Here is a 72,089-nt window from a genome sequence, read left to right as displayed (position 1 = left end):
ATGTACTAAGGGATTATTTGGAAGTTTTGCTTTAATGATGCACAAAAACTGTAATAGTTCTTTCAGAGTCTTATGCAGCAATATGTTTGCTTCTTCTAAAAGCTAAATAACTCTTGTTTTGAATGATTTAGTAACAAACTCACTTAGTCACTGTGCTGTAGTTCAATGGTCTGCAAAATTTTCTTTTTAGAAATACAAACCCATTATGTAAATACTAAAAAGCATCTTCAGGAAAACTAACTTCAGTTTGTTTTTTGTCCTTTTTTGTTTGTTTGTTTCAAATTTTATAAGCTTGAGATCACTCACAGAACCTTTTTTTTCCCCTTAAAATATGCAAAGTAAAATTGTTTTCTGACTAAAACCATCAATATAAGTTTTAACTCTGAAACATTGTTCAAACTGTTTTATGTCTCCTGAAAATAGAGGATAGAAGAAGAGGGGTTTGCGGAGCAAATCCCTGAGAAAGGATGTTTATTTAATTAGTAACTGTGGTTTTACAACCTGGTCAGTTTCTATTATTTGGTCCCTCCATCTCCTTGCTCCCAAGTTTCCTACTTCTGAATGGCTTCTGTCCCAAAATGCTACCATCTGCAGAAGAAAGGGGTCCAAAATTAGTATTTATTCAAGGATGTGGGGATTGATTTTTCTATATGTCCAGCTTCTTCCACATAAGTACCTTGATTCTCTTTAGTAGGTTTATATACCTGTGAAATGCAGTTCTTGGTACACAAATTTTAATGCCAGAAAAAAATTACCTCATCAAGGATCCTCACAGTTTAAAGAATATAAAATCTTACACTGAATGAATTTTGAGACTTAAGAATTCCGTCACTAGGAGGATTGTGCTTGGAGAAAGGTTTTGACCTTAGGTATCTCCTAGCATGTACTAAGGCCAGGACTCATATTTCCCCAAAACAGAGCCCTAAAGCCAAAAGAACTTTTCTTAAACACTTGGGGTGAGATTGAGACACTAACTGAACCTATTTGTCACACAGTGTTCTTTATCGAGCTAGTAAGTCTATGTTATAAAAAGGCAGGTGATTAGAAGAGTGGGTGCTGTGCTGATAAAAAGAAAATGTGTGAGAGGTGGCAATGGCTGGTGACCAAAGTTACATTTTCGTTTATTTTTCCTATTCTTAACAGCACAAAAGTGTTTAATTAATTGTTTGCTCTGCATTTAACAACTTTGCATTAGTTCATTTGCTTAAGTACAGCAGCAATCAAGAACACATCAGCTAATGCTGCAGCTCAGCAAGGGAGGAGGCTAGAGGCAGGTGCTGGGATCAGTGTGTGTAGAATCAAGGGACCATCAGTCTCTTCCTGTTTTAATTTGTTTGCAGGACTTTTCCAGAGTCACAGCGGTACAGTTGGAGTCACCAGCCATTTCCAGCTGGAGCACTGAGGGTTTTTATGAGTAGATCCAGCTGGAAAAATTCTGAAGTCAAAGAAGTGGATACTGATGACTGACACATTGCACTGCCCTCCTGTGAGTCTCTATTAATTCTGCTGTGTGCTTCATCCCCTGCCAAGAACGATGGTAAAAAAATGAGGGCACTGAGCAGGAGCCATGGAGATTTGAATTAATTTAGTTCTCCTCCCTAAACTCCCTTGAACAAATCATTCATGGCAAGATTTGAAAGAGAACATGAAGGTATGGTTTCAAATTTTCAAAAGAAGGTTTAAAAGAAGTCATTGTATTATTCTCATTTGGCTTCGCTTGGACCAGGATTCACAGTCTCGCACGTTTTTCAGATGAATAATATGACACCTTGAAACCCAGCTCAGGTCTGCCAGATGCATTGCAAATGAAGTTGACGAGAACTCTATGGGAAAGAACCTTTAATAGGGGACTGTGAAACCTTATTTGTCGAAGGGATTTTTCTCAGAGGTTGTTTTTTTTTTTTGATTTATTTTGCTTTCATCAGAATAATGAGGAAGATTTTGAATTTCTTGGACACTCCTATTCCAGATATATCTGCCCCAGAGAGGCCAGCTGGGAAGAAGCTGGCCCAAGGTTTTACTTCTGTTATCCAAATCATGAGCTACAGTGAAAATTTAAGCTTCTGTTTCAGAGCAGTGAGAGGTGTCTGAGCAACGAGGAATTAACATGTTACCACCCGTCAGCTGAACAGCAGTAACCAGCCACATACATACTTCAAGTTCATTGCGAATATGAGATAAGTGATTTGGCTTGACCCAACGCAGTAGGGTTGTACATCACCTTTGCTGCGTACTGGAAGAAGGCAACTGGCCAGTGTAGTGACACTAGGATGAAATAAGCACTCCGTATTTTCATTCAGTTATCTGTATTGGGGAACTTTGTGCCAATTACCAATGCATTCTGTCATTTTAGAGCTTTTGACTTAGTGACTAATTTGTCCATAGTTTGGGTCAAAGTTAACTCAAAGCAGTTGAGTCCAAAGTCTGTGACTCGGGACTAATAGGAAGAGACTCAGGAAAAGGGCTAAAAGGCTCCTGGATTAAAATATTGAGACACCCCGGGTGAATGATAAGTGTTACTGCATTTCAATACATAAAACAGAACTCACAGGCAGAAACTTCTTGGTTTTTTTTCTCTCTCTTCCTTCTGGGTAGTTATATTTCTGTAAAAGCATGTTTAATCTTGGCCAATTAAACTTGCTATCATTCAGCACTTAACAGATATTTTCTTATATTTTTCTTTTTTTTTTTTTTTTCAAAGAATGGCATTTGTTGATGACAATAGCCTTCTCAACCCAAGAAGCTCTTTTTGAATTAAAACAGATAATGGAAGTGATCATTAAGAATGATTATGAGTTTGATTTTTGATTTTCAGGTACTTAAATGTTAATTGATTTATTTTTATTCCCTGGTGTGTTTTAAATCATTTTGCTAAATATATCTGCTCTTTTCACCTGATCACAGTGGTAACTGGAGAGATAATGCTCTAAGAAAAAAACAACATAGCTGTCTGTTGATGCAGGAGGGAAAAAAAAAGGGTATATAACTTCTTCAAAATACCTCCCTTTAAAGGCACAGTGAAAGTTCAGGAATGCTTACTGAATTCAAGACATGTCAAAATTCTCTCTTGCCCCAATCTCAGCAGGACTGGTGGAACATGCTGTATTTGCAATCATCTAGTCTGTTCTCTTTGCCCCACTTCAGGACTCACTATTCCTGAAGCTTTAATGGCTTGTGCCAGTTTTTTCAGGAGTGTTGTTGCATTAAAGCTGTTTATTGAAGGCTGCTGTATCTGCAGGAGCTGTAGCACCAGCCCTTAGAGGAAGCCTATGCCAAAGCTTTGGAGTGCCAGGCTGCTGCTGTTATCTCTGAGGAAGAAGGAGGAACACCTGGGTGGCCTATTCACTACCTCAGTGCTGCACCTTGCACCTCCCATCCTCACTCTTTGTCCCCTCATCCCTTTGCCCTTTCTGCAGCAGGAATGGTCTGGCCCTAGTCATCTCTTGAGTGATAATATTCAGCTTTGCCTACGTTTCAGAGAAGTGGAGTTGCCCACTCACCACAGCACAGCAGAAACGGGGGCTTCCCACGTAGCTCCCTGCTCTTAGCAAGGAGCTGGATGGAAAAGTCTCATCAGTGACAAGGGCTCCTCCAAGTTGCTTGATCATCCCACTGCCTGGCCCAACTCTCTCACAAGAAAATACACGGGGTACGCTGTCCACTATCCATCTGCACACAGATATACCATTTGAATAATCTATTTTGAGAACCAGAGCAAGACATAGGGCTTTTGACATGTTATTTATTTAAAAAAGGCCTATTGAAATATTTTATAGTGTATAAACACCTGCCATCCTCAATTTGGGAGATAAAAAAGCACAATTGTTTATTAACTGTACCACTGCAAAAGTGAGCTCTGCAAATGCGTGTAGAGTGGGTAATTGTGAAATCCTCTTTAATTTAAAAGGTAGAAAAAGATATACAGATCTTCACTGCTTGGCTGTAATGTTGTTATGCTCCTTTCTCTGGAAACTTTCATTTTTTAACTAGTTTGTCACAAAAAACCCTGCATCTGGCTGTCATAAATGACTGGATGAGAGGAGCCAGGGGTGGGATGATGTCAACAATGGTGCCAATAGGAGACTCCAAGATAGGGTGCTACTACACAGAGAGATGATCCCAACCTTCAGGGCTCCTATCTTCGTATTTAGCACCCCTATTTACGTTCTTATTATTTTTCCATTAATTATTCAACTTCCATTTCAAACCCATCCCAGCTTTTAAAATCTTTTTTACCCTGGCTAGGGCAAAATCTGAGTCAAAACTTTGCATAGCGGGGATGCTTACATCATTTCCTTGTCTTAAGTTTTCCTTATTTGTTTTAGATCAATAAAGTTGTAAGATGAAATGTAGCCAAGCTAGTCCAAAGCTGATGGAAATCTGCCAGTAGGTGAAGGTCATAATCTCTCCCTCCAGTGCTGCTGCTGGCACAAATCCACAACTTTCCACAAAAAGGACAATAAATTCCATGCTCACCAGACTGAAGGGGATCTCCTGCTTACTGTCCTATAATGCACATTAAAAGCTTTAACAGGTTTTACTCAAAACTTAGTCCTCAGGTAAAATATGTGAGTTGGGCTCTGTTTTATCCTTTCATGTATAAGTTGCTGGCATGTAGCTAATAAATAGCCAAGGAGGAGGTATATTTCTGAAAGGACTGTGCAGTCCCATTCTCAGTTCAGTCCAGTGTTTAAATCGCTGTGATTCCAGCTCAGGCATCCTACTGCTGCCTGGGAGTACCCAGGTGTTCATCAGATCATCAGAAATTACCTTATATGTCTCCCTGCTGGCAAGAAACTGTGTTTATGGCAACATTCAGGATAGCAAACTAACAAGAACAACATTTTTACAGTGAAGTTTAGAGTCTCAGTCAAAAATAATGGACCATAATATGCCAAACTGCCCATTGGTTCAAACAGAGAGGTGGTAGTAAAAATGCTTTGCAGTGTCCTGTGTACGTCAGACCTATATAGTAATAACCCTGTAAAAAAGAAACATTTAACGAAGTAGCTGAATAAAGGCCTTATCTAGTACCCATGGAATTTGGTGGAAATACCAGTAAGTTCTGAATCTTCAGCTATGTCCCATGATATCATGAGGACAGTACTTGATCCTAGAAACAGACGAAGTTTTCAGTTAAGGGTAACAATCATTATTCTATTGCCTCAAAGGTGACAGGCCATAAAAATAAACAACTTACATCAAAGCTATAACACCTTTTAAAGTGAAAGGACTTCTATGTTACCATTATGGTACATGGGTGGTTTACTTACTGCCAGAAGAGATGAGTGTGAAAAATGAAGACTCCCAGCTTCCTTCCCTACTTGTGCCTCAGAATCTTTTCCCAGCTCAGAGGACATCAGGTTTTCTTCTTGCTCCAAGTCACGCAAGGTTTAATGTTATGAGCTATGCCTGGGGCAGGTGGAGTTTACAAATACATTGGTTTAATGGTGTCTCTCAGGGATTTCTTCTGAGAAATGCTACATCTGCTCCCTATGGGCAATTCTTTACCTAGACTTTATTCTGCCAAAGGCTATGACGAAGAATTAACTCTTCTGCAGAGCCTCTTGCTCTATCTACTTGCTTTGTGTTACAAACAATAATGATGGCGTATTTTCCAAAGCTGAAGCTTTTGGTGTCATTTTGCAGAGAACTCAGACAACTCTGAGGAACTGCTGTGTCATGACAACAGCAGCTGTATTCTTAACTAATGCACAATCATCAATGTCCAAAAGTCAGAGAGTGATGACTAATTCAGTGTATGCTCGTTATGGGCTCACCTACAAACAGTTTAGAGTACTACATACTTAGAGAACACCAAGAGTAAGAAAATAGCAATTCACATGATAAGGTAGGGTTGTATGGGTTAATGGCATCTCTCTTCTCTAATAGAACAGAAGGTTTCCTTCAGATTTGTGGTTTTGGACAGGATGAGAAGAGGTCATATGCCTCTGTCAGGTTTCACTTTGTTAAAACTTCAGCCTCTCCTGACATTTCTGTTTTTTTTTTCTGTGGAGGATAATTAGCCTTCAAACGATAACAACCCCATTACAGAAACAGCAAGCCTTCTTAGGGGAGACAAGAACAGCTCAAACCCTGCCAGGCAGGGAAAAGCAAATCTCAAGGTTTCTTTCCAGATTTCTCTTCCCACCCAGTGGCATCCTGCTGCTACCTCCAGCTTTAACCTCTCTACCTTTCCCTCAAGAGGTTCGATTACTTTCATCTTCGCATTTACGGATCTTACAATGACCTGTCACAACATGAACTCCCAGCAGCAATAGCAAAGATGCTGATTTAGACTGGGACTGGCTGAAAGCTCGCTCCTTTTATTCTTCTTTCCAAATTCCATTGCAAAGAAGGAGTAAGAGTTTTCAGAGAGAGATGAGACCTCCTGAGCCTTCCCAAAATTCATCTGCCTGTAGGTACCTGCTTCAGAGTAGTTCATCTGTATTTTACCCAGCATCTCATATCATAAGTGCTTCATGCAATAAATTGTAGCAATGCTGCTATCCTCAAATAAACCTTATGCTCAGGTATCAGAGAATTGTATTTAATTCCCTTGCAACTATGCAACAAATGCAGCCATCTGTGACGTCTGAAGGTCTAAAATCTGATTCTGTTGATATACATGGCCTGTGCTATTCCTATCACTCTTCAGTCATTTTAATCTTAATGGCCTAGTATTCACAAAGCCACATCAAGATAAATAGAAACTTTTTTGTGCTGGGTGGGGAGAAGTGGCTGCAAAAGTCACCCCAGAGTCTGTGTCTTTCGGTTTCCACTCATGCTGAACAAAAACCCCTGCACAGTTATGCAGAGGAGGTATAGAAATACCTTCTTCTTCACTTTTCTCTACTGTAGTGTTACCTTGCAGGAAAAGTACTGGAGCTTTTGGCATGTACTGCCATTGGGCTGGGTTCATAGTCCAGGACATGCTAAATTTAGGGTTGCAAAATACTTAGAATGCTTTACATCTGAGGCATGGTGAATGTTTAGGTGAGACTTCCCAGTGCTGCAGTGAGCACTTCTTCCAAGAAAAGGGTATGGATCCATTGTAGTATTCCTTTAAGCAACTAGGATATATGAGAGCTGCTTGGCTAAAGGATTTTAAAATATAGCAGCCTGCATGGATGTAAACAGAATAAAAGTAGGTGTCAGTGATGAGCTGCTAACATAAAGGGTGAAAACCCCAGTTTCCTCACTCCAGGAAGCTGGGCAGAAGGTGGGAAGGAAGGATAATCTTATCATGTTTTCAGGACACAGATCAGATGAGAGGTGTAAAACCTGGAAATACATTAATAGAAACAATTATGATACTGAATTTGTGGGAGAAAAAAATCACTATGGTAATTTAAAAGCATTATTAGTAAGTTCAGTTTTATTTACTTTGCTAAAAACCCATCTGCAAATAGAACTGCAGTGGAATAGAAAATAAAACTTTGTGACAAACGCATCAAAATAGGCCATTTCAACTTCTTTTTTTTTTTAATCTGAAAATGCTTTTCATATAGGAGTTTCATCTAGATTGACTTATTCCTGCTGAAAGTTTTGCTTCCAAAGTCAGCAACATTTCTTTTGAAAGCTAAAAGTGTTTGGTAATAGAATTTCCATCTGTCTTTAAAACACCAAAAATCTTAAGGAGAAGAGCATCGCATCAGTGCTGCTAGAAGTTGAGGTAATATGCATAAAAGGGTTATTCAGTCTGGTCTGTCACAACTGCTTTGTCTGAGTCCCCTGAAAAGTGCTGTGAATTAATCTTTGGGGAAAAAAAGCCCAAAGTACATGCTATGTTCTTAGTTCCTGAGTTTCAGTTCCAGCTCTCTAGATTTTTCAGGACACATTCATTTCCACCAAAACACTTCTGAATTCTTCACAATTGTACCTTGAGTAATTTGGCATGAAGAAAAACCTCTATAGAACAATGTATGGAATATTCCTATTTATTTTCTGCCTACTCCAAAGGCTGCTGAAATAAATGAGAGGTTTTCTGTTGACTTCAGTGGGCTCTGGAGCCAGCCTGTCAGGGGGGTGTCATACTTGCAAATGGTGATATTAGAAAGACTGGCAGAAGAAAAGCAAATTTACTAGAGATTTGTAAGATGGGAGGTAATTTCATTGGGCAACTGAGTTATGAGACAGCAGCAGAGAGGTCTTGCTGATTTATAAGTTGTAGATCTCTGTACTTTGTTGTGGGGACTCAGTTTTCTGCTGCCTATTAACTTACATAGTTCAATTTGCAAATAGGCAGATGCACATGTAAGTTATTTTGGGCATACTGCTATTCAATTTGCATAGCAAATAGAGCCTGAGATGTGCATGAAAAATTCCCTGGACAACTGTATGCAAGTTTTTTAAGACTGGTTCTGCCTTGAGACATACAGGTCGCTGAGTGTCATCTCAAGGAATGGATGAGATTTACAACATTCTTTTTACAGGTATTTGCTCAGAAAATAATATCCTAAGGTTGTTTTGGAGCTTGCAAATCACTTCCTCAGCTTAAAGAATTTATGACACAAAATGTATGTAACTCCAGTGCAAATTTGTGGAAGATCTTCATGTCGAACACTATAGAAGTTTTATTCCTGTATAAAAGTGCTTCATTCTATGGCAGTGCTGTACTTTCCATGAGTATATTTGAAAAGTTGCTCATCCAGATTCCCCTTAATTCACTTAATTAGTGACTCTCCACCTCCTGGTCAAGACCCATCTATTACATTCTGATTAATTTCTGTGGTTGCTATTGGATAGAAAGTCTCAGATTTCCAGAGTGCAAATGACACCATGAAGGAGAGGAGCCACTCTTTGCTGCACTCTGAGCTGGACTGTCTTCTCCTCTGTCGTCCATCAACTACTGTTCCTGTAGCAATCCATATGGCTATTCACCTGGAAAAGAAACACTGGGAAAATATTTATTCTTTAGGAGTTTTAAAGAAAAATTAGCTACTTGAGAACAAGCAGAAGCCCATCGCAGAATGAAATATCCTCAGAAGACCAGAGACCTCATTTTAGTAACTTGTGCTACCTATGCTGATGTATGACAACCTGCTGCTGGAAGGACTTCCAGCCTTCTGTCACAAGGGAGCCAAACGGTGTTCCTGGAGCCAAGCTGGCTATGGTAATGATCTGCATTATGTGGCTCCTAGTAAATGAATCTTGCTTGCATACCAGACAGTCAGCACAAGCAAGATGTACTGCACATGAAAGGACTACGATGCCAACAATGATTATGTAACTTGGAAAAAGATGAAACAAGATTTCAGACCCCTGTGTCACCTCCTTTTCCAGATATCTTTCTGGGATTATTCTCTTCATTCGTCAGCTGTGAAATGAGGCCCACACTGCCTCCTTTCAGGAATTCAACTATGTAGCACAATATCTTACTATCAGCGAATTTTCATTAAGACTGTCTAAATTTTGCTTTGCTCAGCTTGGTTTTAATAACCTTCCTGTCAATTCCCTCTCCAACAGCTAGGTCTGCACTTGCCAGTTTTTTGAATATTTTCTTACAGATGTTTAGATTAATAATGATTCTCTTTAAAATATATTTTCCTGTTTAGATATATTTACTGCCTAGAAATCTTAACTAGGCAGAATTTGAGGATGTAGGATATTTTTCCAGAATTTCTAGCTGTTCCATACATGTACATGAGCACAAATGATCCAAAGCATCCTATGTTTTACAGTCCATTCTTGATTTTATATATTTATAGCCTGGAAATCTCAACTGGAAAGGTGAGGGTCCTGTTCATAAGGCATAATCTCCCATATATAGTCTGCCATTGCCTGGGACCTCTTACCTCAGTAAGCAGCCCACATCAGATACAGCAGAACTGCTGTGGGGTAGACAGAAATTTTGTAGTAAGCATAATAAGTCCTTATGACAGAGTCCTAGAAGAAGCCATTCTGTTGGCAACAAGGAAACATGATCATTTGCAGACAGGAAACAGGGATGCAAGTTATGGAGCTAATTTGGAGTGGGGAACTGTGAAGTATAGTATCTAGGAGAATCTGAGACAAGTAGTATTTGCATCAGTCTCTACATCTCTGCTTTAGGTGAATTCTTAGCAATAAGACCATTTAATAATTCATTTCTTTCATCACCCTGTTCATCATTCCCATTTTCCTTCTCTACTGAATTGATTCAAGCAAACCATATCATCTGAAACATGGGGAGAAATTACAACATCTGTCTGTAAAGTGACCTGTTTTTCCTTTCAAGCAACTCCTATGCCCTACCCAGGCTTCAGAGGTTCTCTGCTGGATAATGCAAAATGACACTAACTTGGCTATTTATATCACTGCAAAGTGAGTACATGATGGGATAATTAGCAATGCTATATCTGCTGGAGTGAGCAATAACACTGTAACACATTTTTGTGTTAAGCAACACAAATAACAATATCTACAGGTTAAAGAGCACCTGAGCAGCTGATAGGCCTCCTGTACTTTTGTTTCCAGGGGGCAATACCTGCTGGCTTCACTCGTGCATGAGGCACAGCAGTAATGTTGGTTTTATTAGCTCTTACTGTACTTGCCCTCTATGAAGGTAAATGAGTTTTGCAAGCAAGCATGCATTGGATGAATATGGGCATTTAAGATATTTTGTTAACAAGTAAGGTTGTGTAGATTTGTAGATCTGCTAACCTAAACAGGACTTTTGGATGAAGAAGTCTGAGTGGCTGGCCAGTTGATCTCACACTTCTGTCCCTGGATGGGGTCCAACAGCTCATGCTGTGCTTTGGCTTACATATTACTTCAGAAATATGTAAGACAGCCAGTCTTGACCTGTATCCATAAAAGTGTGACTGTGATCCATTTAGCCCACATCTAGGCAGAAAGATTATAGTTTTGCAGATGAGAGCCTGGGTTTTTTAAAAACTATTAGCACAGTAACAGCCACAACCACAGAGAACAAAAACCTGTTATGCTCTGATTCAGTGTATTTCAGTTGTTAATCACACTCATTAAAAATGTTTAATATGAATTTGCTCAATTTCAGTTTCCATAAATTGTTTCTTATGCTTTTCTCTGCAAGATTAAAGCATGATTTTGTATATGCTATTTTCTCCTGAGGAAGGTTAGTAATGCATTAATCATGGTTGTCTCAAGTCTTCTTTGAGATAAGATCAAATTCACTCCCCATAAATATTTTTCTCCACCCCTTGAGCTATGTTTGTGGCTCCTGCCTGCACACCCTGTAGTTTTTCAACATCCTCTTTCAAATATCAACACCAGAACTGGACATGACATTCCAGTATGCAGGAAATATGTCAGCATCAGGTGAGTAGTGCCAGAAAGGGAAAAAAAAATATTGTAGTGCTTGCCTGCTGATGCATCTAAGGAAAGAGTTTATTCACCCATTATATTACCCTTGCAAAGTATGTTGTGTAGTTTCTTTTTTATGAACTATAAATGTGTTACACTGGTTACCAGTATTTGATTTCTCACTTCTTATCTTTACATCAGTAATATTGCATTTCACTTAATGAAAATACACTTTGTTAGGAGGAAAAACTTTCAACTAAAATCTGTAACCGCCCTTATTGACCTCTATTCATCACTCACTGATGAGGACCAATTCTATATTTACCTCCAGCTGATGTGATATTCCATAGGAAGGTGGACTAGGATCTCTACAGCTCAGGCTTGTAATTCTGTGGTTCTAATTCAGAGCTGATACATGTTTCAGTAAAAGACAAGAAAAGTCCAATTTAACCTTGTTAAAGAATGGCTTTATGATTGGGAAAAGAAACTGGAGAGTGACTTGTGAAACTTTGACAGGTGAAACATTCTGATAATGTTCCCATGCTGTCAGCTAGTGTGAAATATGCCACCTCCATGACAAGAATTTATCCCATCTGCAGCCCATAGCTGTTTTGTGTTAGCAGAGATTCCTGCTACCAATTTATCTGGATTCTGCAACAAAGTCTATCCAAAATAAGACAAACTTTGGGCTCAAGTCTGTTATGTATCCATCAGTACTTTGTCTTGCAAATTATCCTAGTTCAGTCTAATGAGTTCTAACACAACGACTTGTTATCTGGGACAGAGAACAGCTTTACCACAAAGTGGAAGCCAAATACCCATTGGGGTTTTTTTTTAATATATCAAAGCTACACATGACGACAGCCCTAAAAACCCTCTAGTGGTCCATAGTAACATGAAGATTAAAATGCTGTCTGTTGCATAGAAGGCATGAATTGCAGAGTGTTATCTTCTTGAATAAAGCTGCTGCCACAAAGCTAGTGTCTTGCTGACTGCATTATGGAGAGAATAGGTGTCAAGCTTTAAAAGAGTCATTTAACAGACGTTGAGAGCAATATGAAAACCATGTAAAGAATGTAACTTTCTAGCTAATTTACTCTTTTTTTTGAGAGTTTCCCTCACACAGGATAGGTCAGATTACTGTAGCTATTTTAAGTAGCCATGAAGAAGGTGGACAGGACTTCCAAGAGACAAAAGGACTAACAAGGAATTTAATGGAAATAACTCTTGTTTATCTGTTCTGATGCAAACACTACTAGGAATCTGCCGAGAAACTGTCCGGGACAGGTTCAGAACAAAAAAAAAGAAAGTATTGTTTCACTAAATAAATAAAGCTGTGTAGCTTCTTGCTTCAGCATGTCTGAGACACAAAAAAGAATTCTGTTAATTTAAAATATTACCCTATAAGTTAATGGAGGAAAAAGCCAGCAGTCTGAGAACACAACCTTCCTCTGATATGAGAAATCTCTAAGTTATATATATTCAGAGTATATTTTAGAGAAATTACACCGTGAGCTTCCTCTGTTGTATTCTTCCCTTATGTATTTGCAATCAGTAAAGATCTGGAGATGAGGTACCAGGTTACATGGACCTTCTTTCTGTTCCAGTAAAGCTCTTTTATGTTACTCTTACCTTCCTACAGAGCTACACACATTCCCCGCATTACCAGTCAGCCTTTACTTGCTTCTGCAGGGATATCACTACAAGGAAGGTGAGAGATTTTTTTGGCCTGAATCAACTAGAGACAAAATAAGTTGAAAAAGCTCACCACACAGGGAAACAGACAACATTCACTGATGAGAATCAATGGCTCTAGTAGGAAAGAAACAAGAGCTGGATGAAGTCCAGATGATGACAGCAGGATAACAACAGGAGAACAGGGTAGAGGGGCACTGCCCAACAGACCAGAGTGTGTGAGCTGTGCCACATGAAAGTGTAGCTCATGCCTGAAGGACAATGGTGCAATGGTGAGGTGTGACTGAGAAGTCTACTCCACACTGGCTGAGGTGAGCAGAGAGAGAAAAGAAGGGTGAAAGAAACTGCACCCCCTCTAAGTATCCTGCTCTGCCAGGATAGAAAAGCCATACAGAATTATACAGAAATATGGATTTGCTCTTTTAATTCAAAGTATCCTGTTCTCCAAGAAGAGCTATCTTTATATGCTCTTCACTAAACATCACTGTATTTTCACACTGGAGCTTTTCCTCCTACAAACTTTCTTCCTGACTTCATCTTTGGCTAAAAATACATCCTGAAACCTGCAGGGAAAATGATGTTTTGCACCCCTCTAGTCAAATCAGAGGACTGACTGAAAAACTTCTTTATAAAATCTTTTTCCCAGTTGTGACTATTTACTAAATAAGAGAGGATTTGCTCCCTAGTGGAAGCCAGTTCAGAAAGTTAACTACACCTAGTTACTGTGTTAGATTGCAAACCCTAGGTGACTGGTAGGATTCATGATTCTTGGATAATAGTACTATTTTTGAGAATGAAATCCAGGTGTGCAGCAATTGAGTCAGTGTCAGGAAGTAAGGTATGCTGGGAGTTCTGACTCATTGATAAAAAGCTTCTGGTCATTGAAGCCTAAAATAGCTTTGGTAGAATATGAGTTTAGGTGAAATGATTTTCAGGCACTTAATGGCAAAGTGTTATTGTCAGTCTTAGTAGCAATGCATAAATGAAGTCTTTGATATTGACCTTACTAGGCAGTAAATATAGGCTTTCTGAGATATCTCAAATGCATAGATTTACCTTTCAAACACACCTCTCTTCAATTTTCTGTAAGGTCTAAAGGATCCAGCTGCGTATCTCTATTTTTTACTATGAAGCAGTTACTGATAGGAAGGCTGCTTCTGAAGATACGGTTCAACCCTGACTTAAAAACTCTAGTCAAGTCAGGGGTCTTCAGGCAGATTCTGTTTTCAGTTATCTCTGTGGAAATTGAGTAGCTTTATCAAAACCAGCTGATAGTATAAGAGCAGAATGGTGGGCAGCGACTGCTCTATGTATCTTTGTCTTCTAAATAACCTTCCTTGTACTGCTACTAAATCACTATATTCCTATTCAGAGTACCTGAAATCACTTCTCTGCAGAACCAAAAGAACAGTAAAATTTAGAGTATTCTTTTGGTTTCTATTTTACTCAGTCCTGCACTTAATAAAAAAAAAGAAAAAAAGAAAAAAAAGAAAAAAACCCCTAAATATTCAAAAATAAACAAAACTAATTTCATGAACAATGAACCTTCACTCGCAGTTCATAAACTGAAGGAATGGGATAAGAATGTTGATTTTTCTCTTATTTTATGCTTTAAATTTAAGAGTGATATCTTTAATTTGCAAAGTGCTTGGGTTATGGGTGATGGTAGAACAAATTCTGTTTTCCATTTCTAATCATCTTGTCTGGGACTAACTCCAAGTTTTGCCCTTCTTTCCTGACTGTGGTAATTCCTGGCTACCGTATGAACAGGATTAGCCATTCGAAGGCTGATAGTTCTAGCAGTCAATTCCCAGATCTCTGGGAATTCTGAGTCACTGATCTATACTGTATGTGGCCTTTTAACATTAATAGGCAACTTAAATTTATTTGGATATTTAAAATATATTTTTTTAAATCAATGAATTTACGGGAATTTTGATCAAAAGTAATTGCACTTATAAAATCCATATGTTTGTCTCATCTGTTTCAATTTGCTGCCATTACCTTAAGCTGTCGCTTTTCCACAGAAAAGGTGAACAATTACCTTCTTAAGAGAAACTCTCCAGCTTACACTCAATGCAAGATCTTATGCAAGAGGTGAAAAATCAAAAATTATTTTTTTTGTCCTCTGAAAGATTATAATCTTGTGATGTAGAACTTCCAAAATTCTCCCCTTGATCTGAATGTTCCCGTGAGGTAACTAAATTTAGACAGGTCTATAATAGTAAAACATTGTCAGTAAGTCTTCTTTTTCAAATGAGCAGGAAAACTTGTTTAAAGCACCTTCCATCTTTGAAAGCATTTTCCCCTTCATAAACCTTGAAGTGTTACAGCAAAGCTGGAGCTGTCTGCACGCAGCCTGCCAGTCACTTATGGAAAACTCAAATTTCATATATCGAGGGCTTGTGTGAAAATTGCTTCAAGTGTTAATTGCTCAAATGATTCAGCTTTATAAGAGCCTCTCTTATGTACTGAAGTATGTCTCATAGCACGCTGAGTGCCAAGCTCCAATAGAGAGCCAGCTGTGTTCTGCTCCCAGATGTTTGAAAAAGATAATTCTTCCCCATCATTTCAGTCTCCCATCACAAAATCCTGAAAAATGTGTTTAATGAAGTTATTAATGCACAATAGCATATTTCTTCCTTTTTTTTCCTGTTAGAAAAATACTCTGCCTAGAATGTATGCAAGTTTGCCTTGGCTTATAATTACAGCAGAACATTGTCAGATTAACTGTGCTGAGGAGATAAAACAAAAACCATCAGTTCTGCAAAATTAAGACGGTGTCAACATAATTTAGAAAGGATCAAAACCCTCTGCTTTCAAAGATGCTGTTTGTTTGCTGTGTTTAAGGTCATTTTAATTCTACAATTTACCTATTGCAACATGAATTGTTATTGGAAACCTAACAAAAAGTACACATAGTCCTAAGTCTTGGATTCAAACTTTTTGATAACTCTACCTCATCCAGATCTCATTTTTCAACATGTTCATTGGTCCTTAACCAATTTACGCTGCTGAGAGTTTTTTTTGTTTGAGTCAAAATAGCTACATTGAAGTGAAGGGATCTGTGTTAGCTTATACCAGCTGCTTGTGAGCTGTGTCAAAACCCTTGATTCAATAACAAGAAAAAAGCTTCTTATGGGGAGATCCTGCTTGGACTTTTCCTGTCAGTGTGCAGGTGCAGAGAATTTCGACAAGAGGTTTTCTATGCTAAATAGTGATAAAATATTTGTGAGATCCACAGCTTGATCTTCACAGTGAGTGACTAGCATCAGTTCCTGCTGTTTTCTGACTCAGCTGTCAGAAGAGATTTCTCTTAGATTTTGTTGTAGCTGAGTTTGAACAACCACAGTTAGGTGTTGGGTTAATTCAGACTATCTTCGTGGCCTCTCTGCTCTTGAATACAGGTATATAGCTGTATTTACACAACACAGGTGCTAAGCAATATGAGTTCCCCTTTCACAGTTCCCAAGGTACAAGGGGAGAGTTCATTGCCTTCCCAGGTCCATGTGTTTGTGTGTTCACCCACCAACATAGTATTTCAAGATCCTAAGTTGCTCTGGTTTTACTACCTCTGATCCAGCTGCTGGTGTGAGTTATGGACTCTGCCCAGCATCTGTGGCCTCTTCCACCTGTTGTTAAATTTATTGCAGAGTACATTTTTGCTGTTTCAACCAGAGGTGATAAGACCCTTTGGAAAGCTGATGGCCCTCACAAGTTGTCAGCAGATGTTGGTGTGGAGGTTATTGAGATCTGAGAGATATGAGAAAGCACAGCTCCTTGTGATAGTGGTGGAATGAAGCAGCTACTCTGTTATAGAGCTTGTATCTCTACCTAATGATCCCTCCAAAATTAGGACATAGACACCTGGGGATACATATAATTCTCTGATCTTGTTCAGAATGGTGTTAATGGGTACAGTGGAGCAAAGCTTAACTTTCTCTATATGGGCTTAGCATTGGACCTTAAGAAATATGATTTGTATTGCTATCTTGTCCTCTTAGCTGGAATATGAAATCCTGTGGTATGCAAGGTGTATCAGCAAAGTAAGTGATGTGGAACTAGGGCATGTTGTTCAGAGCAAAGCTGTGAGATATATTGCTATTTCACTCACTGTCAGCAAGAACCTAGAAAACATGGGCAGAAACACAGTCTGAGACTGGCCATCTCCTGAGGTATGAAGATCTTTTTATTTCCATTTTTTTACATTCAGGTGTTGCCTATAGGTAGAAGTACCATTTGGATTGGACTAGTTTAGCAACTGCAGCAGCCACTGACATGGAAAAGGAATTGGTGTGTGTATGTTCCATCTTGATGTTCTGTATTTAAGCAGCTGGAACAGAAGGCTATATATCTTTGGAGGGCTCATTTTGTTTTACTCCTAATAGGAATTTCACCAGCTAAGCTGTTAAATAAAAACCAAAAAGAAACAACCAACCAACAAACAAAAAGCCCCATATCCTTTGTTAAAGTCCCAGGGCAAATCAAGGCACACTCAGAGGCCTTCCTTAAAGAACTAATGGAGTCTCTCATTCCTGATTTTCCAGTTCATTGTGGACCCTGTTGGTTTTTTTGGCTGGGAATGACAACTTGAGAGAGATACATGTTAAATATACAATTTTAAGAAACTGTATAGCATTTTCTCAGGTGTTTAATTTACCATAATAATACCAATAAAACCAAACAGAGCCCTTGGAAGATGGGAACTTCTACCTGGACTCAGAGCTAGGCAATGAATGATTATATATATTTTCTTAGCTCTGCCTTAATACAATGCACATAGAGAGAGAGAGAGAGAGAGAGAGCAAGACCTGGGAAAACACTGCACAAGAAAAATGTTTATTAGCTAAAATGACAAAAACACATTCCATGAATGCTCCTGCAGAGGGAAGATGAAACAAAATATAACTTTGTGCAATGTTATCAAATTTTACTATACAACACAAAACTACTGAAAAATAATAATTTTTGTGAAGAACGAATAACCTTTTACTCATCTGTTTGATTAAAAATCTTTTTATTCAAACTGAATTTTCATTTACTCTTCATATTAGAGAAGAGAATTATAAAGCATTTTGAGATTATTTTATTTTTTCAAAAATAATTCAACTTTGACTAAGAAATTGGTTTATAAAAACGTTGTTTGATCCATGTCAGAACAATATTCTGGTAATGTTTTCTTTAAATCATCAATGTCCCTATACTTTGGAGAGGGAGGCTGGTCTTCTTTAGGAATGTGACCTTCACTCACAACTATTCCACTACCTTTCTTATCAAAATATCTGACTGACTGAGGTTTGAACTCTTTTGTCAAATTTAAGGTTTTTTGTACGGGAAAAAAACCCACCACAACCAAACTAACAACAATCCTCTCTCTTCCCTGAGATTGGATCTATGAAAAGATCAGCCACAGTCTAATAAGAAACGTCCCAATCCTACAGTAGGAGAGGATGAAAACTGGACTTGAGGGCTGGAGAAAAACTAAAAATGGGGACAGGCTTTCAAGGCCCATGTAACTCATACCACCAACTGGGGCAAGGAGTAAACTGACTTGGTACGTGAGATAAGGATTAAAGTATTCTGATCCTGAACTCTTTGTTCTTATCCTTGTGTCTGTAATCCATTTTTCATTGCAGTCAGTGAAACCACAGAGATGAGAGATCTGGTTAAACTTAAACACAGCTGCCAGATGTTTTTTGCAGGGAAGAAGAGGAGAGAGGTATTGTATGCAAAGACTAGGAAAAATAATTCTGTGGGGGTTTTTGGCAAGTGTTCAGCATCTTGCTGTTCAGGGGAATCAGCTTGTTCCTAATTCTGTGCTCTGCCTTCCATTTTTTGTTTTGCTTTTCTGCGTCCTGGTGTCAGAAGCATCACTCATGTCATGCACAAAGAAAGACTGAAAGAGTTCTGAGCTCCCTTCATGGAACAACGGTCTTTATCCCTTAACCAGAAAACTGAGAGATGTAATAATCTCTGATTCTTCAACTTTTGTTCTGGTAGGTAAGTTGGACTGCTGCTGAACAGAAGGGAATTGAGATATTTGAGCTCTACAGAAAAAATTCTGAGCACATGGCTCTATTTATGCAAAACATTACAGGAATATGAGAAAAGGTATGGAGACCCTGGAGGGTCACACATGCATTTGTGAAACAAAAACTTATGAATGGAGAAGAAAGCAAACCTGACAGTACAGAATGGCAGAAGCTGTAATTTAATCGAAATACAATATAAAATCTTATTTATGTTAAATATGACTTACAGTGGGCTTTATTAAAATGCTATTGATCACTCCATTAGGTGTTATAATGAATAAAGATGATTGTTCTCAGTAACTAAGAACGTGGTGTTCAGTTGTATTTTATTAACATATCCATATGTCACACTGAGAAGTGCTTCCAAGTGAATCTGCTAGCAATCCCTCAGGGAGATTAGATACTTTCCTTTCAAGATACTGGAAACTGAGTGACCACTCAGGTCTTCCTGTTCATTAATCAAGTACGAGAAATTAAGAAACACTATGTGTGTGTGTGTATATATATATATATATATATATATATATATATATATATATATATAGTGGTTGCAAAATGTTTAGGTGTTATGCTTTTTTTTTTTAAGTTGAGATAGAAATGTTAATCAAGATCTTTGTTGAGAATTAGTTTTTTTACTGCAAGGTCTGGACCCTTTTCTTTCTCAGTGTAGTCAAAATATCCTCTAAAATATGTTTTATGTTCAGCATCAGGGATAGAAGAGATATAAAGTGAATCATATGTATGTGTAAGATGATGCACTTAATGCTGAAAACTCTTAATTACATGTACTTCTCCTTATTTGGCAATTTTTCCTGAACATACTTTATTTCTTGGCAAATAACCTATGGCCAATCTCTGTAGAGTTGCTTGCCATGCAGTACCACTGGTAACAGTAAAAGGCTGAGGCTCTAATAACACTGAATCCTGTTGTCTGATGCAGTATTAAGTCAAGGTCAAATTTCCATGATGTGCTGGTGGAGGACCAGTGTACAGTCTTCAGCAGTCTTACCTCTCTGCTTACCATCTTTGCAAGAACATTGCTGATGAACCATTTGGCTGGTGCTGGCCTCCAAACAGTCCCACACATCAAAGTCCTATGGCACATGAAAGGCCCATTGGAATAGCTGTTCTTACCACAGCTTCTCTGCAGATATTAAAACCTAGATCATCCGCTGTCCTTCAGGTGTCCTCTGGGTTTTCACCGGTTTGAGGCATCATTTTGACCTGATAATGTACCACTTGAAGACCTTTTCCCAAAGACAGCAGTGATCTTTGAAGGAAGGGGTGGCAGTGACAAGATTGTTAATGGTTGGACTTCATGATCCTGAAAGTTTTTTCAACCCTAATGATTCTATGACTACTACAAAACCTCTTGTATTAGGCCTACCTTCTGAATACTCTTTAACTAGGGATATATTAAGATAAAAGAGAAATTGTGTGGAAAGCATGAAGAACAAAGCAGAATTATTCACATTTGGTACCAGTTGTGTGGAAGGCAGGTCATTCAACAGTAAATACCCATTAGGCATTTACCATCTGCCTAGAATTTTTAAGAATAGATAATAGAGTAATGCACAGGTTCACACTGGCATCCACAGGTTAATGTTCCTTCAGAGATAATTATTGTTTGATTTCTAATTTGAAGATTCACTCCTTCTTAGATCTATCAAAAGCTTCTCTTGCTTTTTTAATGCAAACAGCAGCAGTGTATCTTTTAGGGTTTGTATGCTCTATTAAGAAACATTCTCGCCTACTATTCCTTTTTGATCTACATTCTTATGAAAACAACATAATTGGCAATTCTAAAAGTTCATGGTATTTTGAAAGACAAGAAAAATAAAAGAAGAGTCTTTTATAAGCTGAAAATTACAACTTTAATTATAAAGTTTATTAGTTTCTTCATATTTTATCTTTTTTTTTTTTCTTTTTTCCCCCCACCCAATTCAAAATATAGTAGATTTACACCATCAGAGTATTAATAGCTTTGGTAAATACAAACATTATAGTCAGCTTTAATATAAAATCAGCAGTAAGCTTTGAAAATTCTTTTTCTCTATTCTTGTCATAGCAATGCTACAATTCAAATAGACTTCAATACAACATATCAGATACTTTTCATCATACATACAATTTGAAAGAACAGAAAAATGTGTGAAGACAAGAAGTTATGCTGAAAGATCAGCACTTATAAAGATTGTACTTTATTTCGATGTGTTTCTTTCTGACATGAGTGGGAATACATTTTTTTTACAGGAAAGATAAATATAGTTGGTGAAATTTGTGTCCCACTGCATTCAGTGGGACTTTGCCCCAACCACATAGGCAACAGTCGTGTAGAATAAGGCTTCCTTATTTTCAGTCACTGACAATACTACTGTCTTGAAGTAGAGAAAGATCTCTACTACTACAAAGATTTAATTTCTTTGTAATATGGTTGGAATTTTTGCTCACCATCTATGCTGTTCTTTGATACCGTTAACTTCCTTTATTAACTGCCTGAATTTCCAGACATCAGATGTGTGTTCATTGCTTGTTCAGGGATTCCTTAGTTTTCTGTCCTGAATGAACTACTGCTGTGAGGCTTCTGCATTTTCTAAACATACATTTCATTTTATGCAAAGAACTGAGAGATTTTAGAAAATGAAATAAACAGCTCTTAATGTATTTAATGTGAGTATTCTTTTGGTGTGTATTTACCAGCATTTTTTGATCAGACTTACACATGCAAGGAATCCAAAGATCTTACATAATTCAAAGAAATTTGTTGTCACCAGTTACCTTCAGCAAATACACTTTGATTTCTCTAAACAGGAATATCTATTTTGTGTGATGAAAAACTGCTCTCCATCTATATTGACATCTGCTTACCTTCTCCTCCTCTGTATCTTTTTACTGATTTACATCTTGTTTCTGTGTTTCCTCTATTCTGTGAGGGATTCTTACAGGCTTTAGCTAGTGGTGCTGTCCTGCTTATCCTGGAGCTATAAATGTTTCAGCACCTTGTCTGCATTCCTTGCTGAAAGAACACAGTCCTTTTTATTTCCCTGTCCTGATGTTCCCCAATGATCCCTAGATTTGATTTAAAAGAAAAATTGATGTCGATGTTCTGAGAAATCCTATGGTCCTATATTTAATAGTATCCCAAAGTGATTTGGTCCTGTAGTTCTAAAAAGAAATATATATATAAAATTACCTTGACTAGGGATGATTAAATTCTCCTCAGAACTGTATTAATGGGCAATGGCACACTGGACCTCAGGAAAACCTGGAATGATAGAGGCCAAGCCCCAGAAAAAATGCATACTATGTCAGCTAATATGTGGTCAGACACACATATAGGACTGACTTCTTTTGGACAGAATTACTCTGCTGAGCTGTAATGCTGCTTCAGGGGCTGAGATAGGCAAGCAGTCATTTTTGTACAGAGGAGAACTGTCAGTTATACTCAAAAAATTAGGAGAAATAGAGTTCCAGGTGTTAAAGGCAGAATGTCAGAATATTGAATCTGTGAAAATTGGTTTCAAAGCTTGACAAGAAGAAATGGATTAAAAAGAAATTAATTTCCCTTTGCAAGCAATTACTTTTTTCAGTGAGAGAATTTGAAAGCTCCATGGACACACTCTTAAAGTGCACCAATGTAATCAGAAATATTGTGTTGAACTCTTGTCATCCATATATCTTAAAAAAATGTCCTGTGTTCCTACAGGATCATATTTATCTTCTCTGTTCCAACTTCAGCAAATATTGGTCATTTTGGTACACTGTTTTCCTGTATGTCATTGAAAAATGACTTACTTATACTTCTAAATGTAGACCCATCACTTCCTATGCAAAGCGGGATTCAAGAAGCTGTCACAGGGCAGAAAGGCACCAGGACAAATTCAAGTGGTTTGAGGGATCATCATACTACTCCCTTGTTTAATAAACACTGGAGATTTATAGCACTAAATTTAAGAACTACAGAGCTTGCAGTTCTATTTTTAGACCCATTTTCTTTAAAAATGTAACATATGTGATCACTGTAAATCAGTCTCGGGTCATGTTGGTCAAGTTTGCTCAAATTTGACACAAGACTGGTAATCTGAAGACAAAATCTTTTGAAAATTGGTTCTTGGTTAGCAGAGAGAGACAGAGCATCTTCATTGATAAAAATAGATAAATAAACATGTAAGTAAATGGCTAATCCTTTGTCATAGGGAAGGCAGTAAGTATCCAGATGGTAGCCTGGGGGACTGCAAGCAAGAATAGCAGTCACAGATGAGGAGATGGGGCACCAGAGAGACACAGGACAACAGGCCACAGCGGTGGAGGGACCTGGGATAAAAGTATGTGGGGGAAGAAGAATCTGTTTCATTAATTTTTCTATTCGGGAAGCAAATTGTAAAAATCATTTAATCATCAGTGATGAAAAGCTATGGCTGCCAACTGAGATGTCTCAGCATTGTACAAAATGTTTGTTTTAGCACAGCATGCTGCTTGCAGAAGGATGTTTGGCTAATTAGTCTTAGAAGTTACAGGAAGTTTGTAATGCACTCTTTTTACAATTAAATTGAGTGACTCAATACAGTAGAGTTATATGAGTAAAAAGCAGCAGGATGAGGCCATTAGTCTGCCAGTCATCAGATTTCATGAGCTTTCTTCATTACAAAGCAAAATTTTTCCTGAAGAAAACAAATAAATAGAAAATCTCCACAAATCATCTCTTCTCTCTGTTCAGTATACTTGAGTAATTTCTAAATATACAAAGCCCTGGAGCCCAGAAGGACCTTGTAAAAAAATAAACTCACTGAAACCATAGCTCTTGCCAGAGTTACTGCTGCAGAACTATTCAAAGTGCTCATTACTTTCAGGGAAGCTGTTCCTATATGCTTGGACTGTTTGTCACTCTCAGATAAAAAGGGAAAATGGGATAAAGAGTGTTAACTAAGAAGAGATATGGTCAAAGACAAGAAGTTGCATTCAGTTCAGATTTAGGGGAAGCAATGACACAAAATCTGGTGTTGACTGAATTGGTAAGAATTGGCTGAGGTACACTGACCTCGTGTTGTACCATCATATGTCTCTATAATTCCAATATGGTAGTTTGTCTAAGTCTACCTCATAATTAAAAAATTCACACCCACACCAAAAGAGGCACTAAGGTTCTCCTGTGTATCAGGTATGACACAGTTGTTTAATAAAAATCAGCAGGCTCAAGTTGCAAAAGCCGGAATTTCATGACTGAGGAGAGAGGCAGGAATTTATTCCCTATGTCCCTCACACCTTCCTCTAAAGTCAATATTTTTTAACAGCTATAGTATTGTCACATAGTTCTGAGTATATGAAAGGGGACAAAAGGCTAGTAGTCCTCTATAGGTCCTGCTAGTGCCGGAGGAAAGTTCTTTGGTGTTCCCACACCTTGCATGGGAGATGCAGCAGAGCTCAAGCCATCCCAGTTATCCTCTTTTCAGAGCAAATATTTACATTTTTGTTAAACTGGAGGGTCAGGGATCTTTAGTTTGGAAAATTCAGTCTTACAGCTAAGATTAATTCTGAGAATAATTGAGAGTCCATCCTCTCCAGATTGAGATTGTGATTGAAAGACAAAAATGTCTCATTTTTCTTCACTTGGGTCCTCAGAGTCTTTTCTTGTTCAGATCTATCTTACAGCATTTTTATGACCAATGTCAATAATGAACACTGGAATTCAGGAGCTTTCCAAGCTTTGGTGCCAAGAAATGAGCACAAGTGATCTACGACGTCTTGAAAGTACAGATGTAGATGACTTTATATATGTGTACACATATATATAGATCCAAACACAGGAAAAAATATATCAGGTTGAGCAGAGCTCATCAGCATCTTGTTATCTTCTGTTTCTTCTCCTCTCTTTTCAGTAGTCCAGGGCACCATCACAGGTGTGGATGAGCAGGTGTAGAGAACAATTTTCTTATTTATGGAGTTAATTATGGGCTTCAATTAGGAAGCCAACTTACTGGGATAAAAACCTCATCACCATTGATTCTTAGGTGAGGAATAAGGTCTTTTCATGTGACCACCATGACTGGTATATTTATTTATTTATAATAAAGCATCAATGGTCAGTGTAATTCTCTTGTCTAGCACAATGCAAAGGATATACAGAGGCCATACAGAGGGAGAAATCAGTGGGATGCAGATGAAAAACTTCTTTATTGTGGAAGTCATACGGTTGCATTTCTTAAACACTTACTGGTATCTGCACTAGAACTGAATTCCTCTCCCTGCAAAAATCCAAAATCCTGTTGGTTTGCATCCAAGAGAATTTTCAAATTCAAAATAAATAAATAAATAGTCAGGTAAAAATATCTTACATGAAAAAATGTAGCTGACCTCCATTGTTTCAAAAGGCCTGCTCAAACCAGGAGGCTTTACCTTTTAATATCTATGCATGTATGCAGAGAACCTACCAACTAATTGGAATCATATTTGTAAGTCTACTGGCTATTATATACTACCTTGTAAATTCCAACACTTTGCAGTTCTCAAGCTGCCATGCAGAGAAAGCCAGAAATAAATCCTTCATTCTTACCTTTTCCGTGTTTTCCAACAGTTTTATTTCTTTGAAGTGTCTTTGATTTTTATATATATAAAATTTAAAAAATTTTTAAAAAAATCCCATTGTAAATCCCCAAACAAACAAAACAAACTCCCCTGTGCAAATAAAAATGCACATTTAAGGGGGTGGGGGGAGATACCTGGGCTACAGATTTATTTTTTTTCCAGCTACATCAGCTTTATCTAATTGAATGTTTGTTTTGTTACCATTTGAAATTGAACTTCAGGTAGTTCTGTATCATATCAGCATAGGATGCATCATTAACTCTAAGAGGATGTTTTCCTTTGGCATCTGCTACTTTCACCAAATGTCAAGGCTTGACATTTGCTATCTTTATCTGGTTTTGGTGTATCACTCATACTGAGATTTTGTTTTTTCTTATCTGATATTGATTTCAACTGTGACCAGCTGTGTTGCTAATAAAATCAACAGGCAAGTATCTAGCATTTAGAGTTCTTCACTGGTATAGAAAAAGAAACAACCCAGTGACAAAAAAAGCAAAGAGATATTTTTCAATTAGGATGCTTGCCTGTATCCTCCTATTATCCATCTCTTAGCACTTCTGTTGATGTAACATTTCTCATTGATTCCCTAGGGGAAGCCTCCATGGAAATCCTTGCCTCTCAGATGAAATATTCCTTTTTGCTCTCATCCACTGCTTCCTGGAGAGCAGGGTCATTTTTCAAAGCGGCATCTGCGCTTTCGGCAAACTCAGTTCCTTTTGCCTCATTGGTGTGGTAGGTGCCCTTATGTCTGTACATGTACCGAACCATCACCACCAGCAGGCAAATGAGGACAAATACCACTGCAGCAATCACACCTAGAGGAAAGAGATCCGTTAAATGTGTCACCGGTAATAAAATATGAGAAGTATCTCACAGCCAGACATCACAACTTGGATCGGATTGGTTCATGTATCATAAGTGTTTGCATGTTGCAGTGGCCAGAGTCAGAACAGTCTGACATTAAAACAAAAAAAAAAAGAAAAAAAAAGGGAAAAAAAGGGGATATAGATGCTACAGAAATACAGGACAAATTCTCACTATGTCTCTTTCAAATCAATTTGATCGAACACATGGGAGCTAAAAGTTCATTACAAAATGAGGAGAAATTAGAGAACATAAAGGAAAACCAATAGGTTTATTTCATCCTTCTGGGAACATATACCCTGGGTGTGTGTGTGTGTATTGCAGAAAACCCGACCCCAGCTTCTCATGTGTCCTCAATTTCAGGAGATGTTCAGGGCACTGAGTGTTCTGAGGAGACACTCAACAAATAGGAAGAGTTGTGTGACTGGTACTGCTCTGTATTTGCAAGCTACCATTTCATTCTGTGCTCTAATTAGGGAAGTCTGATTGTAACAAATGTACAAGTGTCATCTGGGAGAAGGAAGGGATTCTGGATACATCTTTCCTGTCTCCTGCACTAAGGCTAATTACAACAATGTGTTTACTGGACAAAAGTTTCTAGAGGTAACTCAAATGTGCATGGGACTAAATGGTGAATGGAAGCACTCCTAGTGAAAAGTAAATCAAGCTCCTTTGCTACTGCGAAAGGTAGAACTCCATAAAAGAGAGGCATCCCTGACAAGTCTATTGTTAAAAAGCCTACAAACTCTATTACCGTCCTCCTAGATCAAATTCTTTGCTTAAAAATCCTGAAAATAAATGAAGTATTTTGAAGTTTATTCAACTTATGTGACTTTTATCATTTTTAAACACTTTTTGCATGCATCCAGGATGTGCTTTTTAACGCTTCAGCTATGATGCTGTACATGATACTGAGCTGATTCTATATTCATTACTCCAGGAGTAAATCAAACATCAAAGAAATGCACAACAAAACCAACCAGAACAGGACATTCCTAAGGCTTCCTCTGCTGTCAGTGGAGGGTGTGAGAGTGTGTGTGTGTATGTGGTCATTCCTTTTCTAGAATGGAGTACATTCATTTTGTCAGATGAATTGCTCACTGGAAGTGCCTACTACTCTGCAGAGACAATGAAAGGTAGGTAGACAGTATTTCTTTCTGTATCCTATATTCCAGATATGTGCAGGGGCTTAATATTTATCAGCATCTGTAAACTGAGTGGGCATACGCTATTGGCATAAAAGCATGGGAATAGACAGAATGTTAGCAGGGTAAATAAAGATTATAATTCTACCTTATAATATATGCCTTAATGTTATCCCTCAGATTTCATGGTGCCTGTTCTGAAAACTGAAGTTACTCCTAGCTGAAATAAAATTGTTTATACAAAGAAATTTGGGGTTGCAATAATATCACGGTCGCAGTGTGGGCTTCATCAGTTTTTAGGACCTCACTGGTATCCCTTGACACAAGAGGCTCTAATAGGCTTTAGGTGTAGCACAATATTAATAAGCCTAAGGGACTAAGTACAAATCAATTTACCTGCTACTTGTTCATAGAAAGCTGAAATTAAAGTTACTGGAGATGGGACCTGAGGGAAATATAGCAGAACCTCACCAATTTGCACTAATGATTGGTATAGCCCCTTGTGAATGACTGAAATTAGTGTGTTAGCATGGAAATGAACAAACACAATAAAAATAAAAAGACAGGTTCTCTCCATGACCATAGCCTTCCTCATTTATTCTGACAACTGTATTTAGTTTAAATGCATGAGAGAGCTTTAATGAAACACCAGGAAATATACAGCGGTGAATTCTGTAACAATAAAGGGTCAGCTGCTATGAGCTAACATTGCTCGAATCAAAGGTGCTACATCAGTTCTGTATTAAAGGACAAGCCTGACCCAGTGAATAATGAAGGGTATCAGACACTGACTTTGCTATTGGACTGCTAGGTATTTTGTCCTAAAAAGGAGAATGGATGGGATTGGTACTGCTCAGTATATGGTTTATGTTCATTATCTCATCTCGTTATCTTGCCAATAGCCCCTCTGGGAGCAGATTTCCCACTGGCCTAATTAACTCTAATTGGGCCACTCCTGTTGTCTTGTCAGCAAAGCAGAGGTTTTGCAAAATGCAAACAACCTGCTATTTTAATTCTTATGGTGCTGCTTAGTATGGTCTGCTACTTACCTCCAATAACAGCCACATCTGCTCCAGCTGTGAGGATCTCAATGTCTCCATCTATAAATAGAATAGAACATACAAAAGTTAATTAAAAAAAAGGAATTGAATCATATGTAGCAGCAGTGACTGTAGTGATGGTGCTGTATTGTTTTAACCTGTGAAACTCAGAACTTATCTCTAGTTAGCAAAAGATATTTATGAAATTTCACATTAGAGTTAGCTGTACTGTAACAGTTTTCTGTCACCATTACACTGGAAAATAAATAGCTAGCACATTATGTAAACTATCATGGCCCTCAGGGAAACACCTACTGTTTATTATGAGCACTTACCTGTAACATCCTCTAGTGAATGATTAAATTAAGAGCATTTAGGCACTGTGATTACTCTCAGAAAGGTAGTTTTGGGGGAAAAAAAAGTTGATGTCTATTTATTTTCCCATTTATGGCTCTTCAGAGTATGGTCTGGATCTTGATTTGATTCAAATTAATCTGGCTGTATTGATTTCAATTAGTATTTATCTATCTGCAATATCCTGTTTTTAAACTTACCATTTGTTTTCTTTTAAGCTTATATTTGGAATCAAGGCAAGCCTGTTACATGTGGTATGAAACAGTCCCCACTTAGAGTAAGTCTGAACTCACTGCTGATAAATCAAATTATGATCTTTGCTGGATTATAATTTATAAAAAAACCCGAAAACTTTATAATTAGAGAATTACCTGACCATGTCTTTTTGAAAAGTAAGAAACTGGTCTGAAATGTAAGCTTCTGAAAGAATGGTTAGAATTTGAATTAATCTTAATTATAGCACTTACTAAGAATACCCAAAACATCTAAAAAGCTGAAGCTATTTAAAGGGGAGATGAAAAAATATTCCAAAAACTAGTGAGGATATTTCTCTCCTTATTGTTTGATATAGACCTTAAGTAAAAGTAAAAACATGCAGACAAGCATTTATTCACTAACTTAATTGATCAGGGTACAATTCGGAATTATTTTTACCTCCTTATTTCATGCCACTAGTATTAGCCCACATAGTCCTGAATTTTGTGGATATCTGAGGGTATGATGAGCTCCTGGAGTTTTTCCACTCTAAGTTTATGACAGGGCACTAATTTCTTTGTTTAGTTTTGTACCAGTTATATAATTCTAAATTATACTGGTTTTCAAACCAGAGGAATACCTTTATGTGAGAACTCCTTTTTATTTGCCTTTGGTAAATGCAGTAGATAGAGAAGTTCTCTGGCTCTCTCTATATGTATGATTCAGGTTAAGATATTATTAACAGTTTTCTCCTTACTCATGACCAGACTGTAATATCAGTTTGCAACAAAATGAGGAGAGCTGAGATTCAAAGGATCCAGCTCTTCCCAAACATGGGAGATGCTTTTTCTAGAAAGTAGGAGTGCCTTTCTCTCCCCTAGAGATCCTTCCCACACTTTCTTCAATCTATACATTGATGGAAAGAGCAAGTATGCCTTGTGTAATTTAAAAACTATAATTATGCCTATGTTCATTCAAAATCCATGTACCTCAGAAGAGATTAATTGCCTCAAGGTCATATTGCTCAGTATTTCTTTACACACCAAATATATGCTGCATGCCAAAAACCCAGGCTCCTCTACAGCAATCAAATACTTGAAGGTGTGAATTCTCAAGTGCTTCCCTAGCTACACAACTTGCTTCCAAACATTAATTCCAGATCAAATTAGTATCCCTTTATTTATAAAAAGGTTTATGAGTAACTCTCTGCTCTTACCTGGCATTCCCAGGTGCCTCTCAGACTCAGATAACAAGCAGGTGCCTTATCTCTAGTACTTTCTACCACAGTGCTTTTTGATAATGGATTACAGTGTCATCACTTTGCAAAAAAGTTTTCATTTCCATACTGTGCTTTTTAAGTTTGCAAAAAAGTCCTGGACTTGTCTTAAACTATTGTACCTGGCACTGGTCTGTTAACCTCGCAATGCTGTGCCATTCAGTAACTAGCAAACACTGTGATGTGGCTTCACTCGACACAGTTCTCATTTTACTGCAAGCATGAGGATCTGACTACTCCTATGTGTGTACACTTTTGACCACAAAAAAAAGCTTGCTGTCCTCTCAGACAACATTTTGCTTCATCATCCAGAGTGCCAGAACATTGCAGCTACCACCAGTGGCCAGATGTTTCCAAGGTCTGCTCCCCAGATCAGTTTAGGAGCAATGATGATGGAGAAGACAGAGACACTGTTAATCCCTGTCTCACAGTCCCTGAAATTTCACTTTGTCCAAAAATAGCTATGTGATTCATGGCAGTATCACAAGATCGATAAGCAAGGGTGAAAAGTATCAGTGTTGTTCAAGATTCAGGCAGTATCACCCTTCATGAAACATGACTGAGGAACATGCAAGGCATGTGTGATGAAATGAGAATCTCTTCCTTGACCAGGAGTGAGACAGCAGTCGCTGTCCAGAGGGAATCCATGGCTGGCCAGGAACCTCAGCATGGTCTCTCTAAACTCAGTCTATGTGAGAAACACACTGCATTATTATAGGACTGAATCTTCCCTTTCTGAGGGAGAAAACATATCAAACATACTGATGGAATTTCTAGCTCAGCAATGGCTTTGGCCCTGTACTTTCTTTATTCTGCTCTTCTTCCCATGCAGAGTGCTCAGAGGTCTGTGTTTCAATTGATGATCTTGCACCTGTTTTGATTATTTTCCTTTGTTTCAAGGACATCTTTTGTGTTATCTGCTGCTAAATTGTCCTTGCAAAGCTTCCTCTCACTGTTATACTGGCCCTTATCCAGATAAAATCTGGTCCTGAAAGTGTTTAGACAGTGTTGTTATTTACTGCCACTGGTTACCATGACACACAGAAATAAAAAAAAAAATAGAAAAACTTGTTTTTCATAAAATTTCTGGCCATCAGAATGAGTTGACTAAATCAAGAATCAAATATACAAATCAAATTATCTGTTGTTAGAAAGTGTTTCTAAAAGTAAGAATGAAGGGAAAGAAATACCTTTGTGTCACGACCTGAAATTTGACAAATTTCAGTTCTGCCCATAGACTTACAGATAAGGAATTTTTGCAATAGAACAATTGCTACCTGTCTCATTCTCATCAATCACATCCTGCTGAGAAGGCAGGAGTCTCTGAAAGTCCCAGGAATATTCCTGACTTAAATATTGAAGATCTCTGGCTTTTTGCTGCAAAGGTGAAAAAACAGTACAACTTGTATGTATTTTAAGGTAACCAGTGGTTAGTTTTTCTTGTTAAATTTGTTGGTAAATTTGTTAAATCGCCTCCTCTAGGTGCAATTTTCCAACCAAACTTGATTTTATGAATTTTGGTAGCTTTCCCCCCCTAATTTAAACCTATCCTGTTTCACTTTGGTAGAGGAGAACTTGTTTGAAGGAGGTAGGTCCAGCAGTGAAAGTGTTTGTTGGAGGTTCGGTGCTCTCCTAGTTTTACTATGCAGATCTCTGGCAGTTGTAATAGTTTATTTTCTTCTATAAATTGCAAATTTGAACAACTAAAAGCCATAAATCACTTCCTGTTCAAAATTCTGACACTGGTTCTTAAAATAATTTAATTTTTTTTAATTTACCCTTACTTTTATATCCGAGCTTCATTTAAGTAGTACTTTCAAGCCTTTATTTGCAATACCAAAGACAAAATGTGCTTTGGAGATGAAAACTGAGGTCTTGGCATGATTTTGTGACACGAGGAAACAGGTCTTTTAGGAAAACACGAAGTATTATAGGAATCCTGATAAAGCTATAAGACTTGTCAGTGAGCTACTTCAGAGGCCAAACCATGTTGAGGCATTCAAACTGACTGACCATTCAACTTACATGGTGATGGGCCTTCATGGGAAGGGGCATGTTCATTCCGCAAATGCTTTCTCCCATTCAGCATAGAAAGCTCAGAGTTTAGATCCTGTTGCTTGCAGAAAACTTTTAAGTGCTTTGGTGGCTCCTGTCAGTGAAACATAGGATGCACTTGCAGAGAGCTTCAAGCTTTCTGATTTTTGGGCATTGTTTTTGCCTGCTAAAAGAGTTTTCCAGAAAAAAATGCAGTATTTGCACCCTTAGCGGTTTTGCAGTTAGCACTTCAGTTAGAAATCTGAGTACCTATATGTTTGTTTGTTATGGATTTACACATGGAAAAGGCATGAAAGGAAAACCAGACCTGCCAAAGGATCCCATTTGGCATATTTGACAGGACTGCATGGGAATCATCCTGCAGAATGTCACCAAATATCTGCTGTGTAATCCACACGGGCAATTTAATGGGATAACATAGACCTTACCTCAAACTTATCAAGGCCTCTGTAATTTCCTGAGATAAAGTTCCAAACTAAAGATGGTAGTGTTGAGTAGAGAAAGAAAAGCCTGAGATTGAAGCTTATGTCACGATTACCACGCAGCAGTGGGTGATACCAGGGTTTTGGAGTGAGTTTGTCAAGCGGAGTATACAGATATCAATGTGTGATAAGCAGCTTTTACAGCACAGTTTTCAAAGCCACTCAACAGCAGTGAGGCAGCACTGCCCCTGCTCCTGCCTTTCAAGATTCTCCTACCCACAAGCTTGTGCTTTTGAGTCTTTGCAACCTCAGCCATCATGACGCTCCACTGCTGACTGCTTGGTTACAATTTCAGACAAAGCCTTGGCTGCTAAATTGCTCTCAAGTAAGTCTTTAAGTGCTTTCTTGGGCAACCTATTTTCTCTCGGTGTGCCTGTTCATTACATAAGAAGTGCTTGAAATTCATTCAATCTATGTGAATGATGGGCTGAGATCCTTAAGGCAGTCATTTCCTTCCCAGGGCATTCCTAGTAATTATAAACTTTTGAGGGCATTGAGGACTATACAGACTCTACCAGGAAGCTTTTGAACTTGTTAAAAACCTTTACTATAATTATCGCAATTTTTATTTTATTTATATTCTGTATATAAAAATGTATTTATTATAACTGTTCCTTTCCCAGGGGCTCTTTTTGTTCTTTTTATGCCCTTCTGCAGCCATTGTTCCTCTTGACTGTAAAAGCAGGTCTTAATGTGTCCCTGTTGTCTTCACTGATGCAAGACTTTTCTTACCACACATTTAGTATGAAAGAACTAATGAAGTCTTAACACCTCCATTGTTTATGCAACTGTGGTATGTCCTTCTTGCCCTTTGGTTTATGTTTGTGCCTTGCCAACACACTGCATTCATGAGAAAATCATTAATCTATTAACCTCAGCACACTGATTTAATTTACAAGCTAGAGTTAGAACTGGTTCAGTGCAATTGCGTGTGTAAAAATGAGTCAAACCAACTCCTGAAAACTTCATGTTAGAAATATGTTAATTGCTCAAGCTGCTCTCTGGCCTGTGTTACAATATCAGATGCCTCTCAGTGAGGCCTTTCTGAATTAAAAAAAAAAAGTCATTACCTATTTTAATATTTGCCAGTAAGTCTGCAGTGCCCTGCCAGAGCTGGTATTTCTTATCCCAAAGGGTCATCAGCCTAAACCCATCAATTTGACATATTCTGCTGAAAAAGCCATCACCATCTCCCATTAGACAATGAAACACATCAAGGCTGTTCTTTCAAAATTAAGGAACAGTTTCTCATCTGTCAATCTGGAAAAGAGACAGAACAATTTGGCTTCCATTTGTATACTAAATTATTATAAGGACAATAATAGCGACATATAACAACAACAACTACATGATCTTTTGGGGAAGTAAATGGACTGTGTTGCAAATGTAAGGTAAATCATGCAGATTAAAAATATTTATGAAATTAAAATGCACTGGGCTCAATTCTCTTGCTATCCTAGCTAGCAAGTACTTTGCCATTAATTCTGAGGAGACAAAGTACAGTTTCATTCAAATAAAACAAAGGTCTGTTTGACTTTTGATACAATGAGGATAAAAGGCATTTATGAAATTAGTTTAATTAGATTAGGATTGCCACACAATTTTAGCAGTTCTCATTTGATTGTGGTATACAATGTGAGCAAAATATTTTTCCACCATTCTAGAATGTTATAAAGTAAATAAGACAAAATACATTTTAAAATGTTTGAGGAAGTAATGGCTTTCCTGACACAGTTTCTTCTTCTTTTATGAAGCTGAATTGCCCTTGGGTCTTAGGGAAAATCAGAGATGGAGAGATACACTAAAAGTCATCTTGTCAAAAAGTAATCATATGATATCCCTTAATGATAAGAGGGACAAGGAGAAAATGTTAATGAAACTTGGGAAATTATTTTAGGTTAAAAAATAATATAGATCTTTTAAAAGTGAAGAGATATTCTATATTTTGAAATTAAAAAATCCTATCAAATTTTAAAAGGGAAGAAAATGGTGTTTTAAAGGGTTATATAACCTGGAAAACCCACAGATTGTTTTAAAACTAAACTTTTCTGTTTGTCACCAAAAAGATCTGACAATGCCCTCAAATTCTCCTTTCCCCTTTCAGTTTGAACAGTTCAAACCACATATTCCTTTTTTTTTTTTTAATTACTTTACAATTACTAGAGACTTTAGCTCTTTGCTCCGAGTAGCTGGTAACAAATATTTATTCTGTCCTGTGTATTCACGCAGATGTAAATATACAGTAAAAAATCACCAGAAAAGTGTAGGTGGTTCTGTCTCTGCTTGTAGCATGAGGAAGGGTCAGAAGGTTTCAGGGTTGGCAGAAGCTCAGAGCAGAAAGCAACAAGAGGAAGTAGCTGCCTCCCTAGCACTGGGGCAATGAAGCTCACAAAAGGATGCTGTAGAAATCTTGTCTTTAGAGATGAGATGGGGGAAGCCACCAAGGACCACCCAGCAGTGAACTTGCTGCTCATGTATGGTGGCTGGTTTTTGCTGTGATCTCATTGGAAAGCTGCTCAATGTCTGAAGAACAAAGGTGCATGAAGTATGAGGACCTGGAAGAAGGTCTAATCTATTTCAAAAAATGCTGCATATGGGAATTTGGAAGTTGTGTTCTGTTTTGTCTGCCTCGCGTATAGTTATATCACTGCAAAAAGTTCCTTACTCTTCCATGGAAATATGTTAATGCAACCAAGCCATCATTTACATCTTTCTGCTACAGCCATCAAAGCCAGCTCATGTACAACATTTTGCTGGGGAAGATAAATTGACCTGGAATTGCTTCATTGAAGAAGGAGTGACAAAGGGGGTATGAATCAATCCATAACATACAGGCCATGAGCAGGACATTTTCCTGCACGTGTCTCTCCTCCTCCCACCTCTTCTCTCTTCTTCAGAACAGAGTACTGCTTTTGAGGGCTTTATAATTGGGAAGGTTTTGAAAGAAACATAAATATCCAGTGAATCTGCCAAATAATTTCTGTCTCACTTTCCTCCAAAGTCAACAATTTCAAGCTCTAGTCATTTTTTATTGAATCAAAAAGGAAAAAACCAGGCTTTTGCTCTTTCACTGAGATCAAAGCTAAACAGAAAGGAGTCCCTGGATTAATTGATTAACCATTGCAAATGTTGCAGGTGATCATAGGCAATCAAAGCACCTGACTATGGACACAGCAAAAGCTCATCTGACAACCTGTAACTGATATTTGTAATTCTTGAGAGACAGTGCATGAAAGCAGCACACCCCGCTGACCTAAACTTTGCGTGCCAGAAATATAAGCATAAAAATTTGAGCCAGAAACTTTCACTGAAAAGCCAGAGGCCAAGAGATCTTGGAAGACATGATAATTCCTTCCCAACCCCTTGCATAAATATGTTATATGATACAGTAAGACAACTTAACTGCTAAGCTACTTGTAACTATTTACCAAGACAAGCTTTTAATTTGTAACTAACAGGTCTACCAGCCTCAGACCTGACTCTCAGGCCTTTTGACCATGTCATAAGAGGATAAGGTGATCTCTGTTTCTCAATGTTATGTTTCATTTTATGACCTTAAAAACTTCTCAAGATTAGGGTTTAGTTTACATTAGAAACATACCCTTTTTATGGACATGGTACTAAGCATTTATGGATTTGGCACTAACACAAACATTAGTTAAGGTTAGTTTCCTTAACCAAGACAGTCTGAAGCATTTGTTAGTATTTGAAATATTTCCATCAAATACACTTGACAACATTTTTGCATTCTTTTTTTCTACTCCTGCTATCGGTCAGGCTGTCCTTGTAACCTTCACAGATTTTGACTCCATTATTCGACTCCAACTGTTTTAAAGGAAAAGCAGGCAAAGATAAGAATTTTGCTTCAATTTTCATGACAACTGTAGACTGGAGAGAAAAGGTAGACTAGAGTAATCCAGCAGTGAAGAAAAGGCAGCAAGGGCTCAGCATTTTAAAGCTCTATTTAGCAGTAGCAGTCAGTTCTTCAGTAAATACATGCTTTCCAGCCATCATGCACGTAGATCTAGAGGAGCTACAGCAAGGTGCTTCCCCTCCTGATGGGGAGCTGCTGAGGTAGGGGGCCAGTGTATGCAGAAGATGGGATTTAGAGGGCAGAGGCATAAATCTAAAAGCAAGAGCGTTTCACTGGTTCTGTTGCTGGCAGAAAGCTTGTTCTAAGCTTTCTATACTGTCTCTCACAGTATCCTTCTGGACAAAATGTCCAGCACACAGCTGGATAAACACATCACGCAGTGGGCGAGCAATTGGCTCATGGATCAAGCACAGAGGGTAATAGTGAATGGGGTGACATCAGACTTGTGACCTGTCACTAGTGTGGTTCTACAGGGCTCCATATTAGGCCCAGTTCTCTTCAATATCTTCATAAATGATTTAGACATAGGACTGGAAAGGATACTGAGTAAGTTTGCAAATGACACAAAACTGGGAGGAACTTTCAACTCCCTGGAAGTCAGGGAGGCCCTGCAAAGAGATCTCAACAAATTTGAGGGCTTGACAATCACCAATTGTATGAAGTTTAACAAATGAAAGTGCTGGATTCTGCACCTGGGATGCGGCAACCCAGGATGTACATACAGACTGGGGAATGAGATGCTGGAAAGCAGTACCACAGAAAGGGACCTGGGAGTCCTGGTCGATGGAAAGTTGAATATGAGTCAGCAGTGCCCTGGCAGCCAGGAGGGCCAACCGTGTCCTGGGGGCATCAGGCAAAGCATTGCCAGTCAGTCGAGGGAGGGGATTGTCCCGCTCTGCTCTGCACTGACGCGGCCTCACCTTGAATACTGCGTGCAGTTTTGGGCACCACAATATAAGAAAGATATAAAGCTATTGGAGAGTGTCCAAAGGAGAGCAACGAAGATGGTTGAAGGGCATTGAGGGGAAGACGTATGAGGAGCAGCTGAGGGCACTTGGTGCGTTCAGCCTGGAGGAGACTGAGGGGAGACCTCATTGCAGTTACAACTTCCTTGTGAGGGGAAGAGGGGAGGCAGGCACTAATCTCTTCTCTGTGGTGACCAGTGACAGAAACTGAGGGAATGACCTAAAGTTGTGTCAGGGGAGGTTTAGGTTGGATATTAGAAAAAGGTTCTTCACCCAGAGGGTGGTTGGGCACTGGAACAGGCTCCCCGGGGAAGTGGTCACAGCACCAAGCCTGACAGAGTCCAAGGAGCATTTGGACAGTATTCTTGGGCATATGGTGTGACTCTTGGGGATGGTCCTGTGCAAAGCCAGGAGTTGGACATGATGATCCTTGTGGGTCCTTTCCAACTCGACATATTCTGTGATTCTGTAATGAACACTGACATGCTAGGATAGAAACATGGCAGTTATTATATTAAAGCTGATAAATGTCTTTTTCTTACTTTGAGATGAAAAAACTTGACCTTGTGCTTAAATTAGAGGTGATATGATCAAGCTACAGGTGATGGCATCTAGAAATCACCTGAAATCTGGTGAAAGCCTGCAGTCATGCACGAAGATATTACTGTAACAGTTCAAAGAATGAAGCACCAAGCTCCTATCCTTAGAAAAGTATAATCATTTTACCAGCATGGTCAATTTTCTTCCACTATGTCTCATTCCCACCCCCAATATTTTATAGCAAAGCAGTCCAACAAGTGATAATTCTTGGAAATGAGAATTCTCTGTGCTCCATCCACTGACTTATTTGATAAGAATTGTATTCAGCTACATCCAGCTCATACAGCAGTGCTTGCCTAAGGCACTCTCTACTATGTGTTGCAAGTGGAAATGTCAGGATGTTTAGCATATGCTCTTCAGGGACACAGAGATCTTTCCTGGAGCACTGTTGAGGTTAATATTATTAATGGAGATATCTGTAGTGGAAACAATCTTCCAAATGCTTTGAATATTGAGTATATTAAAAAAAGAAAATAAAACATACTGAAACACCTTAGAAACTTGCAAGGCAAATAGTAGCTCAAGGCAACAACATTTCTTATTTTCCAAGGATTCTTCAATGAATATGCAGATTTCTTTTGCATATCTGCTCTAAAGACAAAGCCCATTTTATTATTTGAAAAGCATTTATGTATCAGTCCAAGCTGTCTGAATTGAATTGAGCAATTTTAGCAAAACTTCTTTACCATCTATCATTCATCTGAGCAATTCTGGACAGATTGTGCAATAATTGTTAAAAAGAGTGAAAAAAAATACAAAAAGGTTTGTTTGTGTATTATTTTTGGACAGTTATCTGGCATTGTTTGACAAATAGCATATTGAACACATTAACAGCTAAGCAGGAAAGGACCTTGATTGAAACCATATACTGAATATTTTTCAGCACAGGACTTACATTGTGAGATTAATTAACAGTTTTTTACTAATGCTCCTCTCTCCCAACAAAACATGAATTGTAAGTACCATGTAGGTGGAAAGCTAATAACCAGCCTAACAAGATGTTTGAATGCTAGAAAGGAGTCTGTATGATCTCATCTGTCTCCACCGATGCTGCAGAGAGGACACTAGTAGGCAGTTGGCCTAGATGATTGTTGTGGATCTCTTCCAACTGGAACATTCTATTCTGTTCTGTTTTGTTATGACATGCATTTTTGCAAGAAGATCTATTCAAACTCAACAGAGGTGTGGTGAATCCTGGAGTATGGTGTGGGAATTTCCTTCCCATTAATAAATAAGCAAATTTAGAATAGCTTCAATTAGAAACCCAGCTTTCTAGAGTCTATAATTATGGAAAATAAATCCCAACCATTACTGTTAGCAGTTCTTAGCCATCCCTTTCCAAAGCTTGTGCTGAAGGCTTAGTCTTGCTATAAATTACTGAGAGCCTTTTTTTGTAGAGCTTTCAAAATGCCATGGTCAGAAGGGCTGGATGTCTTCTATAGATGCTTAAATGGTGTCTTATTCTCTGTGTTTTGGCTGTTAAATTGCAGTCATGTTTATGGAAGCAAACTTACCATGGCAAAATTTGATGCTACCACATTCCTGACTAGAAAAGAACTTAATTTCATTTTATCTCCTAATAAGGAGTCCTTTTTGTGTTCCTGTTCACTCAAATGGCTCTCTGTAGACAGTGTTGACTTTCATACAACCTGGAGAATGATTATAATTTCTGGCACTTCTGCTTCTCTTTCAAATCTGGTTGAAACTGGTCAGTGGATCCAGAAGTTCTTGATGAGCAGTGACAGATGGATGAACAGACGATTAAGCAGACAGATAGACAGCAGGAACACATAAGACTCATTTCATTAGGAAACTGGACTGAAAACAGAAGTAGCAGTGGGTACTTGGATATTATTCATATTTTGGTCACCAATTAAAAAAATGTCATGTTTTTGAAACCATTTCAAAGCTTGTAGATGACATCCTTAGTTTAAACAGCGAAGAAAAAAACAAAGGAATGTTGCTGAGACTTTTTTCAGCTCCTTTCTTTGGTCAGAATGATACATTTTTTATATTTTGGACTGTATCTTTAACCTTTAAAGCCAGATTCAGCTTGGACAGCCCTGGAAATTTCAATGGAGGATTAATGTGTGTCATTAAGCAAAGAAATATGGTCTAGTAGTTTTCAATAGCAACAAATGCTTGCTATGGTACTTCTCTGACCAAATTATTTATCACTTACAGTAAAGCCTTTGGGCTGCTCCTTTCCTAAATACATGAAATACACATTCAGGAAAGCTGTGAGTGAATTGTTGTGATTTGAGCTGGCTGCTACATTTCTGCAGCAAAGGGCATTCTTGTTCCTAAACATTTTCCTTCCAAGTTGATCCAGAAGAAAATTAAAAGGAAAACCCCTTCCTCCATTTACTATTTATTTATTTACTTATATTTACTATATACTGTAGGAGGTTATTTGCAATAAGAAAATTGATCCAAATCACCGTGTAGTCTGACTGTCAGTTATCTGTTAATAGGGAGGGATTTGGTAGGTGCAGACAGAGAGGGCAGAAAGCAGGAATGCTCTTTTGGGTGGGTGATATACATCATAAATCTACACTCAGAAGAAGCAAACCCCCAAGAAGAAAAGCATAAGGAGAAAAACAGGTGGTGAAATCTGAAGATTTCTTTTCAATGGTACTCTCAGCAGAACAGAAAACTCCAGATATTCACAGCCCAGTGACTCCTTTGAACTGCAGTAGCTCTAGAAGGTCATGGAAAAAATTGGGCTTGGTCTTCCTTGTGTAAGAATATATTGAAATGCATTAAGAAATATGGCCCCTTTCTCAGCTGTCAAAATAAGGACCCTAGGGCAGAACTGTTACCCTGTACCCGCCTTCCTATGGGTATGCTGCTCTTCTGCAGGTGAATCAGGAGTGATCAGGCTTTGTGGCCCAGCAGCAGCAGTCACTGCTGGCTCTTCTGTCTCAAAGCAGGGCACTGTCCCAATACACAACATGGAACACCAAGTGGCACACATACAAGGTGGGGTTTGCAAAAGCTCTCACCACTAAACTGCTTCTGCTCCCTTTGAAGTGGGTTCTCACACCTCTGAACTGCTCAGTAGGGCCAATGGAGAAAGTTTTAAAAATTCTATTCAATGAATATGAGAAACATAACAGAACCAAGGACCAGGAACATCACAGACAGCCTCTGTCCACTTCTCTGCTTTCCAGTTTTCCAGTTTAATTTACCAGTTGATGCTGCCTAACAGGTTGCAAAAATCTGCCTTCTCAAGCACTCATGAGAGAGCCTGCAAATTTCTCAAAGCACTTGCATAACATATCCAAGACCAGAGAGGTCTGCTTTGGAACAGTGTCTTAAGGTCAAGTTATCCCACTGAAACACCTATTAGTATAAGGAGAATGGAGAAAAAAAAAAAAAAGAAAAATGAGCAAGCCAACAGCACTAGCACAGTCCTGGAAAATATGAAGTCATAAGTAGAGTTCAGCCAGAGCAGACTCCCATTAAATTTTGTTTAAGAGCCAAGTTCCACCCTGAGATATGTGTGAGCTGCATTTTATTTCAGGGGGAACTATGCTGTGCTTCATGCCACAGCAAGGCTTGGACACAAGCATGCATCTGTTACAAGACAGAGGAGTAAAGCCCACTTCTCTTTTGCATTTTTTGGTTCCATCTGTGTAGATGGAATAGAAAACTTAAAGAAATGAATAAAACAGCCCACAGTTTTACAGGGTTTCTCTGTAAAATTTAATTCCTTCTTCCAGAAGACCTGAATGTCTGTGTTTCTAACTCTACTAGGCTATTTCTATAAGACATGGTAGTCTTTCCCTGTGCCCCTGTCACTCCCATGAGTGTTAAACACACAGGCAGAAGCTCTAAGACTTGTCTTTCTAGCTTCTGTGCTCTTGTGAGTCCCTTTAGGAGACAGTCAGCAAGAAATGCTCCCTAGGAGATGCATATGCTTTGTGAAGAAGGGACATACACAGCCATCTGGCTTTATCTCCCTAAAGCCTTCCACTGGACATTTTTGCCTGACAGGTAGGAGCTCTGCTACCTGTGGAGGGAAGAAGGAGTGGCAGTGACATTCCCTATCCCGACTGCATTCCCAGACAGGGGTTAGGCTTACTGGCACCCTTATGCTGTGCTGAGTTGCATAGCTGGCTTCAGGCAACAGCATTTACCATTGCTGGAGTGGGCAGTGGCTGCACAGGTGGATGTTGGAAGGGACAAAATGATAAAGTCACGGTCACACACTCCTGGAGGCACTGGGATTACCTGGGGAAATTGGGCAGCGGAGTGCCCTGCTCCCTGCCACCAGCTGTGCGCTCAATAATGCTGAGCTCTGAAGGTTGAATTCCTTCAACTACAATTTAAAACAGCTCATTCAAGAAGAGGGGAAGGCAAAACTCAGTCCTGCCAAGCACCGAGCCTGGATGTGAGCAGGAGGTTAAAGTATTTCATATGAGAAACTCTGGTAAATGCAAAAGCTTTTATACCCCAAGGCAACCCTTTAAACACTGAATTACGAATTCTGGCTCAAGAATTTCCCATTCCTCAGATCCCTTGATGGTTGCCCTGTACTTAACTCTCCATTAAGCATCTGCTACTGGCTCTAATGGGTAAGATGGACCAATGGCTCCATGCTTTGTACTGCACTTTCATGGACAGAGCTGAAGAAGATTTTAAGTCCTAGTTAGTCAAGAAAATCCAGCCATCAGGATCAAACCCATGTTGGCAATCACTTGTCATGGATTCTGTAGCAGATGGGAAGAGGTGGCAGTCTCTTCTCCTTAATAATAGTGTCTCTTCTCCTTGAAAAGTCTCTTCTCCTTAATAATGGTATAACCTAACAGACAGCTGGTGAGGGTTAGGGAAGACACACAGGCAGCTGTGGTTATGCTACAACATCACTTCATTGTGCAATGGCAGTGAAACAAAGGATGGGAAAAATCGGCACCAAATCCCATTACCTAGAAGATGGATTGGAAATATTTCAGCAAGGATGGGGAATGGAAATGACAGATATGTGTGGCCCTGGAAGTCTGGAGAGACATATGGCCCTTGACCACAGCTGGCATGCCATGGCTTTGCACCTGTCAAGGGACTGAGTTTGAATTTCTTGCTATATCTCCCCTCATCCAGGATATGTTTAGTGGGGGCCTGAAGGAGGGGCAGGGGAGCAGGAACAAATTATCCTCTTAGGGATATGGATGCTCATGTCCACAGACAGCAAGCTGTTACCTTGAAGTGCCAAACAGTGGAAAATAAAATCAATTGCAAAGTTGAACACCAGCATTTATAAGTTTTTCCCTGGCAGACTTCCCTCAGCCACCCACAAGTCCCAGACCTTGCTCTGTGCTGCAGGCAGCCGGGCATGATGGGGAAGGGTTGATCCCTTAGGGCTTGAGAGCTTCTTCTCAGGTGAGAGCTGTGAAGGAAATCACTTAGGTGGAAAATGGCATGTTCTACGTGTTCCAGTTTCCAAGCCTCTTTTTCTCATTCAAGGGGGAAAATACACCCCTCTTCTCTGGAATAAATCATAGACACAGTTTTTAATTACAGAACATGTGCTTCCCTCTCACCACCGATGACTGCTGCCGTTTCGCATCTAACAAAAATAGGCATCCAGACCTCCAAAGGGAGTAGCTTATATTACTCTCTCTGGCCATTTCCAGAAGCTACCAGGCCCTGCAGGGCCCTGGGGCTGCACCATGTTTGAGAGGGAGGGAGATTTACTCAGCTATTCAGTACTCAGGTCACTTAAAAACAGCACCGTGGAAGCAGCAGTGTGGAAATTGTACTCCCATCTGCTCTGCTACTAGCCTCTAGAGAAAACAGGACACAGGATATGCTTCCTGTCTAGGGAAGGCTTGTAGCAGCCCGGGAAAGAAGGCATGACCTTTCCCTTAAAGGAAATGCAAGTAATGGAGAGAAGTAGGGGGGAGAAGCCTAGGCAGCATTTTTTTTTCTTAAAAATAGTGTCATGCAGTCATACCTCCTCTTACTTTCTCCCTGTGCTCAAAGCTGATCTTTACTTATTTAGAAATGACACATTTTAAACAGTTACATCCCTTTCTGCCATCCCATTGTTGCTGCAGTCATAAACCTTCTGACACAAGTCAGATGCTGTTGAAATGAAAGGTTTCATTCATCGCAAGCAAAGGAAATCAGAGGAGGTACTGCGAGAGCAGAAGGGCTCAGCTCATGCTGTTTCCAGCTCACAAATGGTTATGTCTCCAGGAAGCAGAGATTAAGCATCTCACACAGAATGTGGGAGGAGGAAGAAGAATCTTTGTCTGAGATTCACAGATTTTAATGGGTTCCAGAAGGGGAAATCTTTTACCAAGGAGCAACAGCAAAGTTCAGAGAAATGCAAAAGCATTTATCTCTCTAGTTGTGTTCCTGCCTGTCAAAAGCAGGAGGGGTGATTTACTTCTCCTTGGTACAAGGAGTCCCTTATGGATCATTAATCCATGGGGAGAATGAGCTCAGGAGCCAGAGACATCTCTTCTTAATGTGCAAGAATCTTGAGTCAGCAAGAAATATTCTTCTTTGGGAGCATATAGGGAGCATAGTTTTTCTCTATTTTCTCCCCACTACCCCCTGTTTTCAATAGTATTATCTACAAGAGCTGTAGTTATCACTGATATATTACTTTGCCTTCATTAAAATCTGTGGTGATAGTAGATGTGGCTGCTGTGAGCTAAACCAAGTAGAGTAATATTAAAAAATTAAGATCTGAAATCTGATACAAAGTCCAATAAAATCAATACGAACAGTCTCAAGGTCCAAGGTACAAGTATCTCAACAGCACTGATTTTGGCAATACAATGATAACTTGCAGTAAGTAAGGCATTTCTGGAGATGCTCTGCAGAAATAGGAGGAGACAGAAACGGTTGACTATTTGTTTACATGCCAGGACCTCAGGTGATCTCAGGTGATGAAGCTTTCTGTTTACAGCTAGAGCTGATGAGAAAACATACACCAAAACTTATGGTAGAAAAGGGGTTAGATCTGGTGGATATCTCTTGTTAATATGTTCTCATTTCCTTAGGAGTAATAAAAAGAAAAATAGTCTCATTTTGTCTCATTTTTATTCTGTGAAAACACTTGAAAATATTTCCATAATTTCTCAGTTGCTAAGTGAGGAGCATTAAAGTCTAGCTATATATATATTCACAATATGTAGTCATTTAGAAAGTGCCACTATTCTGTAGTGGATGGTATTTTATACTCTGTACCTCGGCAAAAAAAAGTGCAGCAGAAAATTACATTTCTGTATTCAAATCTCCCAAGAAGCACTCACTCCATGCTTAGATTTACCAGGTTCCACATAAGTCTGGTAAATCCACATCCTTATCACTGTAAATGACTTACAAGATCAGAAATGTGTCTAAAAAGGAAAACCCAAAGCTGGCTGGTGTCCTTCGGTTTTATGCTCTCCTGTGTGCCTGCGTGTGCACACAGCATCCTTTATTTTGGCTCTTTGTAGCACAGTTAGGCTTTGACAAATTGAAAAGTATGAAGATTAGAACAATCATACTTACATGTATTGCCACCTACTACTTCATTTCTTCCATGGTGCTTAAATGCTCAGGCATGTGGCTTTGAAACACACTGCCTTTAATGCACTTAAAAAACTCTGCTGGATTTCCAGCTTGCTTTGATCTCCACAGTCTAGAGACTATCTCAGAGAATACAAATAAATATATTTAGGGGGAAAATATCTTCAAGGAGAAAACCCTAAAGTCCTTCCACCTTGATATGCATTTCCAGTTGATGTGATACTTAAGATTGTTTTTTACATTTTATCTTTATGCTTCAGGAGGCCTAAATCTGTGTCCAGAGTCAGCAACTTGACAAGGTAACTTTGGAAGACAGATGAGGTCAGTGCCCCTAATGATGAACACTGAAGTGTCAAATAATGGTTTGGTGATTTTTGTTTAAAAAAGAGATGGAAGGAGAGACGAATTCTGTTCTGAGAAATTTACAGACTAAACAAAGAAAAAGGATACATTTTTGCAATGAAGAAGACTATTTTGTCAAGAGGGAACGGGAAGAATGTGAGAGGAAGGCTGGTAAGAGCTTGCTATTAATCATGAGTAGCAAGGAGACAGCTGGAGAACTGGAAACAGAGGAAAGACTCAGCTAAGGCTCAAGGCCATGAGGAAAACAACTTCTTTCTGGGACTATACAACAACATCTTTTCCATCTCTTGCCACGCCAAGTCATCATGCATCACCATGCCTTTGTGGTAATGGTTTGGACTTGAAGAACTCTCGGTTGTCCTCCAGGACAGCAAGTCGATATGAGGTCTGGATTCTTGGGTCAGGGTGTGGGATGATTAACTTGAGAAAGAGAGAGCATTAGCTGGGGAGATATGATGAGGTGCATGGGCAAGTAAGCAACATAGCAGAGGTGCCTTGAGGAACCAGATCCATACAGATCTACAAAAGGGGAGATATAAGGTGATTTTTTCACTTTTTTGAGGATGATCAAGGGTCCAGTCACTAGCCATTTCTTGAGCTCTAGGTATGGAAGAGAAGACAACTTTCAGTGGGAGATGGTAAAGCGCCAGAGGCAATCAGCAAGGTTTCTGAAGAATTGGTTTCTTCCCATTAGGTGGACACAACCTTCATGAGAAGGACCTACAAATCATCCTTTGAATCGTATAATCATAGAATGGGTTGGGTTGGAAGAGACTTTAAAGATCATCTACTTCCAACCATACTCTCATGGTCAGTGAAATCTTCTACTAGACCATGTTGCTCAAAGCCCCATCCAACCTGGCCTTCTCCTCCCTGAGCTGGTGGTGTTCTTAGCTGTGTTGATGTTAGCAGAAGCTATTCACTGCACTCTTCTTCATTACTGGAGCAGGGATAGAGAGTGAGTAATAGGAAAAGCAATAGTGTGCAGAGCACACTGAGTAGTTTTGAAAAAGTAAAAAACCCCATGATTTCCCCTTTTCCCAAAGCAAAGGGGAAGCTGGAACTTAGTGCTCAGTGGCAGTTCATTTTTCCTGGTGTACTCAGCACCTCATGCAGAGTTTTCTGTAGAGATGCAGCCTAATCCTGTATATGGCCCTGTTTCCACCAAAGACTTAATTGCCATTAGTAACTGGTAGTATAAGCTTCTCTAAACTAAAAATAGTCCCTAAAATAATTCAGTGAGGGGAAAACTGGATTTTTAGACAACAGACTCCAAAAATTAAAGTCTCCTGACATAATTATGGAAATTCAAGAGAGACAGACAATAATCAACTCTATCAATTGTGTGAGCCAGAATGTAAGAAGCATGTCCCAGGTTGTAAATAAAAATTCCTGTGTGATGACAGGAAAGATCTGTAGTGGGGAAGTGTTGTTTCTTAGCAAATTGTGAAGATGAGAGATCAAAGATAAATTACTAGAGAAGATAAGAGGGAGAGGGAGTGGAAGAGGGGACAACTCCCAAAGGAAACAAAGCCTCAGCCCAGAGGGTAACAGGGAAAAATTTATGTCTTCCTGGCCTGTTCTTTTCTTCCTTCCCACTGGCAGGATTATGGAGGGTCCTTGAAAGAAGGGAGAACATTTAACAACTGGGAGCTGTGTGTCCTATGTTCAGATATGAGCATTTACCCATGAACTAAGAAAGGGACAGACAGGAAGGATTAGGAAGTGCAGAGGATATCTGAACTAGACAAAATGAAAGAGAAGGTGTGAGAGAAGTCACAGATACATCAAGGATTTAATTTTCTGCTTTCTTTATTGGATAGGGAGGGGATTGTGTTCATGACACTTGAATGAACCATTGATAGAACAACCTCAGCTAGATCATGAGTGCTGGTTATAAAAGCTTCAGGAAATAACAGATGACTGAAAAAGTAATTTAATAATAAATTGCCACATTTCTAGCCCTGACACACGTTAAGAAAATCTTGAAAGCAGAATTCAACAATAAAATATAAAAATAAAAATAAAATATAAAAATCCAGTGTCTCACTTTAAACATCAAATTTTTTGAAAATGTACACATTTCCTGAATGCTTGAATTACTACATTTTCATGGTAACTCTTCACAATCCACTAGAAATATTTTTTCCCTCTACTCATTCATACATGTAACTCTTTAATCACCTTTACATAAGGATTATTTAGTTTACCTAAAGTCAGCCATAGAGAGCTGCTTTTTCATCCCTTTTTAGATGACTGGCATTTTTGAAGCATCCAGTTAGCAGACTAGAAGCATCTTGCTTTTTTCTTATTAAGAATGTTTTTTTCAAAGAAAACAAGCTTATTTTTTTTTGTGTACAAAGAAGAAGTTTGTCTACCAAAAAAAAAAAAAAAGTTAACCTGGAGTAAGAATTCTGTGAAAGCTATTCCAGTATAAGTTCATTTTCTCATAACTGTTTGAGGTGGACACAGAATTATGTATGATTGAAATGATTCTTGAATAAGTATTCTGTTTCCAAAGGAGGGTAGTTGTTCTTTAAATAATAAGTTTTATTTCAGTATGAATATACTAATATGACCAGTGTTTCTAGAAAACTGTCCTGAAGATGCAGCTAACAAATTCTCCCAGCACAGATGAGCTACAAGTGGAACACAAATCTGACCAAATCTCCTGCCTGCTTAAGGTTTAAACTTGAACCATTCACTGCCTGAAGAACAGTGCTGACTTGGTCTTTACTAATCTGTAAAATGGGTTCTTCCCTTTTAAATAGCCTGATCATATGGAACAGCTACTTCCTCCTTGTTGCTTAAGTAAATTCATTGTATTTCTCTGGAAATTTTTTTATATGTGAACATGGGTCCTGTAATAGTCTACTCAATGGATTCAGGCAAATCCTGTAGGTGCTTAGATTCAAAACACAGTGTGATTCACTGTCTATATCACCATGAGCTGCCAGGCTTTGTCTGTATATTCATATGCTCAGCAGAGACACCTGAATCTGACATCCGCAAGGGATAGTCTGTATAAGTTTAATGTTTTACTATATCATATAAAAAAGGTATTTTATAATGTTTTCCAACTTTTTTCCTATAGCTCTAATCACCCTCTTGCTTCCTTTCTTGTTAATGAATTTATTCCTCTGCTAAGCCTTCAAAATTATATTAATTTTTTCTGCTGCTTTTAAAGATATCTATCATCTGAAAAGGGAAACATGAGCTTGTGAGTATTTGTGGATATGCTCAGGGAAATAAAACGCTCCACATCCAGAAGTCTGACTAGTTAAAAGCCATATAAGTAGTGGAAAGGGTGGTGTATATACAAATGTATGTCTTTGTATATGTATGCATACAAATATACAGTATATTATATATACATACATTCTATGTGTTTATATATGTGCGTATATATAGAAGTCAAGCTCTTTTTCTTGGTTTGGTGTTAGTAAAACAGTCTCTGCAATTCTAAATATCTACAAATATGTAAGGTCTTGATGTCTGATTCTGCATTGCTGTGACCTTGTCACGCATGCTCTTTATTGTGTGGACTGCCTCATAAAACTAGATATTTTAAACATGCAGTTCCCAGTAAAATAGGCATTTATCACTCATGATAACATGGAACTGTCTCAGGGTGTGTTTGAAAGCCCCCCTGCAATTTACTGATAAAAAGCTTAACTCCATTTCAGGGCTTATCTGAAGAAGAAAGAGGTAGACCTTCATGAAATAACTGAATTTGTTTTTTTCTCTTAAGATGAAAAAGAGAGGCAGAGGAAAGGGGGGAAAAAATCGCTTTAAAACTCCAATGCAGCAGAACAAGTTTAACCCTTTGAGATTTTAAGTGAAGTTTTCTGCTTCATCAGGAAGAATCCTGTGGTGAAACATATGTCAGAAGAGAAGCAGATATGAGAAACTGGCCTCCTTTGCATATGAGATGATTAATTAAGAGGAAAATCACTTAGCCAGATGTCTCATTGGTGAAACTACACGTGCAAGGTACATTTACAGTAAGGGAGCAGCATAGCACAGACAGTGCATTTGATTTCCATGCTAACATAGCAGAGATAGGAATCTGGTGTGAATTAGATCATGCTGACTCTTGGAGAAACAGAGGACTACAGACCTTATTTCAGCTACAAATTATGAGCTGCATGTCTGCTGTTATAATGCTGCATTATAATGCTGCTGTTATAATGCTGCAAGTAACTAACGTTACTTGATGCAGTTGAGTTGTTGGTTATGAATAAATTATCCAGAGAAGACAGTCCTTTTCTCTATCCACATTCATAAATTGTTGGCAAACCAAACCTGATTTCTCCAAGTGCCACTTTTCTTCATTCACCAAATAGTTTTTCAGAATGCTTATAAGCTGGTGAATTTTTCATCAACTCATTACCGGGGTAACACTTTCAAATTTGTTTGACTTAGGAATTTAAGTCTTTCAGAACTAAATAAAACACAGTCTGTCTGCTGTCTGAATACTTGCCCACCTAAGGTGTTCATATATTCTTGTCCCCCAATTTTTCATGCATTTTCTATCACTTGTATTTGAAGAAAAGATGGTAAAAAAAAAATATCCTGCTTATGCTAAATGCTGTTTTTAAAAGTTTTCTGCTCTTTCTGTGGGAAACAAGTAGACCAGTCGCTAAATGACTTCTGAACTATGTTTTTTTTCCCTAAGCCTACATTACAAAATTAGGGAGCAGGAAGTAAAGATCTGTCACCCCAGTAGATCTACTGGAATCAAATCAGCTTCTACCTCCTGGCTGCTATAAATTCCTTCCCATAGCTAAAGCTGCCTCACCAGCAGTGTCCACGGAAAGCAGTCATTTCTCTTCTACCTGTAATCTCTCCTCTTTATGTAGTCTACCAGCCTTTTGAAGAAGAGGTGCCTGTAGAGTACGTAGTACAATCAGATCCCTCTGTTGGCTTGAATTTCTCTATGCTATAGGAATACTAATCCCTCTCCAACAATAGAGACAGGCACTCCATAGAGCAGACACACAAACAGACTTTCATTAGAGAATGCAGTCCTGAAAGCCTGTTTTACAAAAGACTTTGCTGATTGGACTTAGTCATTTGAACAGTGATGGATACAGGGTATATTCCACAAGAGCCTAGAAAGAAAGGTGCAGCAGTATCAGCAATGAGATGCAGACACTGCAGAATTCTGTAATATTAATGTGTATTAATATTAATGTAATATTATATGCTTAAGCACATAACATGCCATAACCTGAATCTTTAACATCTGCTGTGTAAATATATTTTTTTTTTTTTAAATTGATGACCAGAAATGCTGAGAATTGTGTATTTTAAAACAGCAGACTCCTATTTGGGTCAACATTTCCTCTATTCTCTCCATCTCAGCGGTTTGTCGACATTTCTGCAGTTAATTACTGAAATTTCAGGTACATTCTGAGCCTTTCAATTCCCAGACTTTCACATCAACATGTCAGGCAATGAGGGTGTCAGGAGAGCCTTGGGGTATAAAGCCAAATTTTCCAATTCGTATGCACAATGGTGGGAAACAAACATACAAACAGAGACATTCAATTTACATAAATGCTTATGGGACATGTTTTGAGACTTCTGTGCTAAGAATGAGAGGTTATTATAGTCTATAGGCTTCCTTGCCTATAAATGCTCACAGATTTAACAGTGAAGACCAAATTTTCATAATCAATAGCCTCTGTTTTTGTTTATTAGTTACTATCACAGGCAAGTGCTTCTGTTGATTAAGGGCAATGAAATAACATCTACTGCCAAGGCGTGAATAACATGATTAAAACCTTGTAGGGTTCATTCAAGGCTTTTCACAGGCCCTATGAGAAAGGTAAGTGGTATTGCTCGAGTAAGATTTAAAGGACCAGTTTTCAGCCCCAAAATATATCTTATTATGAGTTAAAGATTGGACAAGGCTGTTCTCAGAAACGGAGATTCCCCATTCACAGTGATAAATCACTCTGCCTTTATCAGGGGCCACCTTTGCCAAGCTCTCAGCCTCTCTGGAGGGGACAGCCCAAACATACATGACTCATTTTCCCAGAAGCCCTACTGTTATTGTGGCAGGTAGAGAAGCTTGGCATGATGGAGCCAAGACCTTCTGCTCATAGGACAGGGTAGCACCAGGGTCTGCTCCCCTAAGCAGGGCAGGCCTTGTACTTGGGCTACTGCTGGATGACAGATAGCAATGCAGGTAGAGTGCATATAGCTCAAAAGGCTGGCTTTGCTTCATCCAATTCCTCAGACTCTTCCTCTGTTTGCATGGGCTGAGCTTCCTGCTTTCCTTTTGGGCCAGTTCTTCCACATAGCATAGATCACACTGCTTCGCTATCCACCTAAAAGGAAGACCTTATCTGCTGATAGGTGATGAGGAAGAGAAGCCTCCACAGACTGCACTCCTTAATCACTAATTCCTTTGACAGCTGGTATTTGGACAATAAGAGGCCTCAGATAAACATTTCCAGCATGCCGAGTACAGATTAAATCCTATAAGTTGCAGAGCACCTTCTCCAAGGGGATGAACACCTTTGACCCGCAAAGATGGCTTTACATAGATCACTGACTCCCAAGATAGAACCTTTGACCCAGTGGTGTTTACTGTGTGAGTTCTTCACCTCATTCAAGCTGTCCTGTTGCATCAAAATAAGATCTAAAAGGAAGAACGAAAAGGTTGCCATCTGAACAGAGATTGCCAAACCTATGGAATTTCTCAGGCTTCATAGGAAGTCAGGCAGCTACTGCTTGTACATCTGAGCAGAGGTGGGAGGAAGGAAATGCATCACCAGAAGGCAATGCATTTAAAAGTGATACATTTAAAAATCAAGAAATTCACATTCTTGTAGTCAGGCTAAGTCCCTTTTAAATCAGAAGAAGAGGAAAAAAAAGAAGAAGAAAAACAAGGAGGAGAAGAAGAAGAAGAGGAAGAAGACAACAACAAAGAAGGAAAAAAAAGAAACTGAAGATATATTCATGGCACAATATTATATTGAATATGAGCCAATAAAATTCAAGCCCAACTCCATTTTTTGGCTTTAACTTCTTTTATTAGGTATTCTATTTTATTCTAGCCACACACAAATGTCCATTAACAATGAACAATGGAGTAAATATACACCCACTGCCCAACATCAGCAGGCTGAACCACTGTCTCCCCTGATTGTGTTCTGTATACAGACAGACTGGTGGGATATCTAAGCTGGGCATGGGAAGTGCCCAAGGTTAGATGGTGTGACCTCCCCATGTAAAGGCAGAATACATTTGCAGAGTTCACAGAGTTGAATTTTTAAAATCTGAAATAGTAGCCTGCTCCCACCTGGATTGCCAGGATCATGCTGTATTTATAGAAGGAATAAAAATTCCTTATCAGCCATGAGTGAATACAAGGAGATAAGCAAAGGACATGAGCTTTTTGGTAACTTAACACTGTTCAGTTTACATCAGTAGGCAGCTGCTCTGTGGTCTCACCTGCAGGTACTCAGCAAAGAATTATGTTCAATATAGTCAAAGGTTTTTGCTGGTATTTTATGCATTTTCACACCCATCCCAAAGATTTTCACTGTGGTTATGAAGTAAATTTTGTTTTCCCACTTTGCCTCTCTGGCAAACATCTGCTGTCCATGCTGTGCAGTGCCTGTCAATACAATGAACTTTCAATGTCTTTTTTCTTGAAAAAAATTACAAGAATTATACTAGGAAATAAGATCCTTTTCCTGAAGACCTTCCCTCAAAACCTCAATCATTATTAAAACAAAGCTTGAATTACATAGGAATATGGTACTATCAGGCTTTCCTCTAATTTAAGTTTGTTCTTAAATTTTAAATTTGACCCATGCAGTTTGAACAAAAAAAAAAAGAATAACCAAAGACAGACTGAAACAAAATACAGGGACCTTCTGCTGAATCAGTAGGGGAAATGATGAGGGCAAATAAAGAATATATTGTCACTATTTTTCATACAGAATACTTTTTCTAACTGTATTGCAAGCCATTTATTTTCCCAGACAATCATATGATTTAAAATAGTTCAAGCTGAGAATTCCTGACCAGATTTTGGAAAAAACAAGAGAACCTGATGTATCAACCTTTTTTCATTATGAACAGACAAAAGGCCCCATGGGGCACTAACTTCTCATCCAGATCCCCCGTAGGGCCTTCTGTGGCGTCCTGTGACAACCTGGGTCTGTCAGAGAAGTGATTTGTAATGCATTCAGGACTACAGAGCTGGCCCTGGATATGTCACTTGGACAAGCCTGTCACTAAAGATGCAAAATGGGATCTGGACCCTTGCTGATATTTCACAATCTGCAAGATGCACATTCGTGAGTCATGACCACCATCCTGGACATGCTTGGAGAGCACCAATGGCAGTTATTTACTCAAGCTTTTCCAAACCCAAACCCTCAGAATCCTGAATTAGCCTGCATGTTTCTTTCCTATCAATAACAGAAAACAAGCTAAAATATTCTAAACTGTGGAGTGAAATAGAATAAAATATAATGGTAGAATCTAATCTTTCTTGTCAGTTAGAACTTGCAAAAAGGACTAAAAAGTGTACACCAAATGCTGTAAATAGAAATTGCTGGTTGGGATTCCAGAGATTCCGCTTACTGTGTCTTTTCTGCTGGATCAGCCTGCCTCATTCAGAGCTTTGGAAATATTTTCAGTGTCTACAGCCATACAAAACAAATATCCTTACAGCAATATCTGGATCAAACCCTGAATTGCAGGCTGCTCCGGGCAATGCTGTCTGTACTTTCTGCCTTCACGACCAGTAGCACTGTATGATAAACAATTCTGCTATTGGCAGTTTATTTATTAAAAAGAAAGCAAAAGCACTGTCTTGAATTTAAAAGGGAAACATCACACTAAAACCATGGAAAAAATATGGATATATTGCAGCACCAAAACCTCAGAGTTTTCTCAGCTTATCTAATGATAATCCACCTCCTTTCCCTCCACTTTCTTTTTAACACTGTACCAAAATGAGCACTACCATTCTGCAGCTGAGCCTCTGTGTTCACTTGACTGTTCAGGCCAAATTCTCTCCTTTAAAATTTACTGAAATATATGGAGTTATGCAAACAGAGAACTTGCCCTCCTGTACTCTCTCTTGCTGAGAAACCAGTTTGGTTGTCCGTAAGCCCATGTTTCTAAATTTCCAAGAGCAGAAACACATTGTGGCTTTAAATATAGTCTGTCAGTTTGTGGCTTGCGTCTCATGTTACACACAGACGGCTTGAAACTCTAAATGCAAGTTGGGTAACACCAATAATGTCTCAGAAAAGTGTCAGTACGCTTTCAAAATGCCCTGTATTTTAATTCCTAAAGGGGGGGAAACATTCAAATGAAACTTTTCTAAGCTGGAGTTTAGGTGGAAACGTTACTAACTTTGCTTGGTTCTATTCAGGAGCCAGAGTTTGCAGAGCCTGTTTCAGTTCTTCACTCACACGCGCGCGCACACAAACACAAAGAGTAAAAAAAGAAAACAGTTTCTTCACAGTTGTTTTTTTCTTCAGGATTAGTCTCAGGCGTTCTCTTTTTTTTCCCCCATATAAAATGCATTAGACAATCTTTTCCTTAAGCGACAGACTGATAAATCCACTATTATTGTAAGGAAAGGGGGGGGGGGGGTAAGGGTACTCACGTGGTTGAGATGTCGCATTGTTTTGGGAACTCATAATTTACGCCTTTGAAAAATGCCTTATTTGTGTTGACAGTCTCTCTTCCCTGCTCAAAACTGACGGCGGGATTGAACAGAACAGCTGGAAGAACCCAGGAAAATGCTTCTCTTGTTCGGGCTCTCCTTGTCTGGCTCCTGACCCCTTTACAACTGGAAAAGGAAACAGCACATGTGTCATTCTCTTTTGCCTGTGTAGCTCACATGAGCGGGGAGGGGCACCCATTTGCAGATAGCAGTAACTGTATTCAAGTTTTGCAAGTTGGATATATTCCACCCCTTTGCTTTTATTAGGCAGCAACCAGTGGAAAGAAAATGATCTTTTCATTCTTAGCCAAATGTAGACACACCTATTAAATGCGCTTCCCAAACTCCTAACCACAGATGTTGATATTATTTCTTTAAGTGCAAAACTTGCTGCTGACTCCCCAAAATGCCTACCATCAGTGGGTAAAATTGAAAATAAGGTTTTCAATTTTCATTGCCCAGTATCATCCTTAGCACTCACAATCTAACTAATTCTGTCCTTTTAACAGGTGAAAATTGAGAATGGTATTTACTGGGTCAGCATATAGCATGAATCTACACTGTGTTCAAAATGAGAGGGAGCCTGTGGCTGCAGCACAGGCTGAGGCACTGGCAACTCCATTCCTGGCCCTGACACAGGCTTTTTATGGCACCTTTGGCAAAATATTTAATCTCTACCCCATTTTGCCATCGGTAGAATAAAGATGAGACAATTGGTTTCCTCCTAGTCTTGGTATATTTATTTAATATACAGGCAGGCAATGTTTATAAATAATTGGTCTGCAGAGGTTAATTTACTCATACTCCACAGCAGGTTTTTCATCCTGGACTAGGCTACCAACTCCCTTGTTTATATTGGTGCCATTTAAAGCTATCTGTTTGGCTGCCTGCATGCTGTACTGCAGTCAGTGGTATGCAGTTATTGTAAGTGTGCATACACAGTCAGACTGCAGTTGAAATGGACTGCAACTTCCAGATTTTACCAAAATACAGGTAATTTTTAATGTATATGCCTTAAACACTAAGATGAGTACACAAAGTTTCCATTTTCCTAGAGTCTGTAAGTCAGGATGTATTAACAGCCTGCCTGTGATAGCAAAAACACAGTAACCAACTGTATGGAAGTGGAAAAAAACAGAGTCATTAAATTCAGACTGAGACCATCCTGTTTTGCAAAACTGTCACAGGATATTTCTGTGAAATCATCTCAGTGACCTCCTACAAGAAATCAATGCTGCAAACTTGGTCCACAGTATTTATCTAACAGCTATAACATGGAAAGAACAGTTAGTCATTTACATGCCAATGGTAAATAAAGCTTGTTTGTGAGCATGGACACAGTAAATGGCTTTGGTCAGCATTTCCACACTCTGGGCTTGTGGTAGAGAGTCCTGGAATATTTAGTGATAGACAGAGCAAAGCAAGGCAAAAAACAAAGAGGGGGAAACAATAGGAAAAGCTCCTGACATTGCTGCTCTTGTTTCAACTTCCAGTGTGACATTAATTTACACCAAATAGCTTCTCTGTGAAAATACCGGTGGACAGGTAATTGATTACTGTTTCTTCTGTACTTGAAACACAATGTGCACAGGTAAAATTTGGGCTTTCTGTTCTGGGCATGAGAATTGTTCTCATGCAAAGTTTCTACATTTAAATCTTTCACCATTCTGATCAAGGACAGGTTGAATGGGCTTTGAGCAACTTGGTCTAGTACAAGGTGTCTCTGCCCATGGTAGAGAGGTTGTAATTAGATGGTCTTTAAGGTCAACCAAGCTGAACCATTTTATGATGCCTGAGAAACTTCAGAACTGCTGTTGAGAAAAGACTCCTTAGCTGCTGCATATAAACTGAAGGATGGTGGTTGAGATGGCTTTATTATGTTAGGGCTGGTAGTCTAGACCCTTCCCAGGAGCATTGTGGCAATGCATGTATTCAAGAGGGTTGCCTTAAACTGAGCCCAGTTAGCTCCTGGTGCTTAACCCCTTTCCATCTGTGCAACACTTTCTACGTCTGTCTACGTTCTTATTAAAGCTACTCTTCCATCACTAAAGTCACTGGAGGAGTTATACCCAAGTTTATATAGGAGGATTCTGGCAGAACCAGGCCCACGTGGGAAAGTCCACTTTAACATCTCGACATCTTCCCTTTTCTTGGGACTTCTTTCTTTGCTTATTGAATAGACTGGGATTCCCAGAAATCAGAGAACCAATTCCCAAGGCTGCTGTTTGCCTTCAATTAGGCCATTGAAGAGACCTCTCTGACCTTTTCCACTCATCATTAATAGGAAATAAATGTTGATGTTGAAAAGGGAAGAACCATATAGTCCAGCATGCTTCTGAAGGAGCCTGAGACTGGGCAGTAAACAAAGAGCATCCCAGTGCTCTCAGTCAATTGATCCTGGGAGACTAGAGGCACCAAAGGAACCAAAGCAAAAGATGGGAGTGGAGTTCTGGTGGGGAGTGTATGTGATTAATCATTAATTTCCAGTTTTTCTGAACTATCCAACCTTTAAATAGCCATTGCTTCCAGAAAAAAAAAAAAAAAAAAAACCAAAAACTTTAAAGGGAGATAACAGAAGGGGAGCTGAAAGCAATTTTTATTTAAGGACTGTGGCATTCATACAGGATTCACCAGATCTGTGGGATAAGACAGGTATGCTAGGAAGTCTGTTTGTCAGCTCTGTGGTTTTCATCAGCCAATTCTTGGGGCCACAGTGTTCCCATTAACCTACAAAATATTGGTTTCCTGCCCTGGTAAATACTTTTACATCTCCAGCCTTTGAAAGCTCAGAGTGCTTTCCTGAGTATGGAAACCAAAATTCCCTTTTCGTCTCAGTAGTGCTTTCAGATGTGACCATCCTTTCAGGTCCAAGAGTGTTAGCTCAGAAGAGGGACCTCTTTTACCTCTAATACTGCAATTTATCCTGCTTCTCCTAAGCACAGCTATGTAATGAATGCACAGTCAGGCCCACATGGTTGTTCCCTTTGATACTATCTTGCTCCAAGATAAATGATATTTCACAGTCATTTGGGCTTGGCAAGCCGATGCTGCATGCTGCAGCTGTTGTTCCCAACAGGAAGGGAGGGCTTAGGCTGCACTTGAAGGAAAATAAATAAATAAATAAACTAAAGGAAAGAGTCTCTCTTCAGGAAGTTATGCCTTACAGCAACAGGACATCAGACTATAAATCCCTGTCTTCGATGGATTTTCGTGAGAAAACATAATGCAAAACCTGTGATCTCAACCTGTAAAAACAGTGGCAAGATTGGAAGAAGCTGAGTGGAAAACCTTCAGTAATATCCCTTCATTGCCCACCCTGCACAGCCTCCAAGACTCAGAGAAGATGTTTGGATCCCTCACTTGGACATTTGAGGAGAAGATGTAGCAACTGGCTCTGGACATCTCATGAGATACTATTTTCTACTGATTATCTTCCTCTTCATCTCTGGAAGGAATAGTAGTATACTTATTTGTTACCTTGTCTGGTAGGGTCTCCCTCTGCCTTCAGTCCTCTTGTTTCCTTTCTGTTTCTCATTTATTTTTGTGCTGAGAGGGTGAGGAATACTGGCCCCAGAATACTCATCCTCTGTATGGACCGTCTCAGGTCTGGTGTAATGTCATGGAGAATGAAGTCTTTGTGACTATGTGAAAGGGATCAATGTAGATTTATTACCGAGGATGGACTATGGTGCTAGTATAACTCGTGTTTTTGTGGTGCCTATGTGGCCAGTGACTTTAAGTGCAACTAGATTTTGAAATCCTTGGAACACAGAGAGGAAATTTTCTGTCTGCAGTCATAACAGCAATTGTTACTGAACAAGTTCTTGACCCTTGCATAAGGCCAAAATAGAAGGATTTACTCTGCAGATAAGAACTCAGCTCTCCTTCCTACTTTGTATCTGAGGCATATGTCTTTATTTTTACCACCCCTCTGACTTCCACTTGAGCCTGTGGAATATATGCCTATCCCTGGAACACAACATCCCCCCTGCTTTGCGTTATCACACACAGCTATTTGCAGTTAAAGTATGTAGGGTGACTGTTTGTGTTTAAGGCCCCCACTTAATCTGTTAGTTTATTTGGGCCAAATTCTCTTACATTTGTGTCTGTAAAAAGCAGGGGAACCTCCAGTGTCATTGCAATGCAAATCCTTCTCAAAACATGCCATTTCTCTGTAAAATGGAAATATAAGGAGAATCTACCTCTTCTCTATAGCCTGGTGCTTGGCTTTCCATGAACTGTGGTCCATTTAATGACACCATGGAGGGAAGATGTGTAAGGTCAAGAGCTCAGTGGACAGTGACCTGCAGAGTCTCTGTGACTATCTATAATGTCATGTCCAAAGGTCAGACAGAATGCCTTAGAGCCACTGACTCCCATCTCCTCTCCAGTCTAATGTCCCACACCACTGAAAAGCACATCTGCTCATACTCTAGAGCAGTCAACAGGATGTTGACATGCTGTTTGATAGTGCACATTTGGAACAGCGGTGACATAATCTGGGTAGATGTGGAGGGGATGAATCATACTATCAGCTCTTGCTGAGTTCTAGAAATCCGAGACCAGGCTTTGGTACACGGATTTCTCATAACAAAAGAACTGAATGATAAATAAAGTGAATCATGCTGAAATTTAAAACAAAAGGGAAGACTTGCTCACACAAAGCAGAATTAAACACTGGAAGTCATAATTCCCAGAGGATGTGTTGTAGTTAGACCTTCAGTGGGACTGAAAACCATTATTCTTGTTTATATAGATGAGACTGTATTACTGTAGCATAATTTCAATAAGTTGTCTTTTTCTAGGTTGTTGCATAACTCCAAAATGGCCAGAAAATTGAAGATCAAGAGTCCTGATGGCTGTGGACCCTGCTGTGTTTTGTTATCCAAGTGTTAAATTATGCTTTCATGGCTAGTTAGTGCAGGTAAAAATCCTCTCAAAGGTGGTTAGTCCATCGCCTGGACTGTCCTTTTGTAACATGAGATATGGACTTGCTTCAGCCTGAGCTCTCTGGAAGGCTGGATCCTAAATTCTTTCGTACTTTACCAAGGACTTCCACCCCTTTTGGTAGAAAAGACTGGATACATCACACACAGATGGGATTCATCCAAAGCTGAGATCGGCTGATCACAGTGTGAATGCTTTGACCAAAGCAGTAACTGGGTTGCAGCCAACAAAGGTGCTGGATAAGTGTTTGTGCTTTAAATCCATTCCTGAGTCTGCCTCCCACCTTAAAGCAACACTTAGCCAAACAGACATAGCCACATTGGCAGATGATATTTCCTGAACTATAATAACACTGAGGTATTTGCTCTTATTTTTAGCTTGCATGTACTATTCTTTCCAGAGAAATAGGCATCATTTTAAGATTACTTTCTTCTGTAAGTGCAAGAGCAAAAAGCTCATGCTTGAGCCCATGCTTCTCTTTTCTGTACCTCTGGTCTGTCCACAACTGGCAGGACTTCAGAACAAATTTACTTATTTACAAAGGTACTTGTCTTACAAAGTTAATGCTGTTCTGGTAATTTTTATAAGTGCACTTTGTAACAACTGTGCTAAATATCTTCTTCATTGTGTTGATGTGGTAACAGTCTTCACTTTTCCTTCGTCTTGGAACAATTATCAAATCACAGATACTTCAATGCAGAGTTTAGTGTTTCAACCCACTATCTGAGCACAAAGATGTCATGTGGTAAAGTCACAGTTACACTGAATGAAGCTGGGGCACCATGGGGACGTGTGTGATGATCCCAAGACCTTGTTGCTTAGCATTGTTCCTACCACTGTTTTCAAAATAACTCCTCAAAATTATTGGCCCAGGGGAGGCTTGAACTTTTTTCTTATAAGTCATGTGATTGGAGTTGCTTTTATTTTAAAACAACCTGAAACTCACATATTTTTTTTTTTAATTTTGCAACTTATCTAAGCTATCATGAAGATGTTTCTGTCTGTTTTACTGGTTTTGTACAGGGTGTGGGAGCAAAAGAGTTCCCCAAGGGCAACTAAATGAACTGGACACAGCTACCCTTGAGGTCTACTACCCCATGATTCCAGCTGAAAATAGGATATGGTCTTAAAGCCAGATAATCTGCTGTTCCTTTTATTTGTGCTACATTTTTATACAAAAATGGATATAGCTCTCTGGTGTGATGGGAATAAAATTTTAGAATGGTCTATTTTAATAATAAACTGCACGCTGATCTTTTTTTTTTTTTACTGCAGTAAAGTCAATTCAGCTGTATCTGATTGGCACTACTTCAAGATTTTTGATGTTCAGCAGGAGAAGAATACACAGCTGCAAAAACCAAAACAAAGCAAAAAGATATTGAACTGCACATGCTGGAATGGCAAAAAGCCCAACTGCAACAGCTTACCAGACACACTCACAGAGAACTGGGCACTGGGACACACAATGAATGCTTTTGCTGACAATTGCACAATGAGTTTTACTTTGGTTTAATGCAGAGTCCAAGTGTTTCCTTCTGGATACGGTGCCATAGACTTCCTTGAACCTTATTTAAATGTCATGTATGAATGTAGTTGAAGCTTTCAACTGTCAATTCTGCAACGCTCTCTCAGATCTTCTTTTTATTGTTCTGGTGTTCCTATTAGAAATGGGAGGCACTAAACTGCAAGGAAAAGGTGAGATGCTGAGAGTGTATAGAGATTATTCCTTTCTTGAAGTGACCTACAAGCAAACTCTATTGAGATATATATATATACATATATATATATACACTTCACTATGAAATACACAATGCTTTATTTGGAAATAGTTTTCTTCCTTATTAAATCAAAGAGCTGCCCAGGAAGTTATAATTCAGGACAATAAACATAACTACAGGGAAAATATCTGAATAATCTAAACATATCTTTTCTGTATGAGGTAGATAAATATGAATTTTGGCTGGTGAAGTCAGGCGGAAAGAATGTTACACAGAGACTTCAGGAATGGAATTAGTTTATATCAGGAAGTTTTGGAAAAGAACTTAGTTCAGAAATCTCTAAGATCACTGGATCTTGTAATTTTTTTTCAAACACTGAAATAAGACCTGGAGCAATTTTGTGTAGCACAGTGCTACACTGCTGATTTGTTTCTGGGAGCTCAAACCTGTATAAGGGAAGCACTGAAGAATGCCCTTATGGCTACCTATTTTTAAGAAAACACAAAGCTTCTTCTTAATTTTAGGCACATGATTAGGTCACGTTACAAGTTGAAGGCATGCTTAAAGATTTTCCTGATTACTGAAGGCTTCCTATAAATATTCATATATGGACTCTTCCTCTACAACATCACGCAAATTAAATTTCCGAATTAGACTTTATCATGAGTCAGTCTATTGAAGAAACTTTTTAAAGATAGGGGTTAGTGTCATTTTATGTAACTTCAGTATTTGAGGTATTAGTCACATAATCTATCCTAGTCTTCTGCATACCCTCTGGAGTGAAAGGAGTAGATAAAGGTTTCCAGAAGGTGATTCATTCCGTAGCTAAAATTAGGTGCAATGAACTACATCACATTCAATAATTTTCTCTCCCCCCTAAGAAAAAAACCAACGCCCTTCTTTGCTGAGATCCAGACATAAAGGACGTTGCAGCTTTTCTATGAATATTTAAATTTGCTGTTTCTATTCTGGCAGTGTTTCACACTCCTCACAGAGGCCATCCTGCTTGTGCTTAGCAAATACACACAGAATCCTGCCTTTACCATTTAAAATTGCTGGTATGCTTTGGAATAGTGGGCAATCAAATCCTCATTTAAGTAAGTGTAACTGATTACATGCACTATGTAGCAAGAATAAACACTGTGTTAATTAACACTCTGTATCAATATTCCATCATTTCAATTTTTACCTGCCATAATCTTCTGCTGTTTTCTTTTTTTAACTTCAAAAAATAATTCTCAGATGTCCTCAGAATAGTTCTACTGTTACAGGTTGACCCTGGCTGGGTGCCAGCTGCCCACTAAAGCTGCTCCATCACTGCCCTCCTCAGCTGGATGGGGGAGAGAAAATATAATGAAAGCTTCATGTGTTGGGATAAGGGCAGGGAGGGGTCACTCATCAGTTATCATCATAGGAAAAACAGACCTGACTTAGGGAAAAAAAATATTTATTTTATTGCCAACCAAATCAGAGTGGAATAACAAGAAATAAAACCAAATCTTAAGACACCTTCCACTCGCACCTCCTTTCTTCACAGAGCACAACTTCTGATTTTTCCTCCCTCCTCCCCACCAGTGGCACAGGGGTATGAGGAATGGGTGTAGTGGTCAGTTCATCTCATGCTGTCTCTGTGGTTCCTTCCAGCACTGGGTGGGACATGGGGAAAGTTTGTAGCAGCTGCTCACAGAAGCCACCCCAGTGATCTGCACATTACCAAACCCTTATCATGCAAACCCAATACATCTGCTTATAGTATCAATAAATTTAAATAAAGTGGTGTAATCACATATTATACATAATGCCATAAAAGCTTTAATTGCTTGAAAAGTACAGTAATTAAAGCCAAATAAAGTTTGTATTATTTTATTTCTTTTACCGTTGGCTAACTTTTTTTTTTAACATTAATTCAAATCCTGACCTTTCTCTGAAAACCTCTGCAGGCTTGTAGTTACTGTAGTCACTCAGTCAGAATGGTTGTTCTCAGCGTTAATGCAGTCAAAAATTTACTCAGCAACATTGTATTAAGACTGTGTTAATAGATACTTGGAATACAATTTTAGAAATGGTTTTTAACAGTGAGATGGAGATATACAAGCTCTAATAGAATTTTTTTTCAAATGAAGCAGTTAACTTCTACTAAAGAAGTGCAATTGCAAATGCTTAATAATTTATCCATCTGTTTATTCACACATTGGCTTTACGAACATGTTCTTTCAAGTTTAGGACTGGGAATAACCCCTAGAAATCTGTATTTCACTAGCTACCATTAAATAATACTATTTTTCTTTAGTACTTTCAAAGTTCTGGATTTTCACTGTACATAATAGCCTAAAATAATTAATTTTGGGGCTGTAGCATCACACATTTGATATCTATACAAGAAATACTGTGAGAAAAGGGAGAGAATAAGTATGAATGTATCTAGGGTATTTGGCCCCAATTTTTTTAGAACTTATTGATCTTAGAGTATCTCAACTGAAATACAAAATGAAACATGAAATGTTAGTGTCTTCTTGGTATCTGATCTCATTGAAGAGAATACCCAGATTTTGCTATGTGTATGTATAAAGCCATTGTTGTTCACAGTTGTTATGATAGTATTTTGTTCTTTTAAGGTATTCAAAACGTACAATTCACCTGAAAAAATCCGAAACACATCCACCAAATAACATTGTTATTTTTCTCACATGTTACCAGAACTTCTGCTGCTGCTAACTCTGAGCTGTTAATCTTCCCATGTAATTTCTTCTAAATTTCTTCTAATCACTGATCATCCAGCCCAACTACCCTGCTGCTAATCCAGCCCAGACTCTGAGCATGTTAACAGCTGCATCCAGTTATCTGTACCTCACAACAAATTATCCGTGCATGTATATATGAGCAATGTGACTCTCTTAGCATATCAGTTAACATTTCTATGTTGTCCACTGAAGTCACTATTGACATAGCAGTCAATGCAATAGCAAATTGAATAGCCATGGGCAATACGTAGACATTAATTACACACACTCACACACACAAAGTATTTATGCTTATAGTCAGCTTTTCAATGCCTTTCAAGTTTTGGAATGCATGTGAGGAGTTTCATTAATTCTATTAATATGTTTATCCTTATAGCTGAAGTAAGACTAATGAGGTTCAACAAAGGCAAGTGTAAGGTACTGCACTTGGGGAGGAATAGCCCCAAATACCAGTATAGGTTGGGAGCTGATCTACTAGAGAGCAGCTCTGCAGAGAAGGACCTCAGAGTTTTGGTGGATGACAAGTTGACCATGAGCCAGCAGTGAGCCCTTGTGGCCAGGAGGGCCAATGGTATCCTGGGGTAAATTGGGAAGAGTGTGGCCAGCAGGTCGAGGGAGGTAATTCTCCCCCTGTACTTGGCCCTAGTGAGGCCCCATCAGGAGTGCTGTGTCCAGTTCTGGACTCCTCAGCACAAGACAAGAAACTGCTTGAGAGGGTCCAGTAGAGAGCCACAAAAATGATGAGTGGTCTGGAACATCTCTCTTATGAGGAAAGGCTGAGGGAGATGGGCCTGTTTAGTCTAGAGAAGAGAAGACTGAGAGGGGATTGGACTGGATGATCTCCAGAGGTCCCTTTCAGCCCTAATGATTCAGGGATTCTGTGTTTCTAGCAATTGTCTGTACTCTGCTAGTGAGCTGATATTGCAAAATTCCTGTTTTCTGTCAGAGTGCTGTTATTTGGATCCCTTAGAGGAACAGAAAATCATCTACAATGTACTGACAGAAAAGGTAGGAAACGTTTTTTTCTGATCACTGGAGAAAAAAGATTTAGAACATCTTGCACTGCAAATATTATATATAAAGAGAAGTATACCTACAATATTGAGATATAAAGATATATTTCTCCATTTAGAAGTCACATTAGTTTGACACAAATCAAGTAAAAATCTTATGTCAGACTAAAACTTATATCAGCATAGTCTCTCCTTGTAAAATATGCACAAGTACAGTGAGAATTCATTTCATGTCCACTTTACTCTTAGCTCACATCTTTGCCACAGATAGATATTGATAACTCTTGAGTTTTTTTACCTCTTGGCTCTGCTAAGAAGTTACTTTCCACTGGGGCCATTGCACAGTGTTGTGGTTAGCGCTCATTGTGGACAAGTGAGATCACTGATTTCATGCTCCCAGGGTGAAAACCTCTAGGAGCATTTTGGGTTTCTGGGTAGGCACTCTGGCCTCTAAATTATTTCTTTGCTTTTTCACTATCAGACACCTGTTTTGAATGGTGCGTTAATAATTGGGAAGGCAGAATGTTTGCTGTACAGGACTTGGATTCACATTTGGACTTTCCCTGTGCCCCACCATCTCCAGGTTGTGAGGTCCATGTGGGAACCCATTGAGTGTGAGAGGGTATGATCACCCCATGGAGAAACAGAGGTTACCTGTTAAAGGAGAGAGGGGGAGGACATCTCTTAGGCATGCTAACTTGCCTCTTGATGTCATTTAATTTTCCTCCATTGACTTTACAGGGACTTTAGCTCCCTTGCATATACCGGCTGAAATTCCTGGGAAGGCCATTTGACTTCTTGAAACTACATGTGTTTTTCACTTCTACAAAAAGTCTCATCAGCTGTAGTTCTTTGTAAAATGTCTGCAACAAACAACCCATGACTGACCTCACCTCTTCTGGGAACTGTTGGCTTGAGCTAACTTCTGTGGTCTTGTCAACATTAGGAGACCAAGAAGCAGCAACATGGAAGAGCTTTTTCTTTTCCATCTCTAAACCATGGTAGATAAATAACTCTAAGTATATTGGGTTTATCATTCATACAAAGCCAGGCCTTGCTGCAGAAATAAATCTGATTAACTTATCAGAATGAAGATCAAGAGGTAATATGATTATTGCTCCCAAGTATCTCAGTGGGAAGAAAAAATCAGGTACTAAAAGAGGTTTTGAATCTAATGGAGTAAATGAATGTTAACAATTGTGCAATTACTCTGTAACAATACAAGGGATAAAAAACCCATGTTTTCTTAGCAACCAAGATTTGGAACAAAGTACTGAGAAAAAGAATGAATTTTTCTAGTTCTTGAAATCTTACAGACACCTCACTGAAAGATTTATGAGTCAAAGAGAAGTTATTAGTTCAATATCATTCTGTGGCCTGAGTGGCCTTGAAGATATTAATCTGTGAATCAGCCAGTGAAAATCTATGGCCTGTAAAGGATAGAGTATCCGACAACAGGATCATGATGTCTCTTCTGTCCCTAAAGGCCACAGGCAGATGAAACCATCGGTATTAGCTCACTGCAGAGCTCAATGTTGTAGCACAGCTCAAGAATTTCACTGTAAACCACCTTCTTGGTTCTTCTTTTGTGTGTATATAAGTAGATTTGAGACCTACACATTCAGTCATGAGCACAGAGAGTGTGGGGTGTCACCAAACCAGCTATCAGTGTGACATTTTCAAGCTGCTGGCTGACTGCAAAGTGACACACAACCATATACATGAAGCAGGAGGGGAGGCAGGAGACATATATCAGACAGCAGCTGACATATCAGGTCTGGGACAGCTTCTACCGGGAAAAGCAAATAGATTGCAATTCCAGACAGAGTGTTTTAACTCTTCTCTCGTCGCCTACGGAGATTTTAATTTCTTATATTTGTACAATCCAAATAATTTATGTTCAAGATTAATCCTTTTGCTGTATGTTACTTCTGCTCTTCATGCACCAAAGCACAGCTTATTTTCTGTTATCTCACTGTAAAAGTGGGATAAACCTGTTAGATATGTGTTCGGTACTTTGACCTCAAAAGCGTGCAGTAACTTCACATTTATCGCTATGTAACTGAGACTGAAATCAGGTGTTAGATTTAATATCACCCATCCCTTCATGAAAGAGAGGGCCAAAGTCTCTGCTGATGTAAAATGATAGATCTCAGTTGCAAATAAAAGAGATTCTGACCTTTAAGAATACTTAAAATTTAAGAATACTTAAAAACTACCCAGCGAGAACAACTGAGTAGGAGGATGTATTGTTTTCTACTTTATTCCATGATTTCACTACAACTACCTTTCTCAGCGTGAGCCCCAGCCATCAAAGTTTCTCGCAGTAGAGTCATTCACTACAGGCTTTCCCTGCTGTGGACATTAGTGTGATGCCATGAGTTCTCTTGCACCTGCAGTTACAGCTTCTAAATAGATTGGTGTCCCCTGGAAATCATGTAATATTTCTCCTTGCAGTGTAACCTCTTTTTTGCGGGTGTGACAAAATGTGCTCTACCAAAAATAATCTGCTTGTTGTTACTTTCCCAAAATGCTCTCTAAAGGATGTGGTGTTACCAGCAAATGTTATGCTGACAAAACTTGTGGCAAACCAAGGGGTCAGGGATGGTTTGGTGCATGAAAGCGAGAAGTAAGAGATGATCATATGGTTTAGTAGAAGGCAACAACATAAAAAATAATAGTAGTTGATGTATTTTAACGTATAGTATTTTAGCAAACAATAGGAAATTACATAATATTGTAGAAGAAGATGAAAAGGGTAAGAAAAAGGAGTGGGAAAGAAATTCTCCTTTTAGAAACAGGCAAAGGAGGAGTGGAGATAGATGATGACTATTCTGTTAAGTGTAAGACTGTAAACCAAGCTACCTCTGAATGAGACATTCTGTCTGTCTCTGTCCTTCAGGGTGTCGGAAAGCAGGGTAGGTGTGCCAATACTGTGTGGAGTTCTTCTGGAAGGGAAAGGAGCTCTGGCAAAGCTCTGTACTGCTATAGTTTTATTGCTTCTGGACATAGCACTGCTAAATAAACTAGCTTTTCATGACACACCCTTCTCACACAAGGAAGGCCTTTTCTACGTCCTCTGTAAAAGGTCACCCAGGAGGTTCAAACTGGTCATCCTCCGGAGCACAGTTCAAGTACGTGAACCACAAGGGCAGCCATCATCTTATTTAATGTAATCAGAAGACCAGTTTTGTCTTGGAGCCAAACTTTAGGGAGAGTCATGCACTGAGCCAACTCCCCACTATCTCAAATATTTCTCAGCAGTGAGAACTGGGCTCCTTCTTCTCTGGTCCAACTCCAAGGAATGCAAAATATACTTCTTTTTTCTTCTCTTCTTTTTTGGTTTTAACTTGTGCAGTTCATATTCTGTTTCTGGTCTATCTTGAAAATTGTTGCTTCAGCATTCAACACTGTCAGAAATGTTTATCTCATTAGAAGGGCTGGAAAAGCACTGCAATAAAGTAAAATTAAATCACTACAGTAGCTTGGATATTAGTGACAATGTAGGAAAATGATAGCAACAAGAATGGCTGAGGAGGTTTTACAGCACCCTAGTGCCTAACACTGTAGCAATTCTTCAAAAAAACTGTTATTCCTTTTCCATGTTTGCTTTTAATATCTACTAATTTTTTTTGCACCAGATTCTTCTAAACAATGTAATAATGTTTCTTTCTTTTATGCTTTATGAAGTCCTATGGAATTCTCAGGTTTTCTAATATCTGAATGCTATTTATGAGGCATCTGTTTTCAAAGCTGAGGGCACCTGTTACTAAATTCACTCTGAATTATATGACGTGGAATTCTACTGAAGTTTCTGGAAGGAACTTGTATCAAAGTGGTTCCATGTGCCACAGGGTGGGACTGCAGACTCTAAAACCAAATGCTACCCTCTTGGAAAACTCCTTGTAATATATTGTAGTTGATGATTTGCCAATAGGCTTTGAAGGTCTGTGTTATACATGTGCAGTTCACCAGAAGGGGAATATATCCTTGGGAGACAATGAAGAAAAAGATGGAGACCAATGCTGATGAACTGTCACTGAAAGTCTTTTGACAGAAAGGAGACTTTGAAAATAGCAATATCAATGATTAATCTTGGTATTTGTTCTCCAGACTAGTGCTGGTGGATGCTTTCACTAGAAAAAGGCTGCAGGTATTTTATTATTCCTTTATGCAGAGGAACCTGCTATAGTTTTTCATATACAGATGTGCCATTGCTTATCTAAGCGTACCAGTAAAAACTGTCTTGGCAAAAAGCTGGAACCATAATTTGCTTTTTGAGATGTTTTTTATTATCTTTTTTCCTATGATGAATATTTTTCATGTTTTTAAAACTCTTGCGCCTAGATAATTCTATACCAGACAGACGGAAATTCCTGTAATTCCTGTCAGTGCAGAAATATCTGAAGGCAAAATAAATTAATAAAAAGGCCTCAAATCACCCAAAACTTTGAGAGAAAGATTTTGGCAAAAATTCACAAACCAGTCAGTGAGGTTTGCTGATACACTAGCCAATTAGGACATAATGTACAAAGAAAGTGAGTGTAATTACATACTTCATGCATGTCAAAGAATAGTTGCATATGCACATCCCTTATCAAACTATTTCTCTTACTTTTCTGCATATGTAGGTCCAATGCATCACATTCACAGTGGGACCAAGTTCCAGTTCTGAGACACTTGTTCTCTCTTGTGTTGTCATAATCTAGAGGCCAGAAGAGAAGCCATCCTCTCTTACAATATTTCATACCATTCAACCCCTCTCAGTGCTGAAGGCTGGCGTGTGATCTGCCCACTTGTACTTCATGTGACTGGCTGCAAAGAAGTCATGTCTGTAGTAATATATTTGCACTGTGGCAGCTTGGAACCATGCTATTACCCATTAAAGTTTACAGAAGCTGAAGGCTCTGCTTACTGTCCTTTAACACTGTAAAATATGCAGCCACTTGATATGGAACAATGTTAAATGTCCGGTCAGAAAGATACACAAAGGAAATGTTCCAAAACAAAATGTCCCAAAACAAAAGGAGTGCTGAAGCTTTCTTGTATGGCTCTGCTGGACTGTCTAATGTGTTGTCCACTTTGTGAAGTAAACTGAATGCTTGTTGCCTGCTTTTGGTTGTCCTTGGAAATGAGGGACCATCTCACTGTTTTTTCCTGTTGAAGTAGACAACCTTCAAAAAATAGCAGATCTTCACTTCCCATTCCTTTTTTGGAGATGATCAATAAAAGGCAAAACCAATATTTAAGTGGATTCCCAGGGACAAAGCAGCTGGGTCAGTCTAAAGAGCTGCACTTTCCCTTAGGGTATCTGAAATGGAGAGAAATCACTTAGCAGTTTTCTTCCTAAATTCAACATATTTATTCTCCTGAGCTTTTTGTGGCCTCTTTCCATTTCAGATCATAAGGTAGTTCATCCTCTATCCATTCCTCTATAATGATCAGTTAGTTATTGAGGCCTGGCTCTATGTTGAATGCTGTTAATGGTTCTGTATATATGTAATGCAAAAATATTGAGTGGTATGTGTTGATGTAATTATTCTGTTGCTTGTTCGGAACTCCACTAATTCCTTTAAAAGAAACTGAGGGTTTTTGCTTAATTGAGGCTTGTTTTCTTGATGAATTACCCTCTGCTTTCTGGAAACTTTGA

The 72,089-nt window shown here is 38.8% G+C and overlaps 1 protein-coding gene across 3 annotated transcripts; it reads right to left on the bottom strand.

Annotated features, from left to right (window-relative positions):
- Window positions 1-20,612: 20,612 nt before the first annotated feature.
- On the bottom strand, window positions 20,613-56,267 carry GYPC (glycophorin C (Gerbich blood group)). Of its 3 annotated transcripts, none has more exons than XR_007904451.1 (4): window positions 55,961-56,265; window positions 28,633-28,683; window positions 26,099-26,389; window positions 20,616-25,234 (listed from the first exon to the last, which is right to left on the bottom strand). XR_007904451.1 is itself a non-coding variant. In XM_051786983.1 (4 exons), exons 1-3 carry the CDS (start codon window positions 55,992-55,994, stop codon window positions 26,193-26,195), a joined length of 282 nt encoding a protein of 93 aa, XP_051642943.1. In that variant the 5' UTR covers window positions 55,995-56,267; the 3' UTR covers window positions 20,617-25,234; window positions 26,190-26,192. The 3 variants fall into 3 exon arrangements, 2 of the variants coding, with proteins under 2 accessions (XP_051642942.1, XP_051642943.1); XM_051786983.1 differs by having other exon boundaries at window positions 20,617-25,234; window positions 26,190-26,389; window positions 55,961-56,267; XM_051786982.1 differs by having other exon boundaries at window positions 20,613-26,389.
- Window positions 56,268-72,089: the final 15,822 nt, after the last annotated feature.

The sequence above is a fragment of the Manacus candei genome, unplaced genomic scaffold (genome assembly GCF_025592945.1).
Source record: "Manacus candei isolate 608988 ecotype Guabito, Panama unplaced genomic scaffold, ASM2559294v1 h1tg000023l, whole genome shotgun sequence".
Classification (NCBI taxonomy): Eukaryota; Metazoa; Chordata; class Aves; order Passeriformes; family Pipridae; genus Manacus; species Manacus candei.
The sequence above is the reverse complement of the archived record's forward strand: the minus strand, read 5'-3'. Positions and strand labels throughout refer to the sequence as shown.

Excerpts from the sequence above, each read along its gene's own strand:
- GYPC (XM_051786983.1), bottom strand. The coding sequence starts at position 55,994 with ATGAGTTCCCAAAACAATGCGACATCTCAACCAC. Across the intron at positions 28,684-55,960 it reads CAATGCGACATCTCAACCAC|ATGGAGACATTGAGATCCTC; the intron begins GTGAGTACCCTT and ends TTCTATTTATAG. Across the intron at positions 26,390-28,632 it reads AGATGTGGCTGTTATTGGAG|GTGTGATTGCTGCAGTGGTA; the intron begins GTAAGTAGCAGA and ends TCTTTCCTCTAG.